The sequence below is a fragment of the Trichosurus vulpecula genome, chromosome 7 (genome assembly GCF_011100635.1).
Source record: "Trichosurus vulpecula isolate mTriVul1 chromosome 7, mTriVul1.pri, whole genome shotgun sequence".
In the NCBI taxonomy this organism is placed as follows: domain Eukaryota; kingdom Metazoa; phylum Chordata; class Mammalia; order Diprotodontia; family Phalangeridae; genus Trichosurus; species Trichosurus vulpecula.
Window position 1 is genome coordinate 174,000,588 of NC_050579.1, and position 72,089 is coordinate 174,072,676.

General features: G+C 37.9%; 1 protein-coding gene across 1 annotated transcript; it reads left to right on the forward strand.

The window, feature by feature from the left end:
* Window positions 1–6,274: 6,274 nt before the first annotated feature.
* GPR63 (G protein-coupled receptor 63) lies at window positions 6,275–53,415 on the forward strand. The gene is made up of 2 exons (XM_036768100.1): window positions 6,275–6,301; window positions 51,977–53,415. The coding sequence occupies exon 2, from the start codon at window positions 52,156–52,158 to the stop codon at window positions 53,413–53,415; it is 1,260 nt and encodes a 419-aa protein (XP_036623995.1). The 5' UTR covers window positions 6,275–6,301; window positions 51,977–52,155.
* The last annotated feature ends 18,674 nt before the right edge of the window (window positions 53,416–72,089 follow it).

Consider the following 72,089-nt stretch of genomic DNA (forward strand, 5'->3'; position numbering starts at 1 on the left):
AATGAGCGAAATGAAAAAAAGTCTCCATGCTTTGTCTCTTATTATAACTGATAAAGGAGAATGACAAGAGATGGCAAGTCAGGTTAGCGTGTGCTATTAAGATTAAGAAATTATATTGTTCACACAGTTTTTAAAGGGAGATGATGAATATCCCAATGAACTTCTCCAATTTCATCCCCAGTTAGAGTAACTAAATAAAATACTATTTACCAACAACTAGACAAGGCTGCACATATTTACTAACTCCATTGGAATGATATGCGCAGGAGAGAACGGTAATAAAAAAATTAGAAGATGGAAAGTTATTGGTAGACTTCACGTTGGTAGATTGTATTATGAATAGGAGCCTGCAACCCGGGCCTCTGAGAAGTAAGAGTAAAGAAAATGCATTTTAGCAGGTAGGAGCTATTGAATGCCCTAGGACAGGGGTAGGGAACCTGCGGCCGAGAGGCCACATGTGGCCTCCTCTGTCCTTGAATGTGGCCTTTTGACTAAGTCTAAGTTTTACAGAACAAATCCTTTTTTTAAGGGGATTTGTTCTGTGAAGTTTGGATTCAGTCAAAGGGCCACACTTGAGGATCTAGAAGGCCACGTTTCGCTTTGAGGGCATACGTTCCCCACCCTTGCAGCACAATGAACAAAATCTCCAATGACCTAGGGAAGGGCTGTCCAACCTTAGGTTATCTTAGGGCCACATTAATACAAAATAATTATTCGAGGGCCACACCCAGAATAAAAAATATAGTACACTAATAGAAAGTGGGGGAACTTCATTAATACAAAAGCAAACACAAAACAACAAAGCGACAACACGACAGTATAAAGGTAGGTGGATACTGACTAATCTGCATCATACAGACGGAACACATCCCACAGATCAATTGAAAATTCTGTGCAATGCAACTGGGAAATAAAATATACAGGCAATGGGGCATAGAAATCTATCTTGCCCTATAAGGAAGTAAGGGAAAAGAGGATGGGGCGGGGAGTGGGGTGACAGAAGGGAAGGCTGACTGGGGAATGGGGCAATCAGAATATATGCCATCTTGGAGTGGGGGGGGAGGGTAGCAATGGGGAGAAAATTTGTAATTCAAAATCTTGTGGAAATCAATGCTGAAAACAAAAATTATTAAATAAATAATTAAAAAAAGAAAATTCCATGCAATATGTTTCATCCGTAATACTGCTTTAAAACACCAAAGAAAATTAACATCAAAGAGATGATTTATTAGAGATAGAATTTAAAAATCTAATACATATTCCATGCAAATTATTATTTTATTTTTTTGCTTGTGAAAATTAAAACCCACAGGCGGGCTGTATAAAATCTCACTACGGGGCCAAAGCCCTGACCTAGAGCAAGCCAATTGATCTCTCTAGGCTTACTTTCTTATCTGTGAAAGAAAAGGTTTAGGCTGGATTATCTCTAGGTGGTTCAGTGGATGGAGGGATGGAGTACTGGGCTCAGACCTAGGAAGATCTGAATTCAAGTACTGCTTGAGACACTTATTAGCTGTCTGACCCTGGGTTAGATACTTAAGGCTTCAGCTTCCTCGTGTGTAAAACGGGAATGATAAAAGCACCTACCTCAAAGGGTTGGTGTGAGGATCAAATGAGACAACATATATAAAGTGTTTTGTAAATCTTAAAGCCCTGTAGAAATGCTAGCTATGACAAGTTTCCTAAAGCCATTGCTCTGTGGATCACAACAAAATGTGGCAAGTCCTCAAACTGATGGGAATACTAGATCATCTTACTTGCCTCCTGTGGAACTGTATGCTGGACAAGAAGCAACAGTTAGAATAGAACATGGAACAACCGATTGGTTTGAGATTGGAAAAGGAGTACAACAAGGCTGTATATTGTCGACTTATTTATTTAACTCACATGCAGGGCACATCATACGAAATGCCAGGCTGGATGAATCAAAAGCCATAATTAAGTTTGCCAAGAGAAATATCAACAATCTCAGATATGCAGATGATATCACTCTGATGGGAGGAAGTGAAGAAGAATTAAGAAACCTCTCGATGAGGGTGAAAGAGGAGAGTGTAAAAGCTGACTGGAAGCTTAACATAAAAAAAAAAAAAACTAAGGTCTTGACAACTGATCCCAACACTTCCAGGCAAAGAGAGGGAGAAGAAATGTAAGCAGTGTCAGATTTCATATTTTTGGGCTCAAAGAGCACTGCAGATGGTGACTGCAGCCATGAATGAAAAGATTCTGGGAGGAAAGCTATGGCAAATCTGGACAGCACACTAAAAAAGCAGAAATACCACCTTGCTGACAAAGGTCAAATAGTCAAAAGCTATGGTTTTTCCAGTAGCAACGTAGGGCTGTGAGAATTGGACTCTAAGGAAAGTTGAATGCCATAGAAATTGATGCTTTCAAATTCTGGGGCTGGAGAAGACTTTTGTGAGTCCTGTGGACAGCAAGGAAACCAAATCAGTCGGTACTTAAAGAAATTAATTCAGGCTGTTCACTTAAAGGTAAAATACTGAAGCTGAAGCTTAAATACTTTGACCACATAATGAGCAGATGGGACTCATTGGAAAAGAGCCTGATGCTGGGAAAGATTAAAGGCAAAAAGAACGGGGGACAGCAGAGGATGAGATGGATAGATAGTGTCATGGGAACAGTGAACATGAACTTGGACAGACTTCTGGAGATAGCAGAGGATAGAAGTGACTGGCATGCTATGGCCCTTTGGGTCATGAAGTGTTCAACATGACTGAAGGACGGCACAACAATAACACGTTTCCTCCTAGTCCTAAAAAGTTCCATTATTTTAAGCACTAGTAGAAAGAAAGATTTGGAGAATCATGGGACTAGATTTTTACAGCACTAGTAACCCTATTCCATTGGCATAATAATTTTGAGGACATGTATGCTTATGCCAAGGGAAAAAAACCAGCTCTATGTTAAGGGATTAGAGGGCCTTAGGCATAGTGAGTGTCCTTCTCACTCATTCTGCTCATGTCTGGGGTTGGGAAGGCTCTTGGGTAATTAGTAAATGAGGCAGAGGTCCACTTCTTTCCATTTCTACTTTGAATGAAAAGCATGGCAAATAAGATCCAGTTAATACAAATGCTTCATATTTTATAAAGGAATGAGCAACAAGCTCTCCCTCAGAGTACCTCTGAAGATGTCTCCCTACGTGGAAGAGGCCGAGGAGAGTAATTCCAGTCATGATGATGCAATGGAAATGCCTTCCAGAGTTCTTTAACTGGTTCAGCTCTGCTAACCACATAGTGATGAGAAGCCTTTTCAACTAGATTTGCATCTGAAACTTGGGGTGCTTGAAAAAGTCACTAGAGAGCAGAATTCCTTGGCTACCTCTTCTCCTCGAGTACTTTGAATCCTCTGACAATGGCGTGCAATGAGAGATGGTGTTGTAAAGTGAGGCCTTGAGACTTTTCCTCTCTAAGGCAGACATGGCTCCATAAAATTACAAATCAAGAGAGTGAGTCTCTGGGAAGAGAATGGAACTATAGTACTTCCTACAATAATATGCTTCACATATATTATTTTATCCTCAAATTACGCTCAAACAACACTGTGAGATAAGAAATGAAAATATCTCTCAGACAGAAATAATTAGCAAATCATTTTACAAATGGAGAAACAGACTCAGAGAGACTAAGTGAATTGTAAGAATGTCCATGGCTAGTAAATAGCAAAGTTAGGAGGTGTCCTGACTTCAAATACAATGTTCTTCCTACCATGCTTTGCTGCCTTGGTTCTCCCTCATCATCCCAGAACAAAATTAGCTTCATCTCTTCCTTCTTTTTCCCCCAGAAGGTGCTCAAGCCAGTAAGTTATGGCAAAACAAAACAAAACAAAAAACCAAAAAAAAAAGCGTAGTTTTAAGTGGATAGGGTAGTAACGATGATCAGGATGGCAGAGACAGCAGGAAAGAAAAACAAAAGGGTGGAAATTTTGTGCATGGAAATCACATTGTACTGGGCCTTGAGAAAAATGTTCCTTTCATGCAATAGCTATGTGGATAAGTAAACTTGCCTAATGCCACATAGATGTGTAGTAGCAGTGCCGGAGGTCAAACCTATATTATATCCTTGGACTCCACCTTCAGCCCTCTCTTTCCACTGACTGAACCACGCTACCTCTGTTTATAAATGTTGGTTGAATTAAACCTTTTTTTCTCCCTTGACTTAGGATTTTATCATTTAGACTTTGAGAGCCTGGATTGCTGAGGGGTTAAGAGCCTTGCTCATAGTTCATGAAGTCATAGATCAGGAGCTGGAAGAGTACTTAGAAGTCAGGTAGGTCAGGAAAAGGGGCAGTTAGGTGGCACGGTGTATTAGCTGCAACTCAGGAAAGCCTAAGCTCAATTCCAGCCTCAGACCACGCTATGTGACCCGTAGGCAAGTCGCTCAATATCGGTCTGCTTTCACTTTGCTCATCTACAAAATGGGACCTACCCTCGGATTATTGTGAGGAAAAATGTGACACTTATTTGTAAAGTACTTTTGCAAACCTTAAAGCACTATATACACACTACCTGTTATTATATTGAATGTGTTGAGAGGCAGAGCTTGAGCTTGGGTATTCCTGATACTTCAATTTAATCAGAAAGGGAGTCATTTAATCCCTTTCTTTGTTGAATTGAGTAAGACAATTGTGCCCTTTGTGTGTTGTCTAAGGTAGGCTCTGAGTCCTTACAATGATACAATGGGATTTGAATTAATCACGAAAGAAATACCTAAGTGCCACGAAGACAGGAATTTTCTGGTATTAAAAGTTTGCGTTTATACAAAGTAATGATGAAGGCTGTCTCTCATTGCACATCTCCTCTGTCCTCCCTCGGCCCATGTTGCACTCTAGGAAGCTGCCTCTTTTGCCCACCCCTATTTCTGGCTCTAGTAGGGCGGGGTGGTGCTAGCAGTAAATACAGTGAGTGATTTAAAAAATGGCTTTCCCCCTTTCCCCAGAAAACTCTTTGAGTAGGGGTCGGTTGTAAATTGGTCAACGGCTAAGGCAGTGAGGGAGAGAAAGGAAAGGGCAACCCTCGATGAGTCAAGTCCTTAATACTGAAATCCAAGCAGATGGTAAGTATTGCCAAGTGTCGGTTCTCCAGAGGAAAATGCTGCAACCTCATAAGAGGCACGGAGTCTAAGGACTTGGCCCTGGTCGCCTCTGTCACCCTGAGCCAGTGACACCTTTGGAAGCAACTCCTGCAAAAATTAGGGGTTTCTGAAATTAGCAGAGGCCCACGGGGTGAGGTCTGCCTCGAGTCCTTGGAGCTGACCAAGGACTTCCTTAATACCTTGCACCTCCAAGGACCTCTCTCCAGGTCGGGTCAAGAAGCTGGCTTTCTTGGTTAAGTTACCTTCCTCAAGAGCCTGGCTCTAGTAAGCCTAGGAGAGGAGGAAGGAGCGGGTGAGAAAAGAAGCTGGTGGCCGGGTGGGAAGGCGAGTCCCGGAGCCATGTGCAGCAGTCCGGCCTGGGGTCCCGACATTCTATTGGGCGTTCTGGGGAGTCGGGGGAGGTGCTGGTTAGCGCGGCCCTGACCCAGGCCAAACCCAGGGCTTCTGAAGTTGGGGGACGTTCTGGGGCTGAGCTCAGAGACTGGGGCGGCGCCACGTGCACGCTCCTGGAATTTGCTAGTCCTCCTCCCCATCCCACCCTTCTTTCTGTCTCGCTCCTCCTGCTAGCGAGCGGGCTGCAGCTGCAGCGGCGGCTAAAGCTCAGAGTCTTTAAAGCCTCTGCATGGGGTGGGAGCGAAGCCGGGTTTGTTGGAGGTGGCGGGGCGAAGGCAGAGGAACAGGCATGAAGGGACCCTCAGTCTGCCCAAGCGAAGCCTAAGACGTCGGCCTAGAGGTATTGGTGCAGAGCTTCCTCTCCCTAAGAAGATATGTCTAGGACACGCAGCCAAAATGTGTATGTAACAGAGACCGACAGAGTCGCAGTCCAGTTCTCTTTCCAAAAGAGGGACGTCTCCTTTAAGGAGGGAGCCCTGGGTTACCCGGGGGGGCGGGACACCCTGTGCAAATAGAGACAGCTGCAGAAGCTGCTCGCGAGCGATGCTCTTCTTCACTTTCTGCTCCAGCTCCCGCCGCTGCTGCCTCTCTTTCTCCACCTCCTCTTCCTCCTCCTCTTCTTTCTCTTCCTCCTCCTCTTCCTTCTCCTCCTCCTCCTCCTCCACCAGCTTGCACGAGAGCTTTTGTTTTCCCGGAGCCGAGGAGAGAGCTGCTATGTCCGGAAAGTTCCCAGAGGGATCGGCTCGGGCCACGCTGCTTGGGCTCCGCAGGGATTCCCCGGGCTTTGTCCTTTGTCCGAGGTGAGGCTTTGGACCCTTCGCGTGCGGTTTTCCTTGGTGCTGGTGGTAGGGAGGGTCCTTGAAACGGGGCTGCTGAGGGTGGGAACGCTGGAGGGCTTTCTGTTCTGGGGCGTTTCTCGGAATGCGCCTGGGTACGTGGGAGCCCGTGGCAAGCAGTCTGCCTGAATTTGCAGAAGTTGGGGCTGGGGGCTGGGCATTTTCGGGCACCGCGAACCTAGTTGCAGTTGGAGACATCATTTTCTGCAGCGGAGCCCCCTTCCGCAGAAGGAAGACTCCTGGCATCAGTGGCTTTTCCAGAGGGAATGCCACCCAGTGGACTGGGTGGGCACTCGTTTTCCCTGACACTTGCCCCTTCTCTTATAGTCTTTTAAGTCACTAACCCTAACCGCCCCCCCCCTTTCCCAGAGTAGGGGAGATCATTAAGCAATTAGGCCTTCTTGGAAATCAGTGTACTTAGTACAGTTTGGCATATGATTCCAGACCTTTCAAGTATCCAGAAGGTTGGGAATGAGAACTAGAAAAGATCTAGAAACCTTTTGAACCTTAGGACAACGTCCTGGCATTTTCGTAGTTAAATATCACAATGTTTTATTAACTGGTATCTGTTGAAATAGGTGAAGAATTGGTTTTGGGGAGAGGGAGTTTGGGAAAGGGGGATAGGGGCATACAATACCTTTTAATATTATTTGAACTGGAGGCAGATGTATATCTGTGTCTTTCATTGTTTCCTTAGTTAAATTCTTAAGGCAACCTTCCTTTCAGATTGTTTTCTTTAGCTGATTCCCTTCCTCCCCTCTCTCTCTCTCCTTCCCCATTTTGGAATTATGCAGTTTTGCAGAAAGAGCCTTTTTCTCTGGGACTCGGGCTTTTTACTAAGGATAACCATAGTAATAGAAAGAACATCCCTTCACACTAATATTGTCCCTTCACCCCCCACACCCTCCCATTCAAGTTATAAATGAGTCCCTACTGTGAAATGTAGACGACGTACTAATGCATGTTGGAAATCCAGGAATTCCTCTAATCATGCAGCAGTGTCCAGTGAAAATGTAACAGTATAATTTTACCCCCTTCTCTTTTTATATTTACCAGTATTTCCTCTTTATTTTATTTGGTGAATTTGCTTTTCATTCAATTTGAGTTTAAAAGAGCCTAAACTGGTAAAACCCTATTATATCCAGGAAAGATAATTGGAAGGCATCACCTGATGTTTCACTTGTCTCAGATGATTTTGCTGAGAATATTGCTTAGTTAAAGGTAAAGGTCTTGATGAATCCAAAGATGGTGTGTTTCAACATATGAGTTTTTAGCATGATGTGATAGAAAAGGCTTTTTGGTCTGGAGGTAAGACAACTCAGGTTGACATCTTGGCACTGCTTCTCACTGTGTAACCTTGTGCAAATCGCAACTTCTCTTGGCCTCTCTTTCTTTATCTGGGAGATGGATAAAGTCATAGGATCTTAGATTTAGAGTTGGAAGGAACTTTTAAGGCCTTTTAGCCCAACCCCTGCAATTTATAGCCAGAGGAAACTAAGACCTTAAGGTTTCTTTCAATTCCAAAAGCTTATAATTACTATAGTTCTCATCTTGCTGCTAACTGGCTGGGTAAGTTGCTTAACTTCTTTGGATCTCAGTTCCCTCATCCCTAAAATGAGGGCAGAAGCAAAATTTTGTTGACATTTTTGTTTAAAAAAATGAATCAAGAACATTTTATAAGGTGAAGAGATTGTGTAAGCTGAACCAAAGAAAGTAGTGGCATATGGGATTTTTTTAAGTGTGGGGAAGGGGGTCAAAAGAATTATTTTGGCATCTGTCTTGATTATACTGTTGCATCTACAGGGGAGTATAATGTGCATGCTTTCACAATGGATTGATAGGGATTGTAGGAGAGAAGTTCTAGTTGTAATAGGAGAATTTTTACAGAATATCATTCCAGAATAAACTTATAATACTTGTAAACTATATTTGGACAATATATGATCTTTTCTGATCACGATATTTTCACAAACCTTTCAAAAATAATAGGACATTTCCCCTTTGCCCCCAGACAAAGTATTTTCAGCACCTGAAAATTTGTGATGAGCTGAAAAAGATTTGAAAACCAATTACTTGGGGTTAAGTCAAACACTAAGAAATTCCCACAAAACTCTGGTTGCTTCTTTATTTCAGAATTTCTGGACCCTAGAGGAAAAACAATGAAGCCAGTTTCATTATAATGGGTTCACAAGCTGCTTTAATTTAGCTCCTAGGATTTTATCGATTGGTTCTTCCACATTGAAATTTTGGAGTTGAGTTTATTCTTTTTGATGGATTTATAATAGATGTTTTGTGAGTGCTTCTCTTTGAATGTTTTAAACATTGTTATGAAATGTATATTCACCTTCAGCCATCACTGACAAGATTAAGCCTTACTTGCTAAATCATATGCCTAAAGAGCTGAGCTATAGGCGTTAGAAGCAGTCCCTAGTGACTATCATTTTTTTGTTAGTATAAATTCCTTTTAATACTATTGTTTGTGTCATTTGTTTTTATATGCTAACTCTTGGCATGACTTGGTCAAGGGCCACAGACATAAACAATCACCACTAAGAGGTGTTTTTGCCCCCAGACTCTTAAAAGGTATTGTTTCTTGTCACAATATAGTTATACCTTGACAGTGTTTGCTTATGCCTAGCATTACTCAGGCATCTCTGATTTGCTTTCAGAAGAGTTCTCTTCATAAAATGATGTCCACCAAGGTAAGTTTTTCTTCCTAGAGTAGCTCCTTAAATTTGCTGGAGCTTTTTCCTTTTATCTTTAGCCATCAGCATCTGGAGATTTATCGGGTAGGATTAAAGTCACCTCCTTGGGAGCCAAGTTATAGATAGAGAAGTTTGAGTATTCCATTTTGGGAAACATTGTATTAGATATTAGAATTGAAAGAAGGGCCAATACAGAGATTGCTTAAGTTCAATGTATTTTAAAGTCCAGTAATTCAGTGACAGATCAACAACCAACATCTCTGTCTGACTTCTGTCAGATGGTACATCATCACTGATACTTAATTGCCAAATCTGAGACACACACACACACACACACACACACACTCTTATGCATGTATGTATGCATATATACATACACATATACACATGCATGTGTAATACATATGTGTGTGTGTATAAAGTCAACTGAAGCAGTAATTCCTAGATTTAGGGCTGGAAGGAACCTAAAGGATCATCGAGCCCAAGCTCGTCCATTTTACAGAAACCTGGAGAGGTTAAATGACTTCAATTCACTGAGTATTAAATGAGCATCTTTTATGTCCATGGCACATTCTTAGCACTAGAAAAAAATAAAGACATGATCCCTCAGTTCATAAACAGCAGAGCTGAGATTTGAACCCAGGTTCCTTAATTCCAAATCCACCAACCTTTCTGTTGTACTACCCTGCCTATTTGACTACCCAGACCAACATTTGAGGGTATTTTTTTTCACTTACTAGTGTGATTGCAAGACATGTGTACATATTTTCTGTAAGTGCCCTTTGTTGTCTTACAATTGAGGATTTTTTATATTTTTTAGTTCAATTTGACAGACACATATTCATCAAGTACTTATTGTGTTCCAGACGCTGGGATAGGCACTGAATATTGAAAGACAAAAGTAAAAAAGTCCCCTCCCTCTTCTTAACTTTGGCAGAAAACCTCTTAAGAGCAATTCAGTTTAAAGCTAAACACTCATTTTAAAATTTATTCTTAGGGTTTGAGAGTATTTGATTTTTTTTTTGCTCCCATATAATTACATGATTGAAAAACAAGGAATTGGTATTTTTTTTGGCTATTGAACTAAAACCATAGTATTTTAGAGATGGATGGGGTTTTGCTAGTTGACAATTTTTTTTAACTTGACATTTTCTTTTTTAGGTCAGATGTGACTTTAATTTGAACTGGATTTGACTACAAAGTGTAGGTACTTTTTCAACCACAAAACACAAAGAACATTCCCAATAATTTGCAGTGTGGGCAGGCTTACATACTCTAGTGAAGGATTGCTTCAAGCATTGAGCCATGTTTGGAAAAGATAATTTTAGAAACTTATGGCTTTCTAGCAGTTTTCAGTCTCTGAATTTTATGAATAGGTTAAAATACCTATGAGTCTTTTAAAAAAGGTAACTTTGAATAGCTATTGAAACCAACTTATGTCTTCCACTTCCTTCTGCTCCCTGTTGATTACTGTAAAACATATTTCTAGCCAAATTCTTTGGAGGGTTCACCTACAAAAAAACTCATTAGAAAGGAAAATGGCTGTTAAGATAACATTTATGTAGGTTCACAGATCTAGAAATCTTAGAGATTTAATTATCATTAATTAATTATTTGATTAATTAATTAATTAATATTGTACAAATTGTGTTACCTGAAACACCTTCCAACCAAGAAACTGAGGCACAGAGACTTGCTCATGGTCACATAATTAGTAGATAGCAGAGCTGTGATTTGAACTCCCAAATTTAACACTCTTTCCACCTATCATACTGTTCGATGTGCCATAGAGTATACCAGACTTGCATTTAGGTCCCAGTTCCGCCATTTTTTAGACATGTGGCTGGAGATAGAGATCTTTTCTGATCCTCTGTTTCCCCAGCTGGAAAATGGGAATAATTAGACTCTATTTTCTTTTTCACAAGACTTTTATGAGGCAAGTGATTTTAAAATTGTAACCTTTGAGCCATCATTACTGTGTGTAATTTTGCATGGTTGTTATAAATGACAGAATTGTAAATTTGGAAGTAACCCCAGAAGGCATGTAGTCTGACCTCCTCCCTGTTACAGCACTCCCTTTTACTACACACTCTGTCATTATTCCTTTGCTTTTCTATTTCCTGTGATGGAGAACTCACTGGCAGCCTGTTCCATCATTGGACAATTGTAACTGTTAGAAAGTTCTTCATATATTGAGCCTAATCAGCCTCTCCATAAATCCCATCCATTAGTAGTAATTCTAGTATTATCACAGTGCCTGATATCATCCAAATGGAACCCAACTAAGTTGGCTTGATAACGATAAGATATTTTTTTCCATTGTTGAAAACCTTTATTTTTGAACTGTGGTTAAAACCTAGACTGATTGCTAAATCTATTCTCTAATTTTTAAATTCTATAAATAAGAGTTAATCTTTAATGTAAATTTTGGTTTCCCCTTCCCTCCCCCCCCAGGATTTGAACACTAGTTTCTTATCTTAGATTCTTTGTCCCAAAAGATGTAGTTTAGTTGTAATCTCAAAATTTTGAAAATAATGTTAAAGGAAGCTTTTTTAAAATGTAGAGGCCTGTAAGAATCTCATTATCAAACTCTAGCTGACCAAGTGGCAGGGTTTAAGGTTGTAAAAAAAATAGAGGTAAATTCAGAACCAGAGTTTTTATTGGAGTTAATTATTGGCCAAATTCAAGGTGCTTTGGATTCAGAGCAGTTCTTAATGATTTTCAGTAAAAGGGCCTCAAATTAGAATCACTGAGCAATCTTTTGAGTGCTTACTATGTACCAGGTACTATTTTATACTTTATAAAAGACTCAGGCCATGTCCACAAGTATCTTACAGACTAATTGAGAAGATAGGACACAGTCATATTCAACACTACAAGAGAAGAGTGATTCCTTTCTTTGTTGCCAAGCTCCAGATAACAAAATATCCACAAGGTAATGCATTCAGTTGGCCATATTATTAAATTTTGTACTTAGAGGGATTGAGAGAAAGATGGAATTATTATGGGTTGGGGTATTTAGGCAATGCTTTAGTCAGGTGAAGGAACTTGGGTTTGAAAAATGAGTGTCTCAGAAGAGTGAAGAGAATTGAAGAGAACATTCCAGGTATGATATTGACCTTTAGGGTCAAGCAAGAAACTGACAATAAAAATCCTGTCATTTTAACATGAAGAAGGAAGAGGAGGAAATAAGCATTTATATAGTCCCTACTGTGTGTCAGGGTGCTAAGTGCTTTACAGATATTATCTCATTTGACCCTCATAACATCCCTTCGAGGGAAGTGAAAAAAATACCTTGTTAAAGTGTTTATCTCTTTCCTAACCCCACCACCACAATATTTCCAGATCCCCAGAGACAGCTCTAAATCTATTATCCTCTAGCCATCTCTATAAAGCTAATAGTCTTACCGTTCTCCTTAAGTAATATTGTACAAATTGTGTTACCTTTTTAAACATCTGAAACCACCAGAATAAGTCTCCATTTGAGAGCATTCACTGTCATAAGCATTTTAAATCCATAACCTTTTTTGCTTTCCTTGGCATTCTCAAGATCCTTTGCAGCTGAATACAGGTTCTGTACTTAATGTTTTCCCACATTTTCATTCTGACTAGTACAGCAGCTCTTATAAGTGGGGTTAGTAGGGGAACTTTGAACTTTCCATGATGATAATATCATCCCTTTAATTAGTACTTTATGTTTCTAAGTCCTCTCCTTATGGGACTTCTCCTGATTTCCCCAATTGTTCATACTTCCCCAATTTGCCTCAAAATTACTTTTGTGTTTATTTGGTATCAGTGTTGTATTTATCGTGTACTTGTTGTTTCCGCTCAATAGAATTTAAGCTTCTCGTGAACAAGATTGTTTTCATGCTGTTTTCTGTCTTCAGTATTGTATCATAGTGTATAGAAAGCCATTTGGAAGAATTGGATTCACATCCCTCCTCTAACACATACTGGCAGTGTGATCTTGGACAATCACTTTACCTATCCATGTTGCAGGTAACTCTATGATTATACCACATTGCAGTGAAGATTTCTGTTTGCACTGGTGAAAGGAGTTTCCTATACCATTGAAATCATAGGTCTAGCCCCTGTCCTTAGTATCTAATACAGTGCTTGGCGCATAGGAGGCATTTAATGAATGTGTGTTAGATTGAATCAAGTTGGACACATAAACTAGGTAGCATGGGAGTTCTCTCCATTTAGCAGGTAAGAAAATTGAGAATTAGGTTAAATAACTTATCCAAGGTCACAGAGCTAGTAAGTGTTGAAGTGGAATTAAAACTCAGATCTTCTGACTCCAGGTCCCGTAATCTCTCTACTCCCTGTCCTGCTTCTTATCTATACTTTTATTCTTGTTGAGGGAACAAATCCTAATGCTTTAGTGATTTGGCTAATTAAAAAAAATTCTCAAGGTACCTTAATATTCTTAATTTCACATGTAAACAAATTGCTACCCCCTTCACTTTCATTATTACTTATGCTTACTGACATCTGTGTGGACATCTTAAGGAAGGAGTGGGGATACATAAATTTATAGGGAATGAATGAATCTGCATAATCTTTAGATTTTGTTATTTTGGAGCAGTAATAAAGCCCAGAACCAAAATGATAGATCTTCTGTACCAAAAAGAAAAACCATTTCTATACAAACATGGTATCATGTTGCAGGGGTTCTGGAGTCAGAGGATTTGGGTTTGAATCCTAGCTTTGTTACTGTGCAAGTCCCTTAGCCTCTCTAGGCCTCAGTTTCTTCATCTGTAAGAGGAGGGGGTTGGGCTAATAATTGGTTCATGTCACTATGCCCCAACACTTTCAATAGCTCTCTTTTGCCTGATGAATAACAGTTAAGCTTCCAGAAGACAGAGCAACTGTCCCCTTCCTTGCTTCCTCTCTTGTTTATATACTAAAATATGGCTCCCCCTACCTTCAACCCATTTAGACTGGCTGAAGCTTGCTGGTACTGTATATAGTTGTAGTGGGTGATACATGGGAGTTTTTCTTCCTTGGTAGGGGTAAATCGCTATCTTTTTATTTTTAAAAAAGAAAGGAAAAAAACCCTAACAATTGGCAGGCCTAGAAGGTGGCAGGAAGCTTGGTACCCAGACATCACTTTGGCAACTCTAGCAGATGTATTTTTAGTCTGGACAGGGTCTGGCTGGAGATAGAGGGAAGGTGGTGCTACAATGAAATAATTTGGGTGTTTCATAACTGAGCCCTAGTGCATTTTGTACCATGTAAATTTTGCATAAAACTAGAGATGAGGTCAGAAGCTACGTCTTCTTTGTTGTACCTTTCCACTCTAACAGTATATTACTTGCCTTAACACATTCTGGTCCAGCCACACTTTCCTTCTTGCTATTATGTATGACACTCTGTTGACTCTGTCTCTCTGTCTTTGCAGGCTGTCTGTCCTTCATGACTGCAATACACTCTTCACTTACTTTCCTTTTCTTTCAAATTTTTTTTCAAATTTTTCTTTCAAAATTCATCTTGAATATCACCTCTTTGGTACAGTAAAAGGAGCCCTGACTTGGTAGTTAGAGGATCTTGGTTCAGATCACCCTTATGATAATGTCTGTGTGACCCTGGGTAAGTTACTTAATCTTCTTGGATATGTTTCCTCATCTATAAAATGAAGAGGTTGAACTAGATGGACACTGAAATTGCTTCCAGCTTTGGCTCTACAATCCTTTTATGTTAAGCCTTTCCAGATCCTCACTGCTAGTCACCGCCCCCCCCCCCATTCTTGTATTTATGCATTTATTTAGTTCATATTTGCAATTTGTATATACACACGTGTGTATACTCATATAAACATATTCTATCCTTGCCTAATCTATCTCCTTTGATAGAATGTAAGCTCCTGGAAGAAAAGGGCTTTTTCTTGTCTTTTTTCTATTGATACAGGATGGGGAACTAGTGGCCTCGAGGGCACGTGTAGCCTATTAGATCCTTAAGTGGAGCCTTTTGACTGCCTCCAAATTTTACAGAACCCCTGGCTTAGCACATAGTAGGCACTTAATAATTACTGACTTATTTGTATCTTTTGTAGTGCCTTACACATAATTGTATACGATTGAGTATAAGCATTTATTGAAAATACGTATGTCTTTTGAAAGCATATTCATGTCCTTTGCTGAGAATGGATTGTCTTCTGAACCTGTAAAGCGAAGGTGATTATGAAGTAATTCTAATGGACTATGATAGTGGGTCACATTAAATAAAGGCGGGTTAGCTGCTTGAATTTTTTAGCCTGTTACTATGTTCCTTTATCATTGAAGGACTTTAATATAAAAATGATGAAGAAAACATATATTTTACAGAAAATATATATTCATATATTACATATATTATGTAATACAAGCATACATAATATATAATATGCTATACATGTGTGTATTACACTTAATCATTTTAAATTGAAGATTGCAGTGCCAGAAGCTCCCATGTTTTACTGTTCAGAAGAAAAAAAGGTACTGTCTCCCTTTGCTGTAAAATAGATGTCTAAAGTAACAAGTGGCACTTTCATTTCTCTTTCTTAAAACAGACATACATGTGAAGTGTAAGTCTAAAAATAAATACACATGTTTAAGTCTGAGGATTTGTTAGGGTATGTTAAATACCATTTGTCATATTGATCAGAATGCATGGCAGCATCATGTTTAATGGAAAGAATGTTGTACAAGGAGGCAAAAGACAGATTCTGCCATTAAATTGCTGTATGACCTTGGGCAAATAGCTTAGTTTCTCTAGGCCTCAGTTTCTCACCTGTCAAGATGGAGGGTTAGGCTCGATTATCTTAATGAATCATTTGTGACACGTTAAACCTTAGAAATCATATAATCTCTTTTCATTTTATAGATATGGAAACTGAAGCCTAGAGAAACCCAGCCTTTAATGTCTCACACTCCTCTTTCCACATTAGCTCATGACTAGTGGTAACATAACTGAGTTATGTCTTTTTGCTTAACAAGGTTAATTGTGTGGAAAATTATTTTGCCAACCTTGAAATGCTATATAAGTGAGGTGTTATTATTTTAGTATTTTTTACTTCCAGTCTGTCCAATAATTTTACTCTCTTGGAGTCATCACGGTTTGATGGTATTTTGTATTAAAAAAACAAAAGCATATGAGGTATCGCTCTACTTTGGAACCATGATGACACCAAGATATTAGAATTGTTGGGTAGGCTGAAGGCTTAAGAAACCAAAATAATGACTTACATCTATAGCGCTTTAAGGTTGGCAAAATACTTTCTATATAACAACCCTGTTAAAGGGGGGCGTTACAAATAGTCATTCCTATTTTACATGTGGGGAAAATGTGAAAAGAGAAACAAAGGAGAGTTAAGAAAGTATTACCTCTTAACATAAAGAGAGTTACGTTTACTCTAGATACTGACAATACCTCAAGTGAATGCAGAACCACACCTGACAGGTTAATGTGCCAATTTTTGTGAAGAGATAGATTTTTTTTTCACATGGATAGATTATTTTTTTAGGCTAACGTGTACTTTACCTCAAAATAGAGCTTGACCTTGAAAGGGAGCAAGAGTTAAATGAATTTCTTTGGAGGTAAGAGTGTAAAAAGAAACTTCAGATATTTTTCTGGCAATTTTGTGAAGGAAGTGAAACAGTTAACTTTTTATTCTTCCTAGTGATAGAGCGGAAACTCTGAAATTTTCTTAGTCTTAACCTGCCTTAGTGTAACCTTGAATTATTTTCTTTGTAAAGATGCATTTTCAGTAATGTGATTTGATCTCTATCTAAATTTGTGTATTAATTAACCCTTTTAGATCCTCCTGCTCCATTGATTCCTTGTGGCAGAGAGATGATGATATATTCCCCATAGCTCTGAATACTGAAGCAGGACTTCTTTCGGGCCCTACCAACTTCAAAAGTTTTTTTAGATGGATTGTCAACTAAAGATTAGTCTAGCTAAATTTGCAGAGATGTGTCACCAGAAGGTTGGCCAACAGAGGTTTGTTTGTTTTTTTGGCGGCGGGGGGCGGGGGGAGTTGACACAGCAATGCATTGTTGTCTGGTTATTGGATGACTTATGATCTGGGTTTGTGGAGGGATTACTCACCTAAGTAAAATTATGGATTTTTAAAACATTGACCTGTACTAGTATAATCTTATGTCACTGAAGTCTATGGTTAGTCCCCAGATGTTGTGTTGCCCAATAGGTTTAACTTCTGTCATCAAAACTTTTTTCTCTACCAAATGGTGTTATGCTTTCTGTAGCACTTGCTAATGAGGAGTGAAAGTGGTCAAGAGGGGGCTTAGGAAGGCAAGGAAAAAAGAGCTCTGGAAAATCCACATGCTATGTATTAAGTGGCAGTGTACACACACACACACACATACATATCTATGTACATACATATAGATTTCAGTTATATGTGTAAGTCACTGTCTAGACTCAGGTTAATAAGCAAGGTGACACAGAGTTTGCTTTTGAAAATCGAAAATGAAGTTTTATGTGTCAAGACACGATAGCAGGGTGCTTAGACTGCTTCTTCACACTTCCTGGTTCCAATTTTAAAATCTCACTTTTCCTAGCAGGAACATTTTTCATTCTTGTCTGATATCTCTCTGCGGCACTGGTTCTTTTCTCTAAACACTAGTCCTCAGGTAGCATTTTTCAGTTTCATCAGGGGTTTAAGTTTACAAGCCATATTTAAGAAAACTACAGTGTCCATATTCTTTTTAAGTTTTCAGTTGCATTGTCCAATTTGCCAGTTTCCTGTAGTCACATCCAACTGTTTATTGCATCAGATTTCTGGGATTTGTCATTAGTAGGAAAAATTCAACATACCCTACTTTGAGTTCTGTTCCTCTCTTTCTCTTTTGATCTTTCTTTTAATAACCTGGATGACAAACTGTAGTGGGGTTGTTTTTTTTGTCTTGGTGGCTTATTTTTAAAGCAGGGAACCATTATTCAAAACTCATTTTAAAATGATTGTAGCATTTCAGCAGACTTTCTTTTAAAAGAAGAAAGCCTTTGTTTTTTGTTCCCCCCCCCCTCCTTCTTGGAATAAAAAGGTCTAAAATTTCTTTCAAGTGAATAGGCCAGCGGTGGGGAACCTTTGGCCTACTGGACCACATGTGGCCTTGAGGCCGAAGGTTCCCCGCCCATGAATAGGCTATAATAGAGAAAGCTAGATGGTGCAGTGGATAGAGTACTTACTAGACCTAGAGTGAGGGAGACCTGAATTCAAATGCAGTCCCAGACACTTGCTAGCTGTGTGGTTCTGGGCAAGTCACTTCACCTCTGCCTCAGTTTTATCATCTACAGATTGGGAATAATAGTTGCACCTTACTCTCAGAGTTATTGTGTGGACAAAATGAGATAATACTTGTAAAGTCTTTTGCAAACCTTAAAGTCCTATTTAGTCTGCCTCCTACCTCATTGTACCAGACTACTCAAAATTATGGCATGTCACCTTCTTCCTTATAAAGCTCCAATTTGTTTTGTCTCTTTGATATTAAAACTATCATTGGTTTCAGTAATACCATGTGGCCTTGACCACACCACTCCCAATTCCACAGAGAATTAATTCTTAGACAGATACCTTTTCTGATCCTGTTCCTTATTCCATTCCTACCTGGGAACGGGTGGAAAGTAGTCCACAGAAAACTTGTAATGGAAGATTCAGTAAACTTAGAGAGAAAGAATAATAAACTAATGACCTTCAAAAAAAGTGCTATTTAAATGCTAGTGGTTAGGGATGTGACCCTCATGATTGGTAATGATTGACAACTGATCTCGGGTGAAGGCGAGAATCTGTGTTTGTGTTTTTCTTAAACAGTGTAGAGGAGAAATAAAAACACAATAGTAGAACAAGGGATAATGGAGAAATGACTAAAATCAATGATTAATAAATTTTGATTAAGTCCAGTTGTCTTCAGTAAGGGCTTTATAAATTAATTTTTCATGTTAGTAAACTAAACACATCTATATTTCCTTTCTTAATGAAATAAGTTTATTTTCATTTTTTCTTAATTGAGTTCCACAATAATTTAGTAAGTGTTAATACATGCAAGTATTACACCTAAGTACTCCAAATACAAAGAGGAAAAATGATAGTCCTTTGCTCTCAAGGAGCTTATAATTGAAAAGAATGAGACTAGGGAAAAGAAATCTAACATACATATAAATAAGTAGGATGCAAAGTTCTAAAGGAGAGAGAGAGTCATATGGCTTTATATTTAAAGCTAGAAGAGACCGTAGCGGTTATAAGAGAGAGAGAGAAAACTGAAGAGAATTTGCTTTTAGCTGGAGAGATCAGTAGAGATCACATGGAGGAGGTAGCCTTTGAGCTTTACCTTGAAGAAAATGAAGGATGTCAGTAGGCAGAGATGTGGAGAATGGGTTTTAAAGGAGTAAAACACTGTATTTTAACCCCAGTTTATTCCCTTGTTTTCACATTTGAATGATTTATGTTGATCTGAAAGTGATACTGGGAAGTGAATGAAATTTTAGGTTTATGTATGAGAACTTTATAATTAATGGCAACCCTGGGATCCATAAACACAGGATCTTGTTCTAGGTTTTAAAAAAAGCTGTATTATAATGAGGTACTTCTGATCCTAAATTCCCTCAGAGGTTAGGTATCTAAGGCTAACCTATTGTATATAAAATTCCTTATTATGCAGTAGATTAGTGATGTGTCAGTATCTGAGATTTGTAAGGAGGAGGCAGCCTTCTTCTCTGCCAGCTCAATATCTGGGACTTAGGCATATGATTTCTCTGGAACCTGTGCTACTTCTTATAAATGTAAAATTCTGCTTATTCTATTCAATTCTAGCTCATGAATATTCAGTAAGAAATGCTTTCATCCCAGAGAAATTGCAGTGTTCTTTTTCTTAGAATATTTTTTCGTTCGTCATTGGGCAGTATGTCAAATTTTGCATTTGGACTGTCAAGTACAATAATTCCTGCTGTTGTTTACAGTTTATATGGAGGAAAAATAAGGAAATATATTTACCATTTTGCTACACCAGTATCAGGTTCTGCCTTGTACATTGTTGCTACTGGTGGAAACAAAAGGAAAAGTAGACCTTATCAGAGCGTAATAAAACTGTCAAATGTGCATGAGGGAATAAGCAGCGGGTGGTAGAAGATCTGGTAAGTAATAGATTGCCTTTTGGGAGGGATAGTGACCATTCTTCAGGTAATGGTCAATCTGTTGTCTAATCACTTTTGGTTTATGTCTACTTAGCTAAGACTAAGAAAATTTGGTTAGGAGAATCAGCCATGGACACTTAGTTGCAAGGGCAGGTCCCTCTCGTTTCATGCTCCCCTGAGCCAGCCACATGTGAGAGTTTGAAGGTTTTAATTATATTTGGCATCTTTCCACTGGAACTTGGAAGCAACCATCTTAGTTAAATGTGGTTTCACTTGTGACACTATCAGTGGGAAACCAGTAACAAACAAAAACCCTAGGGCCTCCACTGGGACACTTTATTTTTTTCTCCCTGGTGACTTCATGCTGTAAGAGAAAAGCCAAAGCTGGCTTCTAGGATACAAAATCATTTCATCACCTGGATTCTTTTTGTTTTAAAAGCTCTTTTATGGTGCCTCAAAAAGAAAATTCAACATTTCTTTATTAAAACAAATAGCACTTCCTTTCTAGCACCTTTTTTTTAAGAGTCAAGAAGTGAGCTATTTTATACCTAGAGATACTTCATGGATGCAGGACATTATAGGTGGAGTTCAGTCATATGGCTTTATATTTAAAGGTAGAAGAGACCTTAGAAGTTATCAAGTGTAACATTATCATTTTACAAATGAGGAAACTGAGGCCCATAGAGGTTAAACGACCTGCCCAGGAACACATAGCTAGTGTCTGAGGCAGGATTTGGACCCAGGTTTTCCTGATTTAAAGTCTAGTACTCTATCTACTATACGTGTGTGTGTTTATGTGTATGTGTTTGTGTTTAAAGTGCCTTACCTCAATTCATTATTTTCTACTTAACCAGAATATAGCTTATTTGTATGTTTGTTGTCTCTGTCATTAGATTGTGAACTCCTTGGAGACAGGAACTGTCTTTTGCTTCTTTTTATATCTCAGCGCTTGGCATAGTACCTGTACATAGTAGGTGCTTATTAGATGTTTAATGATTGAGTGATTAAAGTGTAGAAGCTGTTATTATAGTTCTTTGCTATAAACAAGCTTGATGTGATAGGTAAAAATACAGAATTAGGAAAAAGACAAATTAGGAGGTGGCTGTTCTTTTACAGGAGAAATTTTTGCTTTATGAAAAAGATTTACTAGGTTTCTTTTTCTTTTTGCCCCTAGGATTGATTACAATTAAGTTTCTGTTCAGCGGCTCAGGATAGTATCCGTTGTATAAAGCTAAGGAGGGCATCTAGCTGGCAGTGGAAAGAGAGCTGTGTTAGTAGTCAGAGGACCTGGGTTTGAATGTGCCCCATAGATGACATTTCACCTCACCAGGCCTCTTTTTCCTTATCTTTAAAATGAAGAGGTTGAACTCTATTGTACTTTTATTCTGCTTTCTAGAAATACCTGGTTTTGTTTTCTTGCTTTTTCTTCCCTCTTAAACGCTTAAAAAAGCAAACCCAGAAAGCCTTTCCTAAATAACAATAAAAACTTTTAGGCTTCTCCTTTTGGACCCATCCTGCCTACGTTAATCTGTGAGAAGCTTTACTGTATTTTTCATCCTGCCCCCTTTAGTCAGAGTGACTTTATTCTAATAATCAGTTATACTATTTCCCTCTTTTTTAATCTTTTTTCTGTTCCCATTCCTTCTGAGTATAAATAAGATTCATTTTCTTCCCCTCTTCCTAAAAACAAGATGTTAAAAAACAAACCAAAACAAAATCCTTCCCCTCAGTTCACTTCACCAAGTATTTATTAAGTTACTACTATGTTCTGGGCACGTAGAACATTGGGCCTGGAGTTAGGAAAACAAGTTGAAATTCTGCCTCAGACCCTCTATGACCTTGGGCAAATCTCTTGGAAAAATGGAAGAAACGATACTGGCATTCATCTCCCAGTACTGTTGTGAGGGTCCCATTATATGCATAAAATGTTCTCTAACCATAAAGCACAATATAAATTATTCAGAAAATTCTGCACATCCTTCAAGGCCTAGAACAAGTCCATGACTGCGGACTGACAACAATCTCTTCTTTTAGAGAAGCAGCTGGTGGCCCAATGAAATCATGAAGACATGAGTTCACGTATGACCTTGGGCAAATCCCTTAATCTCTTTTTGCCTTAGGAGCAAATAAGATATTTGTAAAGTCTTTATAGTGCCTGGCACACATAGTAGGCACTACATAAATACTAGCTATTTATTATAGCTGTTGTTGTTAAATGGCCCCTTCCCTCCAGTAGCTTAAATTCCCTTGACTTTGTTTATCCTCCTAAAACCATTCCCCATTCTCTCTATCCCTTCACTGATAAACTTCTGGAAATACTTTCTGCCTCCCTACCTACTTATTCTTCAGCTCAGGGAATCTGGATCTTTCCTCTATCACTTAATGGAAATTGCTTTCTAAAAGGTAACCAGTGTCCTGATAACTAAATTTCAGGTCCTTTTGTTAGTCCTTAGACATTCCCTTCAATATCTTATAGCCCGTCCTCACCAGGATATTCTCTTCTCTTTTGGCTTCTGTCACATTGCACAATCTTGGTTCTCTTCCTAATTCTCTCCTCTGTCTATTCATTCTTTCAGCTTGTACATAGTCAATGTCCCATGCCTACTGCTGGTTGAGGAGTTTATCCTTTCCACTCCTAGGGTCATAGGATTTGGACTTGGAAGGTACTTTAGAGATCATCTATTTTAACATTCCCTCCACCATTTCACAGATAGAGAAATTGAGATCCAGAGAGTTGAGGCAAACACCCTACAAGTAAAGTCAATATTTAAACCCAGGTTCTCTGACTCCTTCATTATCTGCATCCTGATGGGGAAGCCACCTGTGTAGGCTCCCTTGAGGAGTCATCGATGGGATTCTGAGGCTTTCTCAGGGGGCTAGAGCAGAGGTTCCCAAACTTACTTGGCCTACCACCCCCTTTTCAAAAAATTACTCAGCACCTCCCTGGGGTTAGGTTAGGTTAACCCTTATTTTTATTCAACATCCCCCCAATGGCACCTGAGGCTACTACTGCCCCCCTAAATTGTTCCAGAGCCGCTTAGGAGGCGGTATCACCCACTTTGGGAACCTATGGGCTAGAGGAAGTAAGGCCTGGCTTGAATCTTTTAGAGCCTTTGCTGCTTATGTGACCTGGGGCAAGTTATTTCTCTCTTCTGAGTCTCATTTTCCTTATTTTGAAATGAGGGGGTTGGACTAAACAATAAAAACTAGTATTTATGTAGCAACTTTAATATTTGCAAACCTCTTTATACGTTATCTCATTTGAATTTCATAACAATCCTGTGAGGTGGGTCCTACCAGTGTTTGTCCTCATGTTTCAGATGGGTGAACTGACTCATTTCTCCCTACGGTTGTCAGACCTAACTACTTATTCTTGAATGAGCATGCTTCAGATTAAAAAAAGAAAAGTAAAGAAAAGGGGGAAGGAGGATATTGTAGTTGATAAATAATGTTCTATCATAGCTTCTGCACAGGTGTCACTTGGAGCTCCAAAACCAAATTCTTAAACCCTGACTATTTCAAGAAATTCTTAGATTTTTCATCATCTTTTCAAGTGCCTCATATTCCTCCCCCACCCCCTCCCCCCCTTCATGGAGGTGTTATCAGGTCAAAACAGGTTTGTCATTATCTCTGAAGATGAGTCAGTATTGCTCTTCAAAATTAAAATTTTGAAATGGCATATAGTAGAGCAGAACAGTCTTTCAATCTGTGCTGTTTGTCTAAATTCCCTCTCAGGAAGAATGTTAGTACTCCTGTCTATTCCCTTATGTTCATTATTGAAATATACTCTGGCATTTAATTTTATTTGCATACTGTAGGACCAGGATTTTGAGTTCTTTCCTTAAATTTTAATTTTGTAGTTGCACAAATGGATTGTCTTCCATGAGGTTACCTGGGGACTCTGGTGCTGTTAACCTTACAAGTGGTGGAATTTGAATTTGGTAACAGAGTGCAGGTTTTTAATGGGGGAGCTGAAAATAACCCTGTGCTCCTCCTCTTCCTCCTCCTCCTCTTCTTTTCCTCCTCCTTTTCTCCTTCTCCCCTTCCCCTTCCCTTCTCTTTCCCTTTCCTCTTCCCTCCCCCCTTTTCTTCTCCTCCTCCATCTCCTCCTCCTCCTGTTCCTCCTGCTCCTCTTCCTCCTCCTTCATCTTCTTCTCCTTCTGGGATGGATGCTTTGGAGGCATTGTTCATTGTGATTGGGAAAATGAGGAAGACTATGGAGAGGAATAGAAGCCCCTCTGTATTTACCACATTTAGTTTGACCTTGGACTTAAAGTATTCCTCATGAGTGGAATGTACTTTTATCACCCCCATCTCTTAGAATTCCACCCATTCTTCAAAGCACATAGCTCAGCCTCCACCTAAACAAGGTAATTGCTTTCTCCTGTTTCCCAGCCCCGCCCCCGCCGAGTTATTAACATCTGCCTTCAGAAATTACTTTGTATTACTTCTTGTATACCTTGTATTTACTCAGTTTCATGTTATATCTAGCAAACTAGTAGAGTATAAGTTTTTAAATGAACTTTTTCTTATTGACTTCTATTTCATCACCTAGAAAAAAATCACATAATTTGAGATTTGGTGGCCATCTATTCCAAAATGTACAAAAGGAATCATGACTGTAACATACCAGACAAGGTGTTGTCTAATTTCTTCTTGAGGACCTACAGTTTGGGAGGAAACCACCACCTCCAGAAGTACCCCATTTCACTTTGGGCAGCTCTAATTGTTAGGAGGCTTTTTTTTTTCTCCTGAAATCAAGACTAAATTTATCTCTTTGTGCCTTCCAACCTCTGCTCTTGGTTCTGCCCTTTGAGGCCAAACAGAATGAGTCTAAGCCATCTTCCACATTATAACTATTCAAATATTTGAAGAAAGAAATCATGTTACCCCTCTGTCTTCCCTTGTCTAGGCAACATGCCCATTCAGTTCCTTCATATGACGTGTGTTCGAGGTCATTCACGATCCTGGTTGCCCTCCTCTGACTGTACTTAGTACAGTACAAAAACATATTAATTTTTTTTTGGCTGATGCAGCATACTGGTGACTTATTGAACTTGTAGTCTGATAAAGTTGATTTTTTTTTATACCCAAGTGGAACACTTTACATTTATCTCTGTTTAATTTATTCAGCTCAGTGCTCTATTCTGAACCCATCTAATTCTATTATTCTCTAATCCATATTTCTCCCTCTTCTCCACAAAACAGTATGAAATATTTTATCAAAAGCTTTAGTGAAATCTTGGGAAACTACATCCATAGAATTCCTTTAAACTATTTGAATAATCCCGTCAAAAATAAGAAATGAGCGAAGTCTAGCATAACCTGTTCTTGATGAAACTATGCTGATTTTTATAATCACCATTTCCCTATTTAAATATCTGCCAACCATCTCTTTAATGAATCAGTCTACAATTTTTCAAGCAATTGGTATCAAGCTTCCTGGAGAGACTATTTTCTCTCTCTCTCTCTCTTTCTCTCTCTCTCTCTCTCTCTCTCTCTCTCTCTCTCTCTCTTTAAATCAGTTTGTTGACTTTTCTCCAATCTTGTTGCAGCTCTCCCATTGCTGACAAGGGCCCAGCATTCCCTTCTGCTAGCTCTTTCATTGGGATGTAATTTATTTGGACTGGTAACTTGAATTTATTAAGGGCAACTATATACCCGTTTATCTTGCGTATATGAGTAGTCACTTTTATTCTGTCCTTTCTTGTCCAAAAAGAACATTCTCATTGGTAGAGAAAACATAAGCCAAATAAAAGTTAAGCTGTTCTGTTATCTCTCTATTGTCAATGATCATCTCGTCTAATTCATATAATACATCTGCCTATCCCATCTTTATTCTTATTTTCTCTAATACAGCTTTACTGATGTCATGTTTTTAAAGCAGTTTTCATCTCCCATTGTGACAATTGATTTATTTTGGTTAGATTTGTTACAATCTGTGTTTAAATGGTTCTTTTTCTCTTTTTTTCTTTTACAAAATCCATTTCTCATCTTTTAGCATTGGTAAATTTTTTATTGATAGGAAAAGTTAGTACCATTTTAGTTGCATACCATACTTCTTCCATCATTCCTATTTTTTGAATGAATGAAAATAAAAATTCCTATTAAGTGCTTACTGTATGCCAAGCACTGTATTAGGAAAACAAATGTGAAAACAAGAGTCTCTACCCTCAAGAAGGACATACATTCAAATGGGGGAGAGATAACATGTATAGGAGAGTAGTGCTTAAGGAAATAAGGTTTCATTAGGAAATCATTTGGATGGTAAGGGGAACAACAGAGAAGTTGATGTTTTGAATTTTGATCCTTGCTTTAATGATTTGGTGGTCTGTAGGCATACCACTGCTTTGAGAATGACTTGCGCATCAGTAACAGGTTTTTTTTGAGTCTGTTAACATCACAAAAAATGAGATTGGTATTTTATTTAGGGCTTGCTATGTTCATTGCCCTCCAGATTTTTGTTTTGATAAAAGTACTCAAAATCTGGAGATGTGAGACTTCATTGTAGTCTATGAGTCTTGGACCTCTCTTTATATTTTCTAGTTTCCCTCACCTGTGCTTAGAGTATCAAAGTATATTTTGATTTAATTCATAGAATTTCTTTATGTCTTCAACCTCTACAACAGATATTGACATATCAACAGAAATTATTTTCAGAGTAATATTTTGGAAATACTTAGCAATAGCACTGCAATATTAGACCATTAAACGTCCTGTGAAATATTGTTTTTTGATGTCTTCAAACACACAGTAAAACCATGTCCATTAAGTCTTTTATATGTTTCTCTGAAGTAAATATGAGCCATCTTCCCATTTAGTTGCAACTTTTGCCTTTTCATTTCATTTATGTTGCAAATGTCAAGATTGTTATAATTCACTTTCTCCAGGAATATGTCTTACTTGTTGGTTATTGGACAAGTATTGGATATTTAGAGTACTAAAAGCAAGCTAATATCTTTAGACTAAAAATTCTGTGATTCTTAGAATTTGTGGGGCGGGGAGGAGTAAGGGGAGAAAATTCTACCCCTCTCTACTGTCTCTATTCAGGCAATATCAGTTCTTTCTCTAGAGGTGGATAGTCTGCTTCATCATTAGTACTTTGGGATTGTCTTGGATCATTGTATTACTGAGAATAGCTAAGTCATTCACAGTTCTTCATTGTACAGTATTGCTATTACTTTGTACAGCTTCTCCTGGTTCTGCTTACTTCACTTTGTATCAGTACATGTAAGTCTTTCCAGATTTTTCTGAAATCATCCTGCTTGTCATTTCTTATAGCACAATAATATTCCATCACTATCATATACCACAGCTTGTTTAGCCGTTCCCCAATTGATGGGCGTCCCTTTGATTTCTAATTCTTAGCTACAACAAAAAGACCTGCTATAAATATTTTTGTATAAAAATTTTGTACAAAAACAAAATTTTCCCTCTTTTTGGATGTCTTTGGGATGTAGCCCTAGCAATGGTATTGCTGGAACAAGGGTTTGCATGTATTTATAGCCCTTTGGGTCAGTAAACATTCATTAAGCTCCTGTTATGTTCCAGACACTGTGCTAAGCACTGGGGATACAAAGAAAAGTAAAAGACAGTCCCTGATCTTAAGGAGTTCACACTCTAATAGGGGGGAGGCATCATGCAAACAACTATGTACAAATCAAGGCATGGGAGACAGCCATGGAGACAGGCATGGAGACAGGAGATGGCTTGTTATGTGTGAGGAACACTGTAGGTCAGTGTTACTTGATTGTAGAATTCAAAGAGTAGAATATAGTTTAATCAAACTTAGTTAACAACAGAAATATCCTAACCTAAGAGCTAATTTATGAATAAAAATAGTTTTTACATCATAATCACTTCCAGATAGTCATTCCGACGCCCACCTATCACTCCCATCCTCATTCTTCTCTTGTAGCAGCTCCATTGCTCAAGTAGAATCAGAGAAGTTCATTTCATCTTCTGTTTTCTGGGACCTCATGATTATTATAGTAAAGAATCTGGCCTTCTTTTATTCTTTGTTTTGTTTATACTATTTTAGTTATTACAGTGTTCTCCTGGTTCTGCTTACTTTGCTCTGTATCAGTTCATATGTTTTTCCCACATTTCTTTTAATATCTCATATTTCCTCTTCTTATTTTTTTCATTTAGTTGATAAGCATTTATTAAGTGCCAACTGTGTGTTAAGCACTAGGGATACAAAAAACATCAAAAGACGGCCTTGGATCTTAAGGAGCTCACCTGATTACACTGGTATAAGGAATTTCTACCAATGCAAATGAGTAACTCTTTTGCAGTTTATAGTTTTAGCAAGTTTCCTGAGGGACATTGAGAAGTTGAGTGCCTTGACTACTGTCACATAGCCAGTATGTGTCAGAGGTAGAACTTGAATACCATTTTTTGGAGGGAGGGATGTCTTTGAGGAGGCAGCTAGGTGGCACGCAGAGCCTGGGGCCTGTTGTCAGGAAGAACTGAGTTCAAATTCAGCCTCAGACACTTACTAGCTGTGTGAAGCTAGGCGAATCACTTAAAAGCTGCCTGCCTCAGTTTTCTCAACTGTTAAATGGGGGATCACAACAAGCACCTACCTCCTGGAGTTGTTGTGAAGACTAAATAAGACTATTTCTGAAGTGTTTAGCACACTGTTTGCACATAGAAGGCACTTAATAAAAAGTTTGTTCCTTTCCTTTCCCTTAATATACCTCTATGCCAAGCTGCCTTCTGTAAAACATACAGCATACAAAAGAAAAGGCCTATAGCTAAATTAGTTGAATCAGCTGCTTTAAACCAGAAAGTTCTTGAAGAGAAGGAATAGGAATGTGATAGTGGAGGCATACTACAGTGATTAGGGGCACTTAGTTTTCAGGGACTGAAAATTGATCCCCTGAGATGGTGATAGTAGTGAAATAATAAATACCATTGTAGCCAGATTTTATTATGGATATGGAATGTGGTATCAGAATTTAGCCATGTATTGGCAGATGGGGGTGCAGGGTTGCTAAGGAAACGTGTTAATATTATAAATGAAATGGCAGCTGAGCTGTCCCCAGAATGTCAGACAGCGTTGGAGGTGGTATTTTTAACCCTAGTGGATGGACAAAGAGATAAACCAGAATGGCACAGTTAGATTATATTGGCTTTCAGGGGTTGAATACAGAGTTCTACGTAGGAAATTTAAGATATTCCTGGGAACCAAATGTCTAACCCTTTCTGAAAGGTGATCTGAAGGCTTATTTCAGGGTGGGGAGGGAGCCACACTAACACTTTGTCATCTTAATGCTTCTGGGAACTAAGCACTGGGAATGTTTTGGCACTTTAAAAAATTGTGTGACTGATTTAATACTTTGTTTTTCTGCCTTTATGGAGTGCAGTACTTCAGTGATAACTGGCTTCTACTTAACACCCATCTCTGCTTGGTTGAAAGTAAGTGGTGATGCTGTATTCCCTCTGGAGAAGCACTGGCACTTTTCTAAGGAATAAGGCAGATTTGATCAGTTTTAAGACAACTTGTGTAGTAATGTGGATGGCAAAATTGAAGGAAAGATATTTTTTCCCCTTACATACTAATGAAATCATCATATTTTAAAACCAGGTTGACCTTAGAGTAGGAGTGGATTTTTTTTTTAATCTGGGATCCATGAACTTGTTATTTAAAAAATATTTTGGTAACAGTATTTCAACATAATTAGTCACCTTTGTAATCCTCTATATTTTATTTTATGCACTTAAAAGCAGTATTCTGTGAAGGGGTCTGTTTTTGGCAGCCTGCCAAAGAGTTCTGTTGACACAAAAAAGGCTAGGAATCTCTGACCTAGAGAGAAGTTATCTAGTTTCTTCCCCTCCCAGTTTTTATAGTTGAAGGAACTGAGGCCCAGAGAGAATTAAATGACTTTCCCAAGATCTGTAAGTGAAGAACCTGGGTCACAATCCCATGGCTTCTGGTTCCCAGTTCAACATTCATTCATTCTATTAGACCATACTCATACCTCCTTTATCTTCCTTTCTCTCTCTCTCTCTCTCTCTCTCTCTCTCTCTCTCTCTCTCTCTCTTTCTCTCTCTCTCTCCCTCTCTCTCCTTCCATGTCCCACTGTTTTTTTTAATCTCTTTGCTTCAGATGGGGTTTAAAAAGAAATCAATACATTTCAGAAACCTTGTAGAAGCAAGTAAATACCAGTAATTGCATTTATGGTATGTGGAAATTTTCACTCCAAATAATGGGTTCTAATATAGTTTTCAACTTGCAGTTTACTAATGGTGGGTCGTCCACTCTTTGGAATTATTTTTGGCAAAATGTCTAATTCCAGATTTGTTCCCTTCCTTCATCATTACTTGGTGTGTGTTCAGGAAAATATAATTAGGAAAGAAATTCTGCTACTGTGTACCTCACACAGTTATTTCTAGTTGCTTTTTTATTTTTCATGCTATTGTTTTCCTCCACAACAATAAGTGAAAAATTGATTGTAATAATCAATATGTGTGGGGTTCTAGGCAGTTTACACGAGAGGGGACCCTTTTAATCTGAAGCTAGATTTATTGGAAAGACTCATCACATAATCCCACCTCTTCAGTGAACACTGCTACCGCTGGTGCAGGCCCTTATTCATGCCTGTTGGTTGGTCTCCTTGAATCATCTTTTCCCACTCCAGTGCATGCTCCCCTCAGCTGTCAAATTGACCTTCCTAAAGCATAGGTCACGTTGCTATTGAAACTCCAGTGGCGCTCCCTATTGCCTTCAGTATCAAATATGAAATTCTGTGTTTAACTTTTAGGGTCTTTCATATCCTGGCCCTTGCTGTCTTCCCTTTTTACACCTTCCTTCCTTCCACACACTGCAGTGCAGTGACTCTGACCTTCTTACTGTTCTTCACTTGAGGTGCTCCATCTCAGGACATCTTTACTGGATGTCTGCTATGCCTCCAAAGATCCCTCTTCAGCTCCATCTACTGCTTTACTGGCTTCTTTAAATCTAAAGTCTCATCTTCTACCAGAAGCTTTTTCTGGTCCATCATAATTTAATCTTAGTGGCTTCCCTTTGAGATTATCTCCAGTTTATCCTGTATGTTTCCTGTTTGTATGCAGTTGTTTGCCTGTTGTCTCTCCCATTGGACTGTGAACTCCTTCAGAGCAGGGAGGGACTGGTTTTTGTCTTTCTTTGTATCCCTGCTACTTATCACATTTCCTGGCACCCGGTAAGTGTTTAGCAAATGCTTGTTGATTTGACTTATCTTGTGGGGAGCTAAATTGTATAAAGAAACCTTAAATTGAACCCAATAAACCATGTGAACCTATTAATTCAGGGATAAAAGGGAAATATGAAAAAAGAGATCTACTGTGACCAAGAATCGAAAGAAACTGATAGAAGTACCCTTTACAATAAAGACAAATTATGCAAAATATTTAGGTATTGATTTATTAAGACATTCACAAGAGCTATATAGCTACAACTTTAAACTGTTAGACATCAAGGAAGGACTGAAGGAATGGAGAAATATTCCTTGTTCTTAGGTTGAAAAAATATTTTAAAATGACTGTACTTTCCAAATTAACTTAGAAATTTAGTGAAATACCATCAAAACACCAATAGATTATGTCATGGAATTAGATAGTTATAACAAAATTTACAGAAAGAAATGGACAGACAAGAATATTAAGAAAGGGAGTCTAGCAAAGAAGACTTAGCTGTACCATCCATCAAAATGTACTCCAAAGTAATAATTATTTTAAAGATTATCTAATATTGGAAAAAATAGATGAATGGAAATTTTTAAATAACTCAGAAATATAAGCCAGTGTGTATAGCTATAGTGTTGAAATTTAACCATAATGAATTTGGGCATATTGGATTTGGGGTTCTCTTGTCTTCCTGTGGATGAAGAGCAACCTTTTAAATGATTAACTGGTTTTTGAGGTAATGTGGTATAGTGGATAATGCAAGGGCTGGGCAGTGGTAGGATAGCCTGAGTTCAAATCTAGCCACAGCCGTTTGCTATCTTTGTGACCCTCAGCAAGCCAGTTAGCCTTTTATTTAGCTTTAGTTTCCTTATCGGTAAAATGAGGATAGTAGTAGTAGCTACCAGAGGCTGGAATGAGATAGCTTCAGTAGAGTGCTTTGGGAACCTTAAAGTGCTATACAGATACTATTATTGTTATCCCCGTTGTTATAGACCCTTTTTTGTGCCTGAAAGCTTTTTGTCCCCCCTTTCCAGTCTAGACTTGCTTGCAAAATTGTATATGTGTTTTTCCAAAATAAAATATTTAATTAAGTCTCAAGTGGTAGGCATACAAATGTAAATGGCTAATACGTTCTTTAATTTCTATTGGATATAGTTCTTCATCTGAAACTGTGAGTGCATACTGTAAAACTTTATGGCCCTTATAATTAAAATAGTTACCACTTCTTGTTTTCAATAATGGGTTTCCTTTGCCATAAAGCAGACATCTTTGTTTAATTGACTAAGTTCTTGTTCTTTATAAATTGAGATCACAGTCAATGGCAGTTTTATATTTAGGACCTCATGGCCCAAACAAGAAATGACCTTGGAGAAAGGCAGGGTCCAGGAGAAACAAAAGGATTAAAATGTGGGGAGGAGGCCCTACCAGGAAAGGCCAATGGAATCAGAAACGTTTAAAGTAGTGAAGGAAAAATTTCATGGATAGGGTTGTCAAATAAGCTTTGAATAATATGAATTTTATTTTATGAGTTAGGGAGAATCCTACTTCCCCTTTTTTATTTGCAATTTTAAGATACAAGAAAACCATGGGACCTTATGAATTATTCTCCTTTGGTAGGTTTTGAGATGACAGTAGTGTCTGACTTTCTAGTATAGCAAAAGGAAAGGAATTAATCACATAAAATCTTGAATCCTTCTATAATTCTTTGAGCCCCATTTTAGAGATGAGGAAATCGAGGCCCAGGGAGAATAAGGAACTTGCCTAAAGGTTACACAGGTAACATGCGTCAGAGGAAAGACTGGAACCCAAACCCTTTGATTCAACACCACTCCATTATATGACCATGAAGAAGAATAGTGTTCTTGCAGTCTTCAGATCTGAATAATGTGGTTATGATGAAATTAATATAGATATACCTTACTTCATATAAGATATTCATGGAAAAATTATGATCAAAATTTATAAATCTAATGTACTTTAAATATATCAAGGGTTGAGGACTGTTAGTCTTATAGAAAATCCCAATTTATCTTTTTTTATAAATCAAAACAGATTCTGTTAGGCTAAGAGGTTAAATGATTTGCCCAAGGATGAGCATAAAGCTAATAAATGGTGGCTTTGGGACTGGCCTCCTAGTCGAGTACTCTTTTTATAAAGCACTACAAAGGTTCCTTGAAACAGGCACCTGTCAACATAACTCAGAGTTGTTGGAGTAGTTACTGATGCTGAGATATTTATGGAAATCTACCTTCGGAGTTGTGCAGACTGAGAAAGTTTTCTGGATGCATTCCATTTATTATAAGGGCAAATGGGTGTAAGCGCAGTCGGATGACAGATTCTTAGAGATCATCCAATCTAATGATCTCCTCTAAGTGCAGATGTTCTCTATAACGTATTTGACATATTGCAGTGGATAAAATAATTCAGGGTTGTGAACAACTGGCTCATTACTGGTATTTAATATATAGATAGTACACTGACTTATAATAATCCTAATACATTTACCACAGTAATTAGTAATTTTTTTAATGTTGATGCCTGCCCAAGGTTTGGGATACTAGATATTATGTTCTCAAATGACATCCATATTTCATTTGCAGTCAGGGCCAAAGTGATAATTTTTATTTGTATGTGATTGGTGCACTTGATAAATAATAATTACCATTATTGGTGGTAATGATATGCTAGTCTCCTATGAATGGGGAATTAAGCAAAAATGAATTTTATTTCTTCTCTGCAATTTAGAATTTTGATGTTTTCAAGTATTTAGACATTTACAAATGCTTAATTAATTGTTTTACTTTGGTCCTTCTTTGTGTTTTATTTTTGATGCTCACCAGGTTGTGACCTTTTAGCTATTAATGCAAAAATCTAGCTCAGAATTGTCTCACATAATATATCCTAGGAACCGTGGGAGCAGAGACATATCAGAAAGGAACTTGACTCAGAGACCTTTTTCTTTTAATAGCAGCACCAAGAGAGAAATTGCAGGGAATCTTTAGACTTTTACAACATGTTGCAATGGCCACTTGTACAGTTACTCTGTAATAAAAGAAATGACATTACATTCTGCTCTTTTGAACAGAGCTCTGTGTCATTGTCATGGTTCTCCCTAGTAGCCTAGAAATAGCTCCCCTGAAGAGAGCTAAAATATACCTTAGGGATGCCTGAGATGAAAGCCACTTGCTGCTGCTTTTTCCCTTCATGGTCACAAAATGGTCCCAAAGGTAGCGTTTTCTTGATTTTGGAACATATTTGTATTGTCATTTCTTTGGCTTCTTTCAGTCAATCAGCAAGCACTTATGAAGCACCTACTATGTGCCAGGCCCTACGCTATGGGCTTATATACAAAGACAGAAATAACCTAGTGCCTGCTTTCATAAAGCTTATAGTCTATTGGAGGATACAACATGTATGTGTGCATATGTATATATGTGCATATATAGACACACACATAATGTGCATACACACATACATATGACATTTGTAGGCATAATAAAAATGAATACAAAGTAATTAAATAAAAGGTAACTAGTGAAGGAGGGCACTAGTAGTTGGAAGGGTCACGTATCATGAAGTTGGGGATTCTTTGTGGAAGAGTTGAGAAAAAAGTGCATTGCAGCCTTAGGAGATTGATAATGGAGTTGGGAAATGGAGTGCCATGTATGAGGAGCAGAGGGGTCTAGTTTGGCTGGACTGTAGAGTATGGGTAGTGATTAATGTATGATGAAGTTATAAAGATAATTTCAGAGACTGGTTATGTTGGCACTTAAAGGTCAAACAGGGGTTTATACCTGGTGATGATAATGATAGTAATAATTAATAACTATAGCTAACATTTACATAATGCCTACTGCATGCCAGGCACTGTGCTAAACACAATGTTTATCTCATTTGATCCTCCACTGTGGCACCTACCTGTTTTAGGGAGCCACTGGAGTCTGAGTAAAAAAATGACCTTTGGCAGCTATGCATTGGACGATGGATTAGAATGGGGAGAGAATAGAGGCAGGAAGATGAGAGGTTAAACCAAGGTGCTGAAATACGAGAAATGTCATGGAGGTAAAATAACTGATTGGATGTGTGTGGTAAGAGGGAGTAAGAAGTCTAGGGTAACAAGATTACAGACTTGGGATATAGGAAGAATGGTAATGAAATAGGTAAATTCAGTAGAGGGGAGTATCTGGGGAGAAAATAATGAATTCTATTTCGAACGGGTAGAGTTTGAGATTTCTATGGGACATCCAGTTTGAAATGTCCAAAAGACACCTGATGATGTGGAACTCAAGAGAGATCTTGAGCTGCATATAGAGAGCTTTGCAAATAGAATTGAGGTCATAAGAATTACTGTTTGGTATTAATTGGTCTTGGTCTGCTAAAACTTTTATGAGAATTTCATTTCCAGCTCCTCTAAAAATTGTTTTAAAGGGCAAAAGTAGAAGGGTGGGGGAAGGAGAGAGAAGCAATACATCTTTGGTTGTTCATTACAAAAAAATTTGCAAAATGCTTTCCTCATAATTGCCCTGTGAGGTAGGTCCTGCTTTTATTCAGGATGTTCTTGAGATTCTAAATGAAATAGGTTTCACAATGTATCCTGGTAAAAGTAATTTTGTGTCAAGTTATAAAAATAAAGATACTGGTATTGGCATGAGGAAAAAGTCTTTTTTTTTAAAATGTTACAATATTTGCTAATTGATTATTTAGGATTTATCAGATGTTCAGAAATGGAAAGCAGTAAACACTGGGGGTTTGTAATAAGTAATATTTATTATCTCTGTAGCAGATGATAAATATTTGGGAGCAGCTAGATGGCTCAAGGGGTAGAGTGCTGGGCCTGGAGTCAAGGAGACGAGCTCAAATTTGACCTCAGACACTGGCTGTGTAACTCTGGATTTAAACCGTTTGCCTCAGTTCTCACGTCTGTAAAGTAGGGATAATAGTAGTACCTATGATGGATTAGAGTAGGGAATGCCTGGCACATACTAAGTGCCATGTAAATGTTAGCTGTTATTATGTAATTGACATAGAAAATAATCTGGAAAAATACATTTTAACTTTATATCATCCTTTCCCTAATTCTTGATATTCTTTGTTATTTAGATACATAGAAGATAGAATATAACCCCAAACACTATTTGTGATCTTTTAGAAAGGCTCTTATAAAGGGAAGACATTTGAAGGTTTTTAAAGGTTACTTTAACCATCTCTGTGCAGGTGACTGGGGCTGCTCCAAATTTATACAGTTAACTTTAGCTGAGCCCTGGCTATCTTCTCCAGTCCTTCTCAAAGACCTTGTTCCTTTCCTTTATCATCCCTCATCTTAATTTCTTTTTCTTTTTTCACACCGGCTCCTTCTTATCTAAATAGTGGGAAAAGCACTGGACTTGGAATCCAAACACCTGGTTTCACATCTTGCTTCCTGACAGATAGCTGTGTAACATTGGACAGATCACTCTGCTTCTCTTTAGTCTCAGCTGTCATATGTAAAACAGGCCTCATAATAATAATGCTCACACCTACTTAACTTAGGTAAGGACAGTTCATAAACTGCAAAGTGGCATATACATGTGACCTGTTATTGTTTAGTTACTCTAATATCTCACTTTGAAGGTCTTCACAAAGTTCTCCATGCCCTTCCTTAGATTTTGGATTTCAGCATTGGATTTCAAAATGTAGGAATAATGAGTATGCTGGAAAGAGTGCCTTGTATTTCTGGCACCCTACATTTTAAAAAGACAAGAAAGATTTTAAGGTCTTTATTTTGTGGTCTGGTATGGTTCTTACCTTACCATTGTATATCTTAAACTTGTGCATTCATTTGTTTGTAACTTCTAATCTATTGAGATTCATTGTTAATTTCTGACCTTTTCTCTTACTTTCCCTTAGTCATTTGTAAATTTTAATCTTATCTTTTAATCACCACTTCTACAAAGTCTTCCCTGATGCCCAGGCAGGTAAACACAATCTCCTTTAGAGTTGTCAGATTCTCAGTAGTGGGCTTCACACAATATTTTGTTTTCTGTTTAATGTAGTTAAAACAAAATATTATATATTTAACTTATAGATTTAGAACTGGAAGGGAGTGTGGATATAATATAATCCATCCCTTTCATTTTAAAAATTAAAAAGTTGAGACTTAGAGAAGATGAGTCTTTTGGTTAAAGCTACCTACCTATTTACAAAACAAAGATTCAAAAGTAAGTCTTCTAACTGTAAATCCAGTTATCTGTTTGTGTCTTCCCTTTTTGTTAGACTGTAAGTAAGCTTCCTGAAGACAAGACCATCTTATTTAAACTTTATACCTCCCTTGACTTGATACTCAGTGTTTCACCCATAGCAGACATTTAAGGTTTGCAGAATGGATGAAGTAGTATGGCCACTACCCTTCCCCAAATTTTAGTCACTCATGAGCTTAATTTATTAATCATGGTCTATGTTCTGTCATCTGTGTCATCAGTAAAATGCTAATTAAGTGAAAGGCCCAGGAACAGTACCTTTCCAGCACTACATTGGCAGTGACTATGCTCTAAGCAGTTATCTGATGACATCTGATAGACAACACTATTTTCTCAGTTTTTCTTTTTCTTTTGATGCATATGACATAAAGGACTGACACAGAAATTTTGCTTGTTAAGGCATCTTATGATTATTTCTTCCTCTCCTCATAATTCTCAACTATTACTTGTTGACTATTAAAACTATGTGCATGGCACTTTGTATGTTGTCTGTGTTCTCCTAGACCATCACTGTTATTGAGGAAGATTTGGTTAGTTTGATCCATCACTTTGTCATCTGTCCCTTGGCCATTTCTTCATATACCACATTATCTAGTTATTACTGATGACATTATATGCCATGGGGGATTTCTCCCATTCAGTTTTTAAGTATTGCTCGGTTCAGATAGTTAAATATGCAAGCCTGAGGACTGTAAAAAAATTAACATAAATTTTGATGGAAACAAAGAACCTTAGTCTGCAGAGTGATACGAAGAGCATTCTACCAACATTCTGTAGGTATTGCTGAAGTGGTCTCATAGCTGGGATGTAGGTATACAAGTTGTCAGCTCCCTGAAATCCTTGTTCTCTGGAAAAGTCAACACCTCTGGAAGAAACCAGAGATACAAATTCCTATTTTCCAAAGAGCTTTGTAATGGTCTATTATCTTTTGTGTGAGGTTTTGGATTTTGATTAAGAAAAAAACCTCTAATCTAAAAGAATTTTATCTGCCTTAGTTCCAAGCCACTGAAACTGGCAGTAGGAAGTTGATGTTTCTTCAACTGGTTCCTTAATAAGTATCCCAAAGTTTTATGTAAATATTTTTTATTTTACACTTAAATGAAAAAAGAGATAAGAAAAAAATATTGCCATGTACACAGCAGACCATGAGAGGATTCAATATAAAACAATAAATTTCCATTTCAAGAAAACCTATATACTATATACTAAATTCATTGTTTTCAAAGCTGCCCTGCTTTTCTTTGCTTCCTTGTTGGTTTTCTTTTGTTCTCTGCTGTGCAATTTTTACTTTATTTTTTCCGTTCCCTTTCCCCTCTACCACCCTAAAGAAGGCTTCCATTAAGCATGGATATATGTGTGTATGTGTGTGTATATATATATATGTATGTATGTATATACATACATATATATATATACACACACATATATATGTGTGAAAGATTAGCCAATCTGATAGGTGTAAAATGATATCTCAAGGTTGTTTTAATTTGCATTTCTCTAATCTGTAATGATTTAGAGCATTTTTTCATATGACTATGAGTTGTTTTGATTTCTTCATTGGAAAATTGTCTGTTCATATCATTTGACCATTTAGCAATTGGGGAATGACTCACATTCTTATAGATTTGACAAAGTTCTTTACGTATTTGAGATATGAGCCCTTTGTCTGAGTAATTGACTATAAAATTTTTCTCCAGTTTTCTGCTTTTCTTCTAATCTTGGCTACATTTGTTTTATTTGTACAAAACCTTTTTAATTTAATGTAATCAAAATTATCCATTTTATGTTTCACAACACTCTCTTGTTTGTTCATAAATTGTTCACCTATCCATAAGTAGGGTAGGTAATATGTTCTATGTCCTTCAAATTTTCTTGTAATTATTTTCCTGTATATCTTCCTAGGTCATGTATCCATTTTGACCTTATCTTGGTTAATGGTGTAAGATATTGGTCTATTCCCAGTTTCTGCCAGGCTGCATTCCAGCTTTCCGAACAATTTTTACCAAATAATGAATTCTTATCCCCAAAACTTAAGTCTTTACACTCATCAGATACTGGGTAACTGTATTTGTTTGCTGCTGTAGACCGTATGTCTACTCTGTTCCACTGATCTGCCTTTCTATTTCTTATCTAGTACCTGATAGTTTTGACAGTTACTGCCTTAGAATATAGTTTTGTTAAACCTCCCTCCTTCATATTTTTTCCATTAGTTCTTTTGATATTTTTGTCTTTTTGTTCTTCCAAATGAATTTTGTTATTATTTTTTTCTAGTTCCATAAAATAATTTTTTGGTAATTTAATTGGGATGTCATTGAATATGTAGATTAATTTTGGCAAAATTGCCATTTTTGTTATATTGGCCCTGCCTACCCATGAACCATTACTATTTCTCCACTTATTTAAATCTGATTTTATTTGTCTACAAAGTTTTTTATGGTTTTGTTCATGTATATCCTGGATTTGTTTTGGTGGATATATTCCAAGATATCTTATACTGAGATATCTAGAGTTATTTTAAATGGGATATCTCTAGCTATCTCTTCCTGCATGATCCTGTTGGTAACATATAGGAATGCTGATGATTTATGTGGGTTTATTTTATATCCTGTTACTTTGCTAAAATTATTAATTATTTCAATTAACTTTTTAGTTGAGTCTTTAGGATTTTCTGAGTCCCGAATTTTTGAAGTAGAAGGCAAAACTACTGAACCTGGGCTTGTGTCCCAATGTTGAGATTTACTAGCTGTGTGATGTTGAACAAGTCAGTTCACTTAGCTGAACCTCAGTTTCTTCACCTGTAAAGTTTTTGTTTTGCCTGCCTCACAAGACACACACACACACACACACACACACACACACACACACGTATGCACATGATATAAAACAATCTTAACCAAACAGCAAGCGTTTATTAAATGTGCACTATCTGCCAGGGACTGTGCTACACTCTGGGGATACAAGGAAAAACAGAAAATGGTCCCTGCCTTTACAAAGCTTACATTCTATTGGGGGAGAAAATAATGCATATAGCTATATGCAAGATATCTGAAATGTAGATAAAATTTAACTTTTAGAGCAGAAGACACTAGCTCCTGGGGTGAGGGAAAGAGGGAGACCAGGAATGGTCTTTAGAAAGTGACACTTCAGTTAGTCTTGAATTAAAACAGAGGGACAGCCAGGACAAAGACAGAGAGAGAAGAGACGGGATACAGGGTGTAAAGCAGCAGCAAGTAGTCCATTATACCTTATGTGATTATATAAGTATTATCTAACTTCAATACAATATACATTTATTAGGTGTATTATCTGTTCAAGGCTGAGTGATATGTTCTGGGGACATGGGACATTCCATCTCCTGCCTTCATTCCTTTGCACGGTTGTCCCCCACACCTAGATTGCTCTCCCTGCTCATCTCTACTTCTTAGATCACTAGCTTCTTTCAAAGCTTAGCTCGTGTGCTGTCTCCTGCATGAGACCTTTCCTGACCTCACCTCAGCTACTACTTTCTCTCCCTCTTTTCCCTTCTTTCTCTCTCCCTTCCTTTCTCTCCCTCTCCGTGTAATTAATTGCCTTCAACTTACTTTGTACATAGGATCGTAGTTCCAGAGCTGGAAGTAACCTCAAGGCCATCTAGTTCCACCCCCTCATTTTACTGGTGAGGAAACTGAGGCCCAGAAAAGTGAAGTGACTTTCCCAAGATCACATAGCTTTACGTTGGAAAACTATAGTTTGAACCCAGGTCCTCTGATCCAGAGCTATTCTCTTCCATCATTATCACACTGTCTCTTATGTTGTCTCTTCCTATATGCTGTAAGCTTCTTGAGGGCTGGAATTGTTTCATTTCTGCATTTGTATCAGAGTCTAGCGCAATGCCTGGCCCATAGGAAGTCCTTAATAAATGCTTTTTTGTTTGGTTATATGATATGGGATAGCCACTTAACTTTTCAGTGCCCCCAGATAATTCTCTAGGACTGCAAGTTGTGGAAAGGGCTATGGATCAGCATTTACTATAGGAGTTACCTCACCAGAATTTCTCTGGACATGTGTTTTTTTTTTGTGTGTGGCATGAACTTTTTTGGAAGTCTGGTAAAGCCTCTGAACCCCCTTTTCAGAATAATGTTTTTAAATACATAAAAGAAAATACATCGGATAACAAAGAAAACCAATTACTTACACACACACACACACACACACACACACACACACACAGAGTAAACAAATAATTTGATAATATGGCCACTGGCAGGTTCGTCAGTGTACAGAATTTCCTGTCCTATAGTTTCAGCTTCCTGGGATACTGAGAGGCTAAGTGAACTTGACTAAGGGTTATGTTGATAGCCCACATGTATCAGATGCTGGATGTGTTAGAGGCATATTATGTTACACCAATGTTACCTCACCCAAACTGGACTGTGATCATGAACATACCTAAATTCTCTACTGTAGTCCTCTCAGCAGACTCACATTGAACTGGCATGATTATGAAGAACAAACCAGGAAACTGCTAACAATAGTGGAAAACTGGTTCCGTTGATGGGGCCTGAGAGCCAGAGAATATGGAGAAAGATTGGGTGATGAGCAAGGGAGGAATAAAGTGAGAACTTTTTGAAATCTATAGGCTGTTGATAGGATTTATATAATGTAATGTTATTATTTGGGGGCACTTCTACCCTGTTGAATGTTTACTATGCATTCCAGATTTTGCTGCCTCCTAGGCAGAGGTAGTTTTCAGCTTTATGAAGGTGATGGGACTTGAGTTGAACCTTGAACAATGAAGGAGACTTGGGTAAGTAGAGAGGGTATTTAGGAGAGCATTCCTAGTGGGAAGGGGAAAGAGAGATATAACTCTCTGCCTGGATACATTTCCAATAAAATCCTGACTTGTCAACATGAGCATCTCATTAACATGTTCACCTTTCCACCCTCTCCTACCACACCAGTACTATAGTATCTCAAGAGATAGCTCTAAATCTGTGATCCTCTAGCATTGTCTACAAAGCTGGCTGCCTCACCACTCCTCTTAATTAATGTTGTAAAAACTGATGGTTTTTTAAATACCCACTAAGCCACCAGATGCAAGTTTCCTCTTGAGAGCTCTCTGTGCCTTTGTTCACATTTGAAGTCTTCAACCTTTTGGCTTTCACTTAACTTCTCATGCCTAGTGCACATTTTCAACTTAAGTTTTTCCATGTTTTTTCATCTCTTTTGGAACAGCTCTTAAAGGTCTAGTTATTTGATGAATTTGTACTTTGTGTAATGGTAATAGCTTCGCCTTCATATTACTTTGTTTTTTATCAGCCACTGCCCTCACAATATCTTAGGAGGCTTTTTCTGGTGGACCCAATTGTTAGTGCTTATCCATTGTGACTTGAAATTACTTTGTATTTATTTTATGTAATTTTTATATTTCTTTGAGAGCCAGGCTCCAAACCTAGAAGAACTGGTTTTGAGTCCTGTCTCTGACATCTGCTGGCTGTGTGATAATGAGCAAATTGCAGCTAATCCCTCAGGATTCCCTCTATCTAGACAACTCTCTAAAACTATGAATTCTGAAAAGATGTCTCTCTGCTTTATTAGAGGATGTTTCTTTACCAGTGTGTTCCTTATGTAAGTGACATGTGTAACATGTGTAGTCTCTATCCCTTGTTATCTGTGGTACATTTTTGTCTATGCATCTCCAACCCCTAATACAGTACTTGCACATAGTAAGCAATCAACAAAGGCTTATTGAATTGGATGAATTCAGGGGCATTCTAAGTGCCATGACTTCCCCCGACACAACATAGCAACAAAGCAAGTTAAATTTGTCTCTGGAGCCCTCCTACCCATTTAGACTTGGAATCATAGACTATCTAAGCTGGAAAGGACTTGGACAACACCCAGATCTGCCCCCTTCGCTTTACGGACAGAAACTTAGTCCGTAATGGGGATGTTGAGACTTGGCAAAGATTATAGTTAATAAATGTTAGGACTTGAACCTGGCTTTTCTGACTACCTGTGTGGGTTTTTTTTTCTATTAGGCCCAAGTTCTGCTTTTTCCTGTGCTGAGGTCCTTATGGGAGCTTACCTAGGATTGTTGCTTGTAAAGCAACCCTCCTTTCCCACCAAAATCAGATGACCTCAAGTTTTAGACAATCTGATTGAACTAATTCACGCTAAAGTGTGAGTGGTCAGTAGGCATAAATGTTCCCAGAAGGTATTTGCATTTTTAAAAGGACACTAATTAGCTTGTAGGAGTATCTAATAGATAGACTATGTTGGAGACATGGGCCTCTTGTCTTATCTTTTTGAAGTAGGCAGTAGAGCTAGTAGGGATCATAGAACTCACTTGCCAGATTTTTTGAAACAGGGGTGCCATTTCCTACTTTTTCGAGGAAGCAGAAGGGGGACATGGGTTAACATAGGTCCTTGGCCCTAGATAAAACTGAAAAAAAAGATGTTCCCATGCATTTTCTCTGGCTATCTCCATATGGCTGGAATGTTAACCTTCCTCACTTCTGTTTCCAGACTTACCTGGCTTCTTCCTTCATCTCAGCTAAAATCCCACCTTCTGCAAAAGTGAACAAAAACACTTTTCCAGACCCCCTTAATACTAGTCTTTTCCCTCTGACATAACCTCCATCTTATCCTGTGTTTATATAATATGTATATAGTTGCTTGCTTGCCATCTTCCCCATTGCAATGACTCCTTGACTGTTCTTGCCTTCTTTGTATCCCAGCAGTTAACATAGTGTCTGGCACATAGGGAGCATGTAGTAAATAAGTGCTTGTAACCTCACTTGACTTAAACTTACTATTGTGTTTCTTTACCAGCTTCTGTCAACACCACCCCCAACCCTCCCACCTCCTTTCCTCTCTTTCTAATTTGTGAATAAAGGCTGTTAATTCCATCAATATTTTGCACTTAATGAAATAGGTTTATCATCTCTTTGCCAGAAGTGACTATCTCATTTTATCTTGTATGTAATGCTTTGAGTTATACCACTTCAAGATGCATAGTATTGTTAGGGTCCTTGGGGTCTAACTATATTGTGGAGCATGTAGAAGAACAGACTGAATCTGGTGGGAAGTCTGATGGCTAGGATAATACTGCTTTGTCTCTACTGGTGACAGCCTAGAGAACAGTTTCCCCTGTGGTATTTTACTTAGATCTTCAAGAGTCTGAAGGATAAAGAAAGGATAGCTGAAAAGGTGTGAATAATGGTTAAGTGAGTAAATTTTTCTTACCTCACACTGACCTTTGAGTTGGAGCTACTCAGTAAGCTTAAGTAAACTGAGTTGCCTGTCAAATACTGAAGAATTTACAGACCCTATTCATGTACCACCTCACACCTTAGACTTTTCCTGATTCCTGTCAGTTGTTAGTATTTTCTTCCCCCACCCCTCGTAATTACTTTTTATTTATTTTGTAATTATCTATCAACATGTTCCCTGTCCCCATTCCAGTAGACTGTAAAATCTTAAAGGTAGATGTTATTTCATTTTTCTTTCTATCCTTAATACCTAGACCAGTGTCTGTCATGTGATAGATGCTTAATAAATATTTGTTGAATTTAATTTCTTCCACTTCTGTCTTCTTATGTATCTTCTTGCTTTCTATTTCTTTTCTCTTGAGGGTCTGTTCTTACATAATGTATTTTCTGAAATCAAAGTGATTTTTTATGTGCAACACCTGTATTTTATAAATTCATCTGAATTTTTATTTTGAATTTGAAACAAAAAATAGCATGACTAGGAGTTAATAGTAGTCATGCTTAATCTAATTTTAAACTTGACTGTGGAAGATCTAAATGTCCTTTGAACATTACCAGCCTAATGAAACATTGATGAGAAAGTTCTGTTTTCCATTTGGCGAATATGCCTGTTGGAATGCTCTATAAATAGAACACTATTTAGAATGTGCATACATGCAAATTTTCTTTTCTGATTTGTGAATTTTATAATAGCCGTAATTTCTTTGCCACTTATGACCTTTTCCCAGTACGGTGGTAAAAGAAGCCCAGAAATAACTCAATTTAACATTTTTTTAATCTTGCCAAAGACAATACTGGTTCAGAGTACAAGTTCATTTGAAAAAATGTAACAGAGAAAGATGAAAGAAGAGGCATCATAGTATAGTAGATAGTAGATGATTAAACAGAGGAAGCCCTGGATTTGAATCCTTTTGCAGTTACTTGTCATCTTGGGCAACTTACTTAAGCCATCTGGGCCTCACTTTTCTCTTTTGTTAAAAAGGGAGGTGGTGGTGTTGTTGAACTCAGTGGCCTCCCCTGTATCCTTCATATATAATTCCATAATAATACTATAAGCAGGATAGTTTCACGAAACAACGAAAAGCAGTGAAGCTCAACTAAGCCAATTTTTCCCTAGAGAATTTAAGAATGGAAAGAGGGCAGCAAATAGACACAAAAAGGAATATGTTTGTTAAATATTGATATAGCAATGTATTATCAAAAAGATGACAGTAATTTGGATTCTATGCTTCCATACCCAATGTACTATTTTGCAGTAAGAGAGATCACTTAAAAAGGTAAAATTAGAAAGATGTTTGTGTGCATATGAGAGACAGGCAGAGACAAGAAACAGAGACAGAAAGATGAAGGTAATTTCAAAGGTAGACATGAGCAGCTGGGAATGCTAGGAAAGGCCCCCTATAGGAGGTGAAATTTAAGCTGATCCTTGAAGGAAGCTGGGGATACGAAGAGGAAGAGGTAAGGGAACAAAATATTGAAGGTGTGGGAGACAGCAAATACAAGGCATGGAGACAGGAGATGGGAGTTGTCCTGTTAAAGGAACAACGGGTAGGCAAGTATAGCTGGGGAAAGGGAAGGAAACAATTATTTATTAAGCATCTACTATGTGATAGCAAATATAATTTATATTTACATTATATAATTTATAAATATTATCTCATTTGAGCCTTACAACAACCCTTTCAACTATTATCCCCATTGTACAGTTGAGGAAACTGAGACAAACAGAAGTTAAGTCACTTGCCCAGGGTCACACAGCTAGTAAGTGTCTGAAGCCAGATTTGAACTTTGGTCTTCCTGACGCCAGGCCTAGCTCTCTCTCTGCTTCACCACCTCCCTGGATTGTAGAGTGTGGAGGGGAGGAATGTATAACAAGTCTGGGAAGGTGGAAAGGGGAAATGGTATAAACTACTTTAAATACCATGCCAAGGACTTTGTATCTCATCCTAGAGGTTCTAGGAAGCCACTGAAGCTCATCAAGAAGGGGGTGACATGTTTAGGCCTGTGCCTTAGAAAAATCACCTTGGTCACTGAATGGAGGATGACGGATTGTCATCCTAACTTGAATTGAGGATACTGGTGGCTTAGTGGAAGGAGCACTGGCCTGAGAGTTTGGAGTAACTTAGGTTTGAGACCTAGGCCTCCGATACTCCCCAGATATTTTAATTTGGGCAGGTGATTTCACCTCCATAGACTTCACTGTATACATCTGAGAAATGGAGGCAGTAATACCCATAGCACTCAGGAGAGCAGTCAAATGAGGTTACATCTAAAAAGTGATTTGTTTCAGTGATACACAAATGGCAGTTACTGTTTTTTTCCACTACACCATACAAGGTCTCACAAAGTAGTGGGGGGGGGGGAAGGGGTCACATGTGGCCTGAGCATTTCTTTCCTTCTGCCAGTCTTAGTCTCTTCATTTAAACGTCCAATAGTCCTCGGTCCATTTGCTCATAGTCTGGTATGTCTCATTTATGATTTCCTCTTTCTTATAACCTTTGTCTTTTTTTTTTTCTCTTTAATATCCATGAGGAAGCATGTAAATGTAGGTCAGTTTGCTGGATCAGCTGGATCATAAGGGTACCTCTAGGTTGCTTATTGAGATTCCCACCTGGTTAAGACTGTTGTATAACATGACAATAAAAACACTATATATACCAAGAATGAGCTTTCTAAGATTAGAAGAAGGCAAGACAGTGATGTGAGACCTTCCTTTGTCCCTGATAGCTAGGAATTAGAGAGAAGAATAAAGAAAAGAACGCTCGTGATCACTCCAACACTGTCCTTTTAATGGAAAAAAAATATCGAAAGAGTAGGCAATAAAGGCTAACAGCATAAACATTTTACTGTGGTTTTGTTTAAGGTGTGATAACTGCCTTTTTGCAAAAGGTCTGTTTGATCATTTACCTAACATCAATTAAGTGGGCTGGAATAGTTGGGGGAGGCTTTATGGTTAGTACCTTTAGCTGAGACTATTGTAGCCTCCCCCAACTAGATTCCCCGCTTGTCATCTTTTACCCCTTTTAAATCACCTGCGATATACCTGCCAGAGTAATTTTTCTAATAAACTAATCTGACCATGTCATTCCCCTGGTCAAGAAGCCCTTATTCATCCTTATTGCCGCTGAGATAAAATATAAACCCTCAGCTTGGCATTTAAAGCCGTTTGTATTTTGGCTCCATGCTACTTTTTCAGGCTTATTTCATACCTTTCCATTTGTTCTACATTCCAGCCAAACTGACCTTTTTGCTATTTGTTAAAGTTGGCGTCTGTTTCCTACATCTGTGCCTTTGCTTCTCCTAGCCCAGGCCATTACTGGAATGTACTGTGTCTTCATCTCAACTTCTTAGCCTCCATACTTCCTTCTAGGCTAAGTTGATGTACCACCTCCTATGGGGAAACCTTTTCTGCCCCCTTGAGTTATTAGCCATCTCTCCCTCCTTAAATTATCCTACATATTCTTGTCTGTTTACATATTATAACTCACGGTAGAAGGTAAGTAAGTTCCTGAAGGGCAGAGACATTCCCCTCCCTCCCCCCATTTTGTGTATATATCCCTAGTGTCTAGCACTGTGCCTTGCTTATAACAGATGCTTAGCAAATGACTTTTAGATTAGCTTGGAGTTTGGAATTGAGTTGGTCCTTCCTAGGATCTTCAGTTATCCAGAACACTCACATTCCATAAGTGGAAGGTTGATCTGGAATGAAAAGGGGGCAAATGTGGAACAAATGAATTCTAAATGAACAAATGTGGGAGTGTGTTTATTGAGATACAGCTAAGAGGCTTGCCAGGCAGTGTAGCAGAGCAGATAAAGTGCCACTCTTGGAGTTGGGAAAACCTGGCTTCGAATTATTCTTCTGATTCTTATTCACGGGGTGACCACAAACTAGTCAATTAATCATTCACTTTGTGCCTGCTTCCTTTTATGGCTATAATACCGTAGTACCTACTTCGCTGTTGTAAGGCTCAAATGAGTTCAAGTATCTTAAGTGCTGTATAAAAACTCCAAAGTCTCATGTAAATGCCGTTTATTATTGAGGAAGGATGACATAGGAGATGAAAGGACAAGCCACGGATTCAGAAAGAACCAGGTTTAAGCCCCTGTCTCTGATAAAAGTTAGCTGTGTGGCTAGGAGTACTTTACCCCTCACTGCTCCAAGACATTCTACAAGACTACAAATGACAGATGAGTCCCTGATCTAGATCAGCGATGAGATTCCCGACACCAGGAATATTCTATGTGAATGAAATCATGGAGCTGGACCAACAAAATTAAAATGGTGATATTTTTGATGCGTTCTGCAAAAGCAGATTTATAGACGTGTTTCTAAGTTATGAGGATTACTTGTTACCATAGTAATTTTATTACCTTTGTGGTGATTTTAGGACGTTTTCCCCTAGAGGGTATGAATAGTTAGCCTTTGTATGGAACCAGACTGTTAGAACTAATGAAATAATAGTCATGAGAGTGAGGATGATAGTAGCATTTATATAGTGCTTACAATGTTTGCATAACACTTACAAATAATTCACTTTATCCTCAAAACAACCCTGGCAAGTACATACTATCATTATACCAATTTTACAGACAAGGAAACTGAAGCAAACAGGTTAAATGATTTGCCCAGCACCACATAGCTAGGAAGGGTCTGAGGCTGGATTTAAACTCAGGTCTTCCTGCATGCAGGTCCCGTGCTATATCTATTTAGCTTCTTACCTGCCTTTAATTTACAAACAACTGTAGTTAATGCACAGGATCTCACATTAACAAATGATTATGCAACTGGTCCAGAAAGGATCTTGGAGATCCTGTAATCTGTCTACTCTGTTTTGCAGCAGAGAAAATGAACATCTTCCTAAAAATGTTTCCATTTGAGGATAGGAATAAAGACTGGACTTTGTAATTTTACTGGCATAGGGAATTCCTGGATGAGGAAGCTCCTTCTCCTAATGTTAGGTTGGTACTTCTCCACAACCGAGTCTCTGAGAGGGGCCTGGAACACTGGGACGTTGAGTGACCTGCTGTCATACGCAAGCCAGTCTGTGTCAGAGGTAGGACTTGGACCTGTGTCTTTCAGGGTTTGAGCCTGTCTTTGTATCCGTCACACTGTGCTGCCTTGCATTTTAGGTTTAAAAATAGAAGACTCTGAAAAGACATTACAGGACATTCTATTGTGTTTGACTTCCATAAAGAAGAGCAATTCAGATGAATTTTGTGGTTACTTCTTGACAAAAATCAGAAGAAAAGTGAGCTTCCCCATCTGTAAAAATATATCATTTCCTTCTTTGTGGACTGTCCACCAGGTCTAGATGTGTCTGTGATCCTGAAGTATTTCTAAGCCATTTGAGACAACTGTTTTTTTGACTCCTTCTTATTTTATTTCTCAGTCTTTTAATTCCGAGAGAGCAGGTTATAATAGAGGCAATTTGCTTTGTGATGTACCTTCACAGATAAAATATAGACTACTATAGGAAGAAAATGTTTAATAATGGATTAGTGAGGGCTCTCTTGCCCCCCTGGCATTATGGATAAAGGTATCTCGATTCAATAGAAGTGTACTAGCCAGTTAGATTTAGAACTGAGTATTGTTCTGCATGCCAGTTATTGGTAGTGCAAATATCTGAGTTATGACAGTAGTTTTAGCATGATGTTAACATTTTGTCAGTCTATCCAGGGAAGTCTAGGAAACGAACATATGCCATATGTTAATTTTACAGTTATAAAGGCAGGTACTATACCTGTGTTTTGGTATAGGGCAGGGATTCTTAATGTGTGTGTGCGTGTGTGTGTGTGCGTGTGTGTGTGTGTGACATAGACCCTTTTGACATTCTATTTGAAGCCTATGGTCCCCTTCCCAGAATAATATTTTTAAACATTTAAAGAAAATGCTAAATTTTATTTAAAGGTTAGTGAACTCCCATGGGAAGAAATTCCTTCTACCAATACAGGTCTATACCCTTTTTGCAATTTCTGATCTTACAGTCTGGAAGACTGAGGAGGACCTTAGGTGACTTGTCCAGGATTGCTAGGCCAGTATGTGTCAGAGGGAAGATTTGATCCCAGGCCTTTCTGGAAATAATAATAAAATAATATTTAAAAATGAATTAAGTTTTTCCTTAATCGAAGCCAGCCATAGGTATGGTTATTAAATAATAAAAGGCTTTTTTTTAACCCTCCCATCAACCTTTCCCTATGCTTCCTTCACATTTCCCTTAGATAAACATCCAGTATTTCATTCTTTCTCAGTTGGCTGTTGGTTAATCACTGCAAAGGTGTTACGGCATGCCTTAATTCATAACTTTTGCTTGAGACCCACCCAGTAGCTTTGTTCAACTTGCTTCTTCCAAAGATGAATTATTAAAGAAAGAAAAGCATTCAGGACAAATAAATTAAGATATGAATAAATTAAGAATGACAGATGATTAGGGGTGGGGTGTTATTCATCAGACTGACAGGGTTCTTAGAGCAAAATAGTAAAATCTAGAATCTTAATATTTATGGTTTAAATAATAATAATATAATAGCTAATATTCTATGGTGTTTACTACATGCCAATTACTGTGTTAAGCACTTTGTAATTATTATCTGACCTTATCTTCCCCGCAACCCTGGGAGGTAGGTGCTATTATTATCCACATTTTACAGCTGAGGAAACTGAGGCAAACAGAAGCTAAGTGCCTTGCCCAGGGTCACACAGCCAGTAAGTGTCTGAGGCTAGATTTGAATTCAGGTCTTCCTGACTCCAGGTCTGATGCCCTGTCTACTATGCACCATTATATATTATAAAATAAAAAGTAACCTTAAAAATTGGGTAACAAGGTACATGTTTGTTTAAAAAATTGTTTTCTGTTTCCTTAGGATATTCAAAATTCTCAGAAAGTTTCTCCATCTTAATTTACACATAAAAAATAAGAAACCAATATTTCAATGTTGATGAGAGTAGAAAAATGACTAAGTTTTTTTAATAGTTAAGAATAAAATGGATGAGAGATGGTAGTGGGGAAGGTGGTAATTTTTATAACTGGGGGTAGCGACCACACTGATGAAATCAAGGCAGGTTATGAAAGAAAAGTAAAACTTTAAAGAAAAAAAAGTAAGATTAGAAATTTAAAGAAAAAATTTTTTTGTTCGTTTCAGATTTAATGCCTATCCTTTGTGGTTTATGCTCAGTTAGACGGACTGCTGTGGAAGATGGAATGCCTCTGTTTCCAGGCGTGTGTTTCCAAGCTGACCAAATGGAATCTGCTGATCTCTGGTGAAATGTTTCAAGGACCCCTGTGTCTTGGGTTGAACATTACATCCTTCTGAATCAAATCATGGTCGTCTCGGCAGTGCTGACAGCTGCCCATCCTGGGACAGCAAACACAACTTTTGTTATCTATGAAAATGCCTATGTTAATTTTACCACACCTCAGTCTGTCCTTCATGGTGGTGTAGATTCACCCCTGAAGCATGGTTCTAATACCATGGTCACAACTGAGATCAGTTCTTTGACAGTGAATAGTACATCAGCCTCTTCAACGTCAGAAGCTTTTAAGAGCCTAAGTTTGCCTCTGCAGATCATTCTTTCTGCCATAATGATATTTATTTTACTGGTTTCTTTTCTTGGCAACTTTGTTGTCTGCCTTATGGTCTACCAGAAGGCTGCCATGCGTTCTGCAATTAATATCCTTCTTGCCAGCTTGGCATTTGCAGACATGTTGCTTGCGGTTCTGAATATGCCCTTTGCCCTGGTGACTATTCTCACAACTCAGTGGATTTTTGGGAAAGTCTTCTGCAGGGTGTCAGCTATGTTCTTCTGGCTCTTTGTTATTGAGGGAGTTGCTATCCTGCTAATCATCAGCATTGACAGATTCCTGATTATAGTTCAGAGGCAGGATAAGCTGAACCCGTACCGCGCCAAGATGCTCATTGCTATTTCTTGGGCCACTTCCTTTTGTGTGGCATTCCCTTTGGCTGTGGGCAACCCAGAGCTGCAGATACCTTCCAGAGCTCCCCAGTGTGTGTTTGGCTATACCACCAACCCTGGTTACCAGGCCTACGTCATCCTGGTGGTCCTCATTTCTTTTTTTGTTCCTTTCCTGATGATGCTGTATTCCTTTATGGGCATCCTCAATACCGTGCGGCACAATGCAGTACGAATTCACAGCTATCCTGAGGGCATATGCCTCAGTCAAGCCAGCAAACTGGGCCTCATGAGTCTGCAGAGACCCTTCCAGATGAGCATCGATATGAGCTTTAAGACACGTGCCTTCACCACTATCTTGATTCTCTTTGTCGTTTTTATCATCTGCTGGGCTCCGTTCACGACCTACAGCCTCGTGGCCACGTTTAACAGCCACTTCTACTACAAGCACAACTTCTTTGAGATCAGCACCTGGCTCCTCTGGCTCTGCTACCTCAAATCTGCTCTGAACCCACTGATTTACTACTGGAGAATCAAGAAATTTCATGATGCCTGCCTAGACTTAATGCCCAAGTCCTTCAAGTTTTTGCCACAGCTCCCAGGCCACACAAAACGACGCATTCGCCCTAGTGCTGTGTACGTGTGTACAGAGCACCGAACAGTAGTGTGAAACAAAAACAGTTGCATGTTTACACGTGGGTGGTAGTCTTTTTCCCACCTTCTGACTGATTTTTTAAAAATGTGGCTTCCTCATCTTATACACGCACACACACACACACACACACACACACATACACATATATGTACATAGTTTCATTCATATATAGTATACATGAGTGTATTGGATTGGGTGCATGGGTATGTATGTAGAAGTTGAGAGAAATTATTTATTGGTTGTATTGTTTGCTACCAGGATGTCTAATAGTGAAGCAAAGACAGGTGTTACCTCCAGGATTCAAGAGAAGCTCACACTTTGGGGGGGAAAAAGTTGTGGGTCCTTTTCTTTTGCTCTTACCACATGAATAGGGTTTGTGCTCAGTGCTCCATTGAGCCTCTTCTTTGCATTGAATTGTAGGTGTGTTGTGTTGTTGTATGCTGCTAAGATATTCTTATTTGAGTTTTGCATGGTTTTTTTTTCCCCCTAGGAAGACACTGCTGCTTTTTTGCCATTGCATTGGAGCCAAAAACCTTGCATTCCTCAGTGGAAAAATGTCAACTATTTAATTATTATTATTAAAAATAATGACTAAGTTGTTATTAATGGTAATAGTAAAATTCTAGGGGTTGTGACATTTGAAAAGTCATTAATATTTACTTTGGTGCACTTTATGAAAGAGTTTTGAACTGCAATTCATCTGATGTTTTAGGCCACACATTTTTTGAGTTATTTTTACATGTGGCTCATTTTATTTTAATCTACTCTGTTAGTAAAAGAAATGCTCTTCTTCGTTCTTCTAGGCATACAGTTTCTTTCATCTTTCCTCTGCATTCCCAGTTTTATTGGCTGAAACTATTAAAGGTAATTAAATTCAGCAGTATTTTTGTTATAGTAGGGGTCAAAAGGGCAGAACTGAGGCAGTGGAAAGCCAAAGGTTCATATCAAATAGACATAAGGATAGGGACTGGGTCTGTGATTTTATTAGAATAGAGAAATCTTCGACGAGGAAATTCTTTCTCCCAACTCAAATTGATGCCTTCTCTTCAACATAATTGAGTTGTTTAGAGCGCTGAGAAGTTAAGTGATTTGCCAAGGGTTATCCAGCCAGTATGTGTCAGAGTCTAGGATTTGAACTCAAGTCTTCTGGCTCCAAAACCAGATCTCTAGCTGTACCACTGTACTATGCTCTCTATATAAAATAGGAAATGGTCATTGAAGAGGAAAAAGTTGTCTTAGGTCATAAGGGTTAATTTGAGTGACTAAAGAATTGTTCATTGTATTCGGGTACAGGGCATGTTACATTTAGTGACCAAGAAGGAATCAAAGAAATCTCAGAGTTTTCTTGGCCTTTTATAGACCAGAACCTGTATATAGGGATGGGGTATAGAATTGTAGAATTGCTTATGCACTGAAAATTAGAAATTGACCTACATGCAAAGCTAAGTGAACTGTCAAGGCCATGAGATGATTTATTGACTGAGAAGATGAGCAGTTGGGTAACATTTCTTCCAATGGTTTTTGTATAAGCCCTCGTGTTCAAGGATCTTGCTGGGCTATGACTGTAGTTCCTTCCAGGCCTGTCCACAGAGGTGGGTTGGGGCAGTGTATCGGCTATGTTAATGCCATCCTCTCACAAAGCCAAAGTTTAGGGACATAGGCATTCCCCGAATTGAAAATCTCCCACTAGTAAGTGAGAATGGGATAGATTAAGAAACCAGAGCCATGCGCACTGGAGTAGGACAGGTACTTAAGTTGTTTTTTTCCCAGTAGTAGTGATGAATCCACATTGTTTCTCCCCACCCCCACTTGCTTATCGATTTTAAAAAAATACTGAGCGTCTCCATCTTGACGACTGGAAATGCAGGGACTACTCACAGACCTGATCACACTACTAATCAGCACAGGACCTTTGGCCTGCTCCATTTCTGATATGCACTAGTTTGCCCCTCTTTAGGTAACCTGATGAAACCTCTGCTTTTGGGGCTCACCATATTCATGACAAACTTAATGTGAATACCCAGATGTCATAGCCTACTGAGCTCAAGGGATCACCTCTCTGGTGACTGGGATTACAGGTTCTTATTGCTGGTAATTTATAGCATGTGTACAAAACATCCAGAAGGTATGAGATAAGGGCAATGAAAGTAAATCTAGCTGGTCTCTAAGGAACTGAACTTTGGCCTTCTCTGCTCTAATCAAATTGAAGTAATAACTATTAATATTTGTGATTTGTAGTATCATCACCCTCAGCCCCAGCCTCCACAGCTTGAGTTTCAGTGATTTGAGGGTAGTAATCATCATTAATAGCTCAAAAGAGTGTTTGCAGAAATGGAAATAGATATTTGAATAATCCAAATCAGAAGAATGTAATGACATTGCTTTCCAGTGTTTCCTTGACTTTTTTGCTTCCCCATCTTATCCTCGATATTGGTATAGTGCATGGCACCATCTGAAGAGCTGTAGATTTGGAGGGCTAAAGGAAATATGAAAACCCAGGGGCTCTGATTTTAAGGTATTCATCTGCTGTCAAGCTGAAGGCTTTTGTAACATTGTATAGATCCTCATGTTGGGTTGGGGCCATTTTTATCCGCTAGTCACCTACATCTTTAATTTTTAAAAAATCAATATTGTTCACTAATTCCTAATTTCTAATTCATGAATAAAATGTTTACTTGCTAGCATTAGAAGTTTGACAGTATTCACCAAGGATAGATTAACATTTATTAAACTGTTCCACAGAGCCCTGGTGTTCTTCCTTATGATGTCACTAGGGGTCTCATAAGAAAGTTTTAATGCTATTGATATTTTTCCCTCTAACGTATGAAACAATGGAGTACTTGTGTGACAGTTTTTCAGAATTTCTCTAACCATCTTTTTTTATTCCTGAGTTGATTGATACCCTCATTCCCAGTCCAGCATTTAGGGGTTTTGTTAATATATTTCAAGTCCAAAACTACTCTGTGGCCAAATTAATTTAGTGAATGTTTACTTATGTAAAATACAAGTGCTGTCATCTATACTAGTCACAGATTGAAATGTGTTGTTCACCTTTAACCAGTTTTTCACTAACTGGATTTTAAAAACAGGTATTAATGTGGTATAACTGAAGAGAGAGTAAGTCTGTAAGGCTAACGATCAGTATAATCTGCATTCTCCTACATGGCTGTTTTTATTCACTGTGTGTTTTTGTTTTAAAAATTCTGCCTGGTAGTTGTAATTTTATCTTTTACTTTCACTTGTAAAGAATAGCTTGTTAGGCACTATTGTACTACTTATGAACAGTGCAGCATTTGACAGGGTTACATGTTGAGATGCCATGCAATGCTTTTTAGTATCCTGAAAGATCAACCGTGATACCTAGCAGTGATGCTAATAACCCTGGAAAATCGCTTGATCCTGTAGTAGAATTTCTAGGTTACATTTAGGGATCATAAGATCTTGTTGTATCTAGAGCTGGAAAGATACCTCACAGGTCATCTATTCCAACCCCCATGTTTCACAGAAGAGGGAACCGAGGCCCGGAATGATTGAAGGACTTACCCTAGGTCGCATAGGTAGTAAGTGACAACTAGACTTTTTTCATTCTTAAATTTTATTTTTGATTTATGGAATACATCAAGCATTTCTAGAATTCGATCTCAGGTCCTGTTCAATATTCTTCCCACTGCAGTACCTTTAAAGAGGTTTAACTTTTTCTGGTTTGTTTAAAATTAGCATTTAAATTTGTACTGTCAGGTGCAGAATCTTTATTTGTTGACCGTTTACTTTTATATTTTTGTTGGACACCACTGAATATGTTACTACTATTTACTACCATTCACAGGATCTAGAACTGATTTTTAAAAGGCTCTAGAAGAAAAGAAAATAAGTCCATGTTGCAAACTAAACAGAATTATTTCTTTGGTCAATTAAGTTATTTTCTTCTGTTCTCTTCTGTTCTCAGTCTTTTAGAAATCACAACCATACAGTCATCCATTTCTCATTTTTCTTTTTTGACTTAATGCTTGCAAATGTGTTGGGGATTAGGACTGAGACTGATATTAGCTTCTAATACAGTGGTGAATACAATCTGCATATTTATTATGCCTTATTTGTTGACATTTGTCTTACACAAAGCCCTTTGCTGTATATCAAGTTTCCCTTGTCTACAGACGTGTTCACCTCCAAATTATTGAAGGAACAATAAGTGATTTGAAATTTTAAAATCATCATTTTTAAGTTCAATTGAAGATAAATATGTATTATTTTTTCTTCCTCCTTAGAGAAATATCATTAGTTATTAACTTATTCTGTGTGGCCTCATGGGATGTATATGAAAAAGGAGGGTCAAGATGAACTCGATTTTTATTACTCTGCTATTCTAGTCTAGTCATGTTCAATCAAAGCATGAGTTAAAATGAGTATCAGTCATAACTTTTAATCTATATAAATCTATTGCCAATGGTGGTCTTTTGTAAAATGCTATTAATATTGATGATAATAATAATTGATCTTTGTTTTGGCTGTTTACAATTTACATGAAAATATTTATGTATATATCCAAGAGAATTGTACTTATCAACTTATCTTCCTTGCCTGACATTTTCATACTACTGTGATTTTGAGTCTTTATGTGAAGAACTGCTGGATTACGACTTGTTCTCATGAGAATTTTACAATCATAATTCTGCACTTTTAACTTCTCTGGAAACTTCCATTTTGTAACAATTAAAGCAGACCTTCAGAGCACACGTTTCTTACTGCAGATAAAATAGTGACGCATTTCCTAGCTGTCTGTCCATCTCTGTTAGAGCCAGCTCTTCGTGATGAAGTGAGGTTTCCTTTACAGCCAGAACTCACTTTTGTGAAAAAGCTTGAATTATTGGTTTTAAAGTTTGAATCTTATACAAATGGTTGTTCTGTGCATATTCTTATCTCAATTGTGAAGATGACTCCCAACCAAAAAAATAAATGTTTAACTTTTTATTTTTAAGAGTGAGAATTTTTTTTTAATGTTAAGAAGACAGTCAATTTTGTCATGGTAGGTACCAATGTCTTGGGAAGGAGTGAGTTCCCCTTTGTTGAAAATCTTCAAACAGAGACCAGATTAATACTAGTTGACTATATTGTAATGGGAATTCCTTTTTGGGTATGGATTGACTGTGACTATTAAGCATCCTTTGAATATTCTTGGATAGAGACACATTCTGCTTGAATAATTTTTCTTCAGTTTTGCTTTGTTTAAATTAAGAGTTTAATTTCAATACTTGTTTCCTTTGAGTTTTATTTTTATTATTCAGATAAGATTCTAAGAACTGCTTGTAGGTTAACAATGATCATTCTGGTATTAGCAGTTCTTAAAATAATTCAGAATGAGATGAATACTCACCATCAGGAAGTAGGCTGTAGAAATTCTCCCCAACAGCATTTATTAAGTACATGCTATGCAATAGATATTAGGCTAGATACTGGAGATACTATAGTGAAAATTATGCCTTCCCTGCCCCCAGAGGCAATATGGCCCAATGAGGGGTACAGGGGAATGACGTTGATAAGCTGAGACACAACATGTGGCCATCCCGTCTGTGCTTGAAGATGTCCAGACAGGGAGAACGCTTTACATCTGAGGCAGCCCATTCTGTTTTGAGACGGCTCTGATGGTTAGGAAGTTCTTTCCTACATCGAGCAAAATTAAATTTTTTATTTGCAACTTATACCCATTGCTCCTAATTGTGCTACCTGGGGTCAAGTAGAACAGGTCTTCTCCTTTGTCCTGATCTTCTAAATATCTAAAGAAACATATCTTCTTGTCCTCCCCTCCACCATCTTCCAATATTCTTCCCCGTGTTTGGGGCATGACCTTGAGGCTATCTGGTTCCTGTTTTCTAGACTTCCTAGTTTACCAGGGTCCTTCCTGAAAGGTCCCCAGAACTGTACACATCTTCTAAATAGGGCCTGATTGATGAAATTAGGACAGCACGATTATTATAAATATGGGATACTATGCCTCTCAATGTGGCCTAAAATTCTATTAGCTCTTTGCCATATTGCAACAGAATCTTTCATTTCGAGCTTGTGGTTTACTAAAGAACTTTATATAAAGGATTTACTTTATATCCTGCTACTTTGCTAAAATTAATTGTTTTAAATCATTTCAAAACATTTTCAGATGAACTGTTATCTAACCTACCTCTTCCCTATTGCCCTTGTGAAGTTGATATTTTGAACCCAAGTATAAAACTTCACATTTATTCCTATGAAATTTCATCCCATTAGATTTGACCCAATATTCTTGCCCTGTAATATCTTTGTGGAAACTTAGCTAACGTGTCACCTATCCTGCGACGGTTGTGTTATCTGCAAATTTGATATTTGCTATTTATGCCTTTAGGTTACTCTAAAAATATCAAACATTCTGGTATAGAGGTCCTTGGGACACTTCAGTGACGGTATACTTCCAAAGTGAGATAGAATTGCCTTTCAAAAAGAAAGCCCAAAATTTCTGACCCTGGCATTCAAGACATTCTACATCCATACTCCAACCCACTTACAGGTCCAGCCTCACCTCACTTGGGCTATAGTCACCATTCCTGTAACCACCCTCCACTGCCCCTGAGGTCAACATGACTTCCACTTAGCCACATACACCAACTTTCAAAGAAGATGACTGAGCTTAGAATCAGGGAACCTAGGCTTGATTTCCAGCTGTGCCATTTAGTATCTGTGTGACCTTGGACAAGTTGTTTAACCTCATCTTCAATCAGCTATAAAGTTGGAATTACAATACTCCATATCACAAGGTAGATGGGAGGCTCAAATATAATACTGTATGAAAAGTACTTTGTACAACACTGACTTCTATATAAAGACCAACTATTTATTATTTAAGGATAATATGCTGCCATCTAAGTAGAAACTTCCAGTCCCTACTTCACATTAGTTATGAATAATAGATTTACTGGAAGGGATCTTAGGGGTCATATCGTCCATAATTTCCTCATATTAGAAATGAGAAAAATAAGGCATAGAGTGGTTAAGTGACTTGCTCAATTTCACTGATCTAGGGGACAGAATCAGGATTCAAATCCTGGTCCCATTCTCCAAATTTTGTGTTCTCCTGTACCATGTAACAAAAAGAGTACCCGATTCAGAGAAAAGGACCTGGGTTTGAATCCTGCCTCTAGCCTAGGTCAAGGACCTTGTTGTCCAAGATTGCTTAACCTCTACAAAGATCCTCCAAGTTGTCTTCCCCCTCCCCCATCTCTCTCTGTCTCTGTCTCTCTTTCTCTCTCACACACACTCCTCATTAGAACATAATAGGCCCTTAAAAAATCTTTATTGTGTTTTATTTACCTCTTTTTATTTGCATAGGTAGTTTAGGCCTAGAGTGTACTTCTTACTCATCTCCTCTGCCTTTAAGAATCCTTCTCTTCCTTTAAGATATAACTCAGAAGCAGAGTCCTCCTCCATGTAGCTTTCTCCAAAGCCTCAACTGAAAATGTTCTCTCCTTCCCAAAATTCTCCTTGACTACTTTTGGCTCCCATCACTCCCTACCTCCTATTATAATTAGCTGCATACATGTCAGTTTCTGCTGTGCCCCTACCCCAAGAAGAATGGAAGTGCTTTCAAGGTGGAAACCATGATTTTCTCCAAAAATGAATTCCTAATCATATATTGTAGGTGTTTAATAAGTGCTTGTTGAACTGAATTGAATTAAAAGGGGAGTGAGCTAGTTGCAAACAGTGTGTGTAAACATAGTAAAATAACATGATCTAGTGAAAAAAGCACTGGATTTAGGAGTTGGGATTCAGCTCCTCATCCCTGTAGTTAAGGATACCATGAAGTGACTTGCCCCTGTTCACACATTTCTAAGCCAGTTTCCTCATTTCTAAAATGACTAGATGGCCTCTGAGGTCCCTTCCAGCTCTCAGTCTGTGATCCTATTGTGATACTTGAGTAGCCAGCTATTGCTAGAAAAACCCTGCCCCCAGCCCCTAACTGCAAACCCCAGTTTGTGTAAGAAAATCAGACTTAGTTCCTGCCGTTTGGCATTCAGTGGGTGTCCTTGACAACCCCCCTCCCATGACTGTTCTGGGAGTATGGAGTATGGCCTTGAAGGATGAAAGCCTCAGCCCCAGATATTCTTTTGAATTATGTGACTGTTAGCTCTTATCTCATGAGTCATGTTGTGGGATGTATGGCAAACTGGACACAGAGATTCTGGGTTGTAATTCAGTTGACACTTAGTCAGCTGTCTGATATGTTGTATCTACAATCTATTAAGGAGTTTCCTTTGATCATGGTCATAAAAGGTACAGGCGTGCCAAGTCTGCAAAATGACATTTCAAGAGATAATTAAGCACTGAATCCTGTATTGTCTATATAAACTACCCTCTCCCTTTAAACGTGGCCATTGACTTGGGAAGACCCCAATGGCCGCCGGCTAATAAACTTCTCCATTCAAAACTTATACTCTGTGGCGTGTCTCACTCGCTTCTGGTATAACACTATGAACCAATTTATTTGTCATTAGGCTGTTATTTAGAAATTACAAATTGATTTTCTCCAAGTGGATCCACTGAAAAGTTGTGGGCAACACAACTCAGAATTACCATTTACATAGCATGTTAGGATTTAGAGCTGTTAGGAACCATGGAGATCTATACAATGGGACATTTGTAGTAACTGTCAGAACCAGGATTTGAATTTACTGATTCCAGGCTCATCTCTCTTTCCACTAGACTATGCTGCCTTAGTGTGTATGTGCAAACAGTGAAGCTGAATTTCTTTTAAACTTCTGTATGATTCAGAATGCACCTTAATAATCATAACAACTATTACAAGTTAGGTTTTGCTTCATATGAGCTCTAGTTTGTATGGTTTGGCAAATGTGATTGAAGAAATAAGGGCTGGAGAATCAAGACTGGATGGTATTTTACTATAATAGGAACATCCTTGAATAATTTGCAGCAATTCTCCCCAAACAGTTACTTTGAAGCCTTGTGTTTTTCACAGTGGGACAAGGGCATTCATCAGAAAACTCCACTGTCAGCACATTTCCCTCTAAAATATTAATCATGCATTGTTGTATGCATAAAAATACATGAAGCATTTGGGGAGGAGGGGTATTAAAATCAACTTAATTTCTTGGCTCCACAATTCCCCAGAGCCATGGAATCTATCATCCTGTGTATACTCCTTCCTTCTACAGTGTACAGAGTAGTATTTATGAGTTCCATCCACATACTTCCACACCAAAATGTTCTGTGGCCAGACTAGTTTGGGAAATGCCAGTGAGTAGAACTATGATGTATTGAACTTAGCTTTCTGTGTATTTTCTCATGAAAAAAAACTACTTGAATAAGAGTCGATGGGCTTTTCTGTAACATTTTTTCTCTAGCACTTGCTAGAGGTTTAGCTTTGGACATGTCACTTGACAAGCCTCAGTTAAGTGCTGTAAAATGGGGGTTGTGGTAATTGTACTATTGTGCTTAAAGGATTGTGTGTGAAGATAAAATGGTATTTTATGTTGGCATATATGTGTATGTGCGAACACATGTACATACATAATACTGTGTAAGTGATGATGCATTATCTAATTGTGAACTATAATAATTAAATAAAATGGCACTTCTTGGTTTTTAGATATTAACACCTATGGCCTCAGAGCCCAAATGTGACCACCATGACAAGTTCAATGCTCATCAAATTCCAAAAATAGCAAAAGAAGGGATCTTACCAAATTCCTTCTTTGATACAAATCTGGTCTTGATATCTAAGCCAGGGAAAGTCAAAACAGAGAAAGAAAACTATAACTTAATATGGATGCAAAACATTTTGATAAAATATTAAAGAAGTAACAGCAACATAATGCAAAGATTATATACTATGATTAGGTTAGATTTATACTAGGAATACAAGGTTGGCTTAATATTAGGAAAACTAAGCATAATTGACCAAATTAATAACAGAAAAATAAAATGTATATTATTATACATGTATATATGTATTTATATACATATATATATACATATATATATACATATATATATATATATATATATATATATATATATATATATATAGAGAGAGAGAGAGAGAGAGAGAGAGAGAGAGAGAGAGAGAAAGCCTGAAAATACAACATTCACTTCTGTTAAAAAGAGTAGAAACATAGGAATAAACAATCTTTCCTTGACATGGTAAACAGTATCTTCCTATAACTAAGCCGTTGTTATCCATAATGGAGACAAACTGGCATCCTTTCCAATAAGATCAAGAGTGAGGCAAGGGCATCTTTCATCACACTTTCTATTAAATATAGAACTAGAAATGCTACCTATAGCAAGCAATAAGGCAAGAAAAAGAAATTGAGGGGATAAGTATAGGAAAATTATTGCAAATGTACTTCAAGAACTCTTGAGAATCAATTAAATTAATTGGAACAAGAAGTTCTGCACAGTTGCTGAATATAAAACAAACCCACATAAATCATAAACATTTTTGTATATTAACAATAAAACCCATCAAGAAGAGGTAGAGAAATTCCAGGTAAAATAACTAAAGAGTGTATAAGATACTTGGGGAGTTCAGCTACTAGTATATACAGAAGAATTATATGAATATAACTACAAAACAATGTTTACATTAAGGAAGACAAATAATTGGAGAAATATTAATTGTTCATGGGTAGGTCTTGCCAATATAATGGAAAATGCCAATACTACCTCAATCAATTTACTTATTCAGCTATGCCAAACAACTAAAGGATTACTTTATAGAAGTAGAAAAAAATAACAAAATTAATTTGGGGAAATAAAAAGTTCAGAATCTTAAGGGAGATAATGAAAAAAAGTGGAAAGGATGAGAACTGAGCAGTATCAGATCTCCATCTACACTACAAAGCAGTAACCACAAAATAATTTGGCATTTGTTAAAAAAAATAGATTTTTCAGTGCAACAGATTAGGTATAGAAGTAAACAAACCTAGTGGCCTATTGTTTGATAAATCCAAAGACCCTAGCTACTGTGGTAGGTAATTCACTATTTGACAAAAGCTGTTTGGACAACTAGATAGCTATCTGGCAGAAATTAGGTTTAGACCAATACCTCTCATTATATACCAAAATAAATTCCATATCCATGAATGGATAAGTGCTCTAGACATAAAAATTCATATCATAAGCAAATTTGAGGAACAAGGAAGAAACTCCTCTTCATATCTATGGAAAGGAGAAAACCATGACTAAATAAAGGCTAGAGATGATCATACAAGTTAAAATAGACAAATTTTGATTATGTAAATTAAAACATTTGCCCTGACAAACCTGATATAGCTAAGACTAGAAGGGAAGCATTAATTGGGAAATATTTGCAGCAAATTTCTTTCATCAAGGTCTTATTTCTGAGATACAGAAGGAATTGGTGAATATTTATAAGCATAAGATCCTATTACCTAGTTGATAAATGGTCAAAAGAAAGGAACAGGAAGATTTTTAGATAAGGGATCCAGTTTATCAAATCATGACAAAATGTTCCATATCACTGATAATTAGAGAAATGCAAATTAAATACTGAGGTTCTCTATCAAGCCCATTACATTGAAAAAATCGACCAAAAATATGGTGATAAGTGTTGGGTCTGTAAGAAAACAGGCCCAATGATATCCAGCTGGTGCATCATTTGAATTGGTCCATCCATTCTGGAAAGCAATTTGGAATGATGCCTAAAAAATAAATGGGCTGTGCATGCCTTTTGACCTAGTACTACCACTGTCAGGCCTATCCCCAAAAGAAATCAGCAAAAGGAAAATATTCTACGTGTACCCAAATATTTAAAGCAGCTCTTTTTGTAGTGGTAAAGAACTAGAAATTTAGAGTATGCCCAACAATTGGGAATATAATGGAATATTTTGTATTATTGTGCCATAAGTAATTATGAAAGGGATGGTTCCAAAGAAACCTGGAAAGACTTTTATGAATTGATGCAGAGAGAAGTGAACAAAACCAGGAGAATAATTTATACTATAATCTCAATATTATAAAAATGAACAATTCTGGAAGACTGATTCCAGAGGACCAATGATGAAGAATGATACCCACCTCATGACAGGTAATAGACTAATATACAGAACAGGACACATATTTTTAGACATAATATGGAAATTTGTTTTGCTTGGCTCTGCTTGTTGTAAGGGTGTGTGTGTACGTATACCCACTGGTGAAGGGAGAATGTAGGAAAGAGAAAAAAATGCTTGATAATAAAAAAAAAGGATTAAAGAACTTTCAACACAGAACTTTCAGTCTGGGTGGAAGAATTCATGTCAATGTAGTGAGTGAGCATAGGAATCACTACCTCCCTATAGTCATAGCTAAAAGCTGTCCATTTTAAATGTGGACTTTGTCCATCTCTTAGATTTCTCCTTGCCTGGATCTTGGGAGTACTATGAGATAACTTTTATAGCGGCTCCCAGAGAAATTCTACAGGGCCTCACCCCCAGCCCGCCTACCTTTTTCAACTAATGACAGCAGACTCACCGAAGGGAATATAAACATCTACCTCTCTGTGGAATTGACTAGAAGAAAGAAATGGTTCCTGAACAACTTTCCCAGAGGAATCCATTGTCTTGAAAGCTGCACGTGTTTGGATTTCACAAGGTCAAAATATTTCAGGTTATTAATGAAAGATAATATTATGAAGCAACAGATCCTGTGTCTTACAAGGCAAAAGTATAATAACACAATAGTATAAAAATTAAATACATTTCTGTAGAAAAGAAATTCTAAATAGACAAAAGACAGGGATAGCAAGAAAAGGAACCTTTTAACCTGAGAACCTCTACTTAAGTTTCACACTAAGGGGAAAATATATAAATAATAGCCATGTTCCCATCAGGCGCTCCAGAGCTCCCTAATGTAGAGGCAGCCGAAGTAGATTTTTTCTACTCCCTGATCTAAAACTAACTTTCTCATTTTTTTCAGTGTTTTCTTGCTTTCATGCCTTAGCACTGGTCACCCCTATGCCTGGAATGCATTCATTCCTTACCTTTTCACAGAATCCCTTTTTAATCTTTTCAGGAGAAGCTTAAGTACAATTCTGCTTGAAACCTTGTCTGATTCTACCGCCCCACCCCACAACTGCAGCTGTCCTTCCTACCAAATTAGCTTGTATGTAACTACTTTGTGTATATTTATATTTATTTGCTTGATATTTATGCTATATATGACAATAATGGTAGGTATTTGTATGGAGATTTAAGGTTTACAAGGCACTTTGCAAATATTGTCCCATGATTTACCGAGGATCATATAGCTAGTAATTAAGGCTAGATTTGAACTCAAGTTTTCCAGCCTCCACAACCAAGGCTCTATATCTTAATATACTTCTATAGCTAATCTGATAAAAACAAAAGCAAGCCAAGGTGCTCGTTAGTGGCAGGTAAAGTCTTAATAGCTTTTACTCATAAAATGAGATAACCCCGCCCACCATTTTGACCATTGCCTTTAGCTAAGGGAATGAATATTGTCATTTAAGAGAAGTTGGAAGAGATCCTAGGGGAGATACCTTAGTGATTGTGGCCTTCCTCATTTCGCGTCCTGGAGCTAGTTCTCAGCTCTGTATGTGCTCAAGACAGGCCCTAGTAGGCTGGACTGACTCCAGTGTGAATTATTTACCATGAAGGATCTAGGCACAGAAAGAAAATTAACCTTTTTAATACAAATGGAGAGAGTAGTTCTGGTGGCAATTATAGCCAATAAGACATATTTTGTCTCTGTCAGGTAGAAGAGAAATCTGACATTAAGTGAAATAAAAATTTTAAAAGTGGATCTGTATGAGTCTAAAAATGAGCAGCAACCTACCAAGGAATTTGAATGGAAATGTGAATTTCTGTGCATGGGATTGGTTATTCAGACTTTGAATGCTATTCCTATACTTCAGCCGGCTCTTCAAACTTGAGTTGCCTTTACCAGGGTTTACCACTGCTGGAAACCAAATTTTCAGCCTTTTTGCCTGATGGGAGTTATGTATAGCTATAATAAGATGTATGTAATTATCTCAGTGTGAATTCTAAAGCATAAAAGTAGTTTGAGATTTTAAGGAACATTTAATAATTGTTATTATGTAACATTTATTAAGCCTCTGGACCACACTCGGTATATAACTTGAAACAACAGTCAATTCATAATAGTGACACAAGTATAAGTCTACTAAGAGGCAGGCCTGCAGTCATGCAAGAACAATTGATTTGGTCAATGAGAAAAAAAATCAATTTAGCATCTAAGATTATTCTACTCAGTTTGGCATCATGTAAACAACCAGTTGATTAAAATAATCACTTTTCAACTGGTTATTTTGATATGGAGAGGCAGAATGGAATAGGGGATAGAGAGCTGGGGTTAGAATTAGAAAGTGCTGAATTCAAATCCTACCATTGACACATACTATCCATGTAACCCTGAGCAAGGCTCTTAACTTTTGCTTCAGGTAACGTAAAATGATGAATTGTAATTGAGTTGCTGATCTGCATTGGTAGAGTTTCTGCTTTTGGAGTATAGCAATGAGATCTGGACAAAACCCAAATTGCTATATAGTCATCTATAAATGATGTTAGGCTGAGTCAGTTGTTCCACATGCCGCTATATTTTATTTATGTAATCACATGCGTGCGTAGATTATGTAATATATGCATGTATTGGTTTTAGTTCATGGTGGACACTTAGCAAGTTTGGATCATTTTTTCATAGATTAGAATGGCATTTGGCATCATTGGTCAACTGACTCCAATAATGCATGAGATACATTGTGTTTGATGTAATCAGCGTAATATTATCCCCAAAGAGGACCATCTGAAGGTCCTCATTATCTATGGAGAATTGTGAATTTATCTTAAATTAAAAGGGCCTATGATTGTAACTGAGAGGCTACATGATAGAGTGGATGAGATGCTTGACTTATAGTTAGGAAGACCTGCCCCTGATATTTACTAGATACGACCATGGACAAGGTGCTTAACTGTTACGAGCATCAGACAACTCTTATACTCTATGTTATGGAGCAATTGACACTTGTATGGAGGAAATCTCTTTACTAAAAAATCATAGATCCTTTATGTATGATTTAAAATACAATAAAATATTGACCTTTTGAGAAAAATCTTTAATCTATTGGCACTTTGTCTGAATGAGGATTGAGTCAGTCTTGGGATAGATAAGTCATTCCTGGTCTGGTCTCTCCCATTGAGGAGGTTAAGCAATTGGGAAGGGGTCCGATAGCAGCCAATAGCAACGTTTCTAGCAGTGGGCATCAGGTCGTGGAGGAGCAGTCATTCTATAGGGTAGTCTGATCATGGATATTGGAGAGTCAAGTCTGGTATTAAGGAAAAAGGGGTGGGGGGGGGGAGTGGAACTAGAGGGATCAAGATAAGGTCCCAGTACTAGGATATCTTAGGTATAAGGAAGAAAAAAAGACAAGGAACCAATAAATAATTCAATTTAATAGACATTTATTAAGTGCATACTATTTTCAAGTCACTGTTCTAGGTGCTTTTTAAGGATAAAAAAGACAAAACCTACAAATGAGTGGAGACTAGTGAAGATTGCTAAGGACAACAAAAGTGGCCTATTTGTGTTTAAAAAGTATATGAGCCAAAGAGGAGGTTCAAAGAAGAGACAGAGGTACAATTTCATGATAATGACACAGTGTAACAGCTGTTGTCAAGAAGATAGCAACATACTCTCAGACTGAAAAAAGTCAAATGTAAAGCTGGGAGAGCAGGATTTTAGTTTTCAAAAAAGGAAAAGAGTAGAGTTGGTAAAATTGACTTTGATTCCTGACAAAATTCTAGGACATATTATTAAAAGGATGGTTCATGAACATCTAGAGAAGGAAGTAGTGACATAAAAAGCCAACATGGTTTCATCGAGAAGAGATCATGTCTCAAATTTCCTTTTCACAAAGGATTATTGGACTGGCAAATCAGGAGGATGCCATAGATACATTTTTACCTAGACTTTAGCAAAGTCTCTCATGCTATTCATATGGACAGAGTAGAGACCTGTGTTAGGTAAGAATGAAATTAAGTAGATTGAGAACTGGTTCAATGGTAGTCACTGGGTTTGGAATTAGGAGGACCACAGTTCAAATTCAGCTTCAGCCACTAAGTCCCTTAACCGTTACTTACCATTTACCATTATATAGTTTCCTCAACTATAAAATGAGGCTAGCAATAGCACCTATCTCCCAGGATTGTTGTGAAGATAAAATGAGACACTGTTTATAAAGCCCCTATCATAGTGTCTGGCACGTAGCAGGTGCTGTATAAAGGCTAACTGCTATTAATATGATCGCTATTAATGGTTCAGTGTCACTTTGGAAGTAGTTTTCTAAGGGAGCACCCCAGGGATCTATGATTGACCCTGTGCTGTTTAACATTTTTTTAAAACTAATTATGTACTTAGAGAAAATCATAGATTCAATTTGCAGATGACACAAAGCTGAGGAGTTAGCTAGTATAAGAAGATAACCAGCATTCAAAACGATATTCATGAGTTATAATACAAATCATCATTTCAAACTAATTTGGGAGGACTACAGTTAGGTAACAATATCTAGAAAGGTTTAGGGATATTTAGTAGACTGAATACTCAATGGGGGTGTAATATTAGTAGCCAAAATGGTAATGCCATCTTAGGCTACATTAAGAGACACAGATTTTAGGATTAGAAGTGTCTGTGGTATTGTGTGTATTCAGTTATTGTCACTACATTTTAGGGCAGTGTCCAGAGATGGTCAACCAGGACAGTGAAGGACCTCTAGTTCTTGTTATGTGAAAATTGGTTGGAAGGAACTAGGGTGTTTAGTCTGGATAAGGGAAGACTTTGGGGCAGATGATAGCTATAATCAAGTATTTAAAAGATCTGTCACATGGAAGAAAGACTGTCCTACTTGACCTCTGTTTTGCCAGGTACATGCTAGTCCCAAGTACAGAGTCAAGATCTGAAGAAATTGAACCAATCGGGCAAACAAAACAGGCAATTTTAGTAAATACAAACGTTCAGGAAGGATATTCATTATCAGATGCCACTTTCCTGGTGCCCATTCATGCATGATGATGCACCTAGGTTGATCACAGCAGTTTATAATGGAATAAATTAGTCTGGTAGGTCCAAAGAGCTGTACTCCCTCTTAACACTGATGTATGTAGGTTACGTTGTAGTGCAGCCCTTACTTAAGGTATGAAGTCCATTCTTTTCAGCTCTCTGTAACTAAGAGGTAGTTACAAAGCCTAGTCAGTATGTTAGGTCCCAAATCTGGGTGAAACTGCTAACTCCTAAGATAGTCTCAAAAGCCAAATTAGGAGCAGTAGGTGGAAATGACAAGAGAAAATGGAGGATTTTTGTAAAGAAAAACTTAATTGAGCTATCTAAAGATGGAATAGACTGCCTCAGACATTAATTAGCTCTTCCTCATATGAGGTTTTAAAACCAGAATCTGGATGACCATTTGTCAGTAATGTTGCCCAAGGTGATCCTTATTCAGGTATAGTTTGGATTAGAAGGCCTTTGAGGGGTCAGCCAATTCTGAGTTCTACATACCTGTGATTTGTAACTTTAAGCTTCCTGGTTCCGCCCAGAGCCTAACCTCTCAGTTTTACTTTTGCTCTCCCAGTCCCAGCTCCATATCTGCTTGACCCATAGCTACTTGCTATCTTTATCAAGAAAATAATACCCTAAATCTGACTAAACTTGTTTGTTTTTCCTTTGGAGAAATCAGGGACTCCGTGTAGCCTGTACCCAATTCTCCATTTGCCGTTGAATCCAGCTATTCCTAGGCAGTACAAATGATTGTATTTACCTCATTCCTTAAACGGATTAGGGAAAAGACATTTTGGATGGGAGAATGCAAAAATGAAATGTGACAAGGTTAATTTAAGATGATGCCTTCACTTTTTAGTCATTTCTCCTAAAGGAGACTTTGAAAATCGAAGTTTACTGCCAATTACTTTTCATAGTATATCTTTATAGTTTACTACCATATCACTACCCGCCCACAGGACATTTCAAATTGTATGGCCCAGAGATATCTTAAACTCAACTTATTTAAAACTAGGCTCATTATCTTTCCCTCCAAACCCACCTTTCTTGCAAACTTTCCCATTTCTGACAAATATACCACTATTCTTTCAGTCTCCCAGGTCCATAACCTTGGCTTTTTCCTAAATTCCCCACGCTCCCTCACCCCACATATCCAATGAACTGCCAAATCTTGTCATTTCTTCCTCTATAACATCTCTTGCATCTTACCCTGTCTTCTCATATGACTGCCCCTTTCTTTCTGACCCTTATCACCTCAAAACCTAGATTGTATTATTTGACCTCAAATGAGTCCTCACTGCACATGTGAACTTGTTGATCCACTTGTCTAAAAAAGTATATAAGCCCTGTCCCTCAGTTTAATAAATGGAGCTGTCCTTTACTCTTCCACCTCGCCCGTGTTTTCTTTTCACTCTCCACAGCATTTGGCCATCTCCAGCCACAGCTGCTGGCAGCACCTGAAGCTAGATTTAAATTCAGGTCTTCCTAACGCTGTGCTCAGGGCTCTATCCACTTAAGCTGCCAAAAGATGATAGGGAACCACTGGAGCTCATTGGGCAGGGAGGTTGATTTGGAGTGAAGGAAGACCCGTGGCAAGGATATTGGTACTAAGGCTG

Excerpts from the sequence above, each read along its gene's own strand:
- GPR63 (XM_036768100.1), top strand. The coding sequence starts at position 52,156 with ATGGTCGTCTCGGCAGTGCTGACAGCTGCCCATCCTGGGACAGCAAAC.